The sequence below is a fragment of the Henckelia pumila genome, chromosome 3 (genome assembly GCF_033568475.1).
Source record: "Henckelia pumila isolate YLH828 chromosome 3, ASM3356847v2, whole genome shotgun sequence".
NCBI lineage: Eukaryota > Viridiplantae > Streptophyta > Magnoliopsida > Lamiales > Gesneriaceae > Henckelia > Henckelia pumila.
The window spans coordinates 163,720,308-163,792,396 of record NC_133122.1 but is presented as its reverse complement, the minus strand read 5'-3'; the positions used below and the strand labels follow the sequence as shown (position 1 = coordinate 163,792,396).

The 72,089-nt window shown below is 35.3% G+C and overlaps 1 non-coding gene and 1 pseudogene across 1 annotated transcript; one reads left to right on the top strand and one right to left on the bottom strand.

The window, feature by feature from the left end:
* Positions 1-22,558: 22,558 nt before the first annotated feature.
* On the bottom strand, positions 22,559-22,664 carry LOC140894088 (small nucleolar RNA R71). The gene has a single exon (XR_012153639.1). It is a non-coding gene; the product is annotated as a small nucleolar RNA R71 (small nucleolar RNA).
* A 16,670-nt stretch (positions 22,665-39,334) lies between these two features.
* On the top strand, positions 39,335-40,640 carry LOC140891851 (inorganic pyrophosphatase 1-like; annotated as a pseudogene).
* The last annotated feature ends 31,449 nt before the right edge of the window (positions 40,641-72,089 follow it).

Here is a 72,089-nt window from a genome sequence, read left to right as displayed (position 1 = left end):
GATTTTTATGTTTATGACATGCCAATGCTTATGTTACGTATTATGTTATGATTTAGATTACGACGCAGTTTATGCATACGATTTTACGATCATGCATGCATTAGAATCCTCAGGTTATTTTTATATACGTTATGTGCTTGCATGTGGTTTTATTTAGTAGTACTCGTTATTAAAGGTAGAGCATGCTGGGCCTTTAGGCTCACTAGAACTAAATGGTGTGCAAGTGAGTTTTATGTTATTCAAGAGGTTGTGGTCCCGACTGGTGATGAAGACCTCTGTGCATCCGTGGCGAGCTAGCACACCCGTGACCTTCGCCAGCTCATGTTTCAGTTGATTTAGTTTATGATGAGATATTTTATGTATTGAGCTATTTTCCGCACATGTTTACTATTTTTCATTAGTTTGCATACTTTTGAGATTATAGTCGTTTGCATGGATTTTAACCTGTTCGAGTTTTTAAACTTTTAAGATGCAATCGATTTTTATTATGCATTAAATTTTATGAAAATCTATTTAAATTATAGATGCATATATGTAATATTTTAAAAAAAATTTACGATTTAGGTCGTTTCAGGTATAGCTAAAGGAGAATTATAAATAAAATCTTAATATTTTGCTTCAAGAGTTTTGTTCCATTTATTTTCTGCACTTAGTATTTACGGTTCTTCTCAACCACTAACAAATATATATATGACAAATAAATGCGGTGAAATATTTGAAGAATGCTGTGAATAAATACATATTTAACCCTTTTAGTTTCTATTTTTAATCAAATACTTAATCAAAATGAATCGCAAGAAATAAGTAAATAAATAAGAGTTTTGAAAAGAAATGGCTTAGTCCGTTTGAGGATTTCAATTTGATGTTGTCATCAGTTGGACTATCGCAACTGACATTCCCCCTCACTTCAAAACTTTTCTACTGAGTTGATATTGATCAGTTGACCAACTTGGTTGAGCTGTACTAGACCTCATTTTTATTATTTGAGTTAAACTGTCAGTTTAGCTGATATGTGCTAAACTGATCATGTATCTTTTACTTCTGCAAACACAAATTCAAACTCGACTATGGTACTCATTTTCATTGGCCCTTAAGTGATTAGTCCTTTAGGAATCCATACCTGAATCATCTTGACTGATCGATTTTTGGATGGATCCCACAAAATTCACGTTTTGTGCATTGTGTTCTTGCGAAACGAGCAATTTGCATTTGACTGTAAGTGATGTGTTTGTGAGTATGCTAGAGGGTTAGTGTGAGTTTTTACCCTGCCTTTGTTACGAGTGCTTCTGTTCCTCACAGGATCTTGCCATTGGTAGGTTTTATTGCTGCGACATTCTGTATTCAAGATGTTCTCAGTTTGACTTTATTTGTACCCTTTCTTAGAGATTTCTCCGACATATATCCAATCCTGAATTTTTGAACATTGCTGCACTCTCTAACAGTTTTCTCGTTCTGTCAAATCGTATGACTTTGTGTATCCCCTAAACTGGACTTGATGAAATGAATGTACTTTCCTTTACTCATATCCAGTATAGGTTGATAATCATCCATAGTAGACTTGCACTCTTTGCCACTGAACCCTAGACCAGTTCTGTCTCCATTGGGCTTTTGTAATTTCTTGTAACTCATTTAACAGAACTAATGACTTATTCCATATTTGAATTAGCTTAGTCATCCTTTGATTCTCTGATTTCAATTGCTGATTTTAAACTTGTAACTCTTCATTTTTAGTTCTAAGCTTTGCAATTTCTTCTTCTAGACTGATTTTCTCAACTGAAATTTTCCAATCGGGTTTGGTTGAGCAATCCAACAGATTACTTTTCTTAGCCTTAGCTTCTTCGAGTGCTAAACAGAGTCTTTGATACTCATTTGCCATGTATTTTTGTGCTTCGGCTAACTCTTCACATGTAAATTTTTCTGAATCAAAATCAACACTTGTCCCTTTGCAGTTTGCAGATCGAACTCATGTTTTTGCTCTTGGAGAGAAAACTGCTCATCATGAGCTACAAGAAAACTGTTGTTATCTCCACTTAATGAATTTGCATGGTTGTCTGAGTTGCAGGGTTCTGTAATAGTATTCATCAATTGACTCCTGCTCTCATCAGTTTTTATCTCTTCTTCTCCTAGCTTGATTAACTACTGCCTGAAAGAGTAGGTGCCCGGTGAGCCAACTTGTGGCTAAGGGCTTTGATGACTCTTTGTATAAACAATCTTTTGTTTAATATAATTTACACTTTTATTAATGGCAATGACTTTATCTTTCTTCATATTGTTATATTGTGATATACTATTGTTGTTTTGATAAAGACCTTGAATATACTATAGTGTATATAAGATGTGGTAGAACATGGGGATGTCTATCATGAAACACATCTTATAGTCACTGTATATTCTAAACTGTTCCTAGTCGATTGAGCCGTCCGATAATAAGGATAAGGATCGCTCGAGTTTGAGACTAGCATTTGCGATGCAGAGTACCACGTTTCATTGGTAGGGAACATAGAGATGTTCGAAGCATGCAAATGGATATTCATATGATGAATGATCGAACTACCCTATCCGGACTTTCCAAGTGGTTATCACTTATCGAGTGGATAAAGTCCGCGGTTTTGGTTGTACACCATTAGTCCTTATTACTTGAAACATCATTGAGACTCTATATGCTAGTACTGTGCTTTGACTCGTTTACCGACTCTATTGGGGTCATCAGGTGTCGGGATTGGGTACAGTTACAACACATATAGGAGTCGATGCTTTGTTTTCAAGGATTCACCACATACTTGCGAGTGTGGATATCCTATGCGATCTGAGGAGATATTAGTGTGACGAATCTCTGGCCAGAGTACATGATGTGTTTTAAGAAATGGTTTCTTAGTAACACATGCGATGTCACTATTTGATCTTCAAGATGTATTGCATAGTTATCGAATCTCGAACGACTCTCGATATACCAATGGTTGTTGATTCGATCGGGATATTTGGATGAAGGGACCGTACTGTACGCTAACCAAAATCTATTGGTTCTTGTAGGCACTATCAGTGATACCTAGGGAATCATGGGGCGATGTTGCTAGACGCTCTTACCATGATTCGATGGGCAAGTCGGAAATTGTTGTTCCGAGTCACAAGGAGTTGTGAGCCCACAGCTAGCTGTATCCCTGAACCATTGAGGGTCACACAGAGTAATGGATTTTTAATCCCCGTTGAGATAGTTAAATTTAAAGAGTTAAATTTAATGAACAAAGAAGTTGGACTTCTTAATTATGAGTAGAGGAGTAAGATTTCCTAAAATGACATAGGGATGGACATTTTTGGAAATTACTGAATTCGGATTCAGAAAAATTTATCTTGACTTTAAAAGGTGCAGAAATGGTTTCTGTGCACATTGGTGAAATCAGTTTATCAATCGGAGTCATGATGAATTTTATATTAATTTCTGAACATGCGGGCTTTGCTTGTCGGGCTTGAACTTATGACTAATGGGCCCTAAGCTGTTAGTGGCCTACATTATAAATAAGTTATTGCAGTACAGAAATGACACACAACAGGTCACAAAATTTTCGAAAAACCCTAGTATTTTTCCTCTGAAGTGGCCGGCCCCTTTTCCCCTCTGCTCGGTAAAATCCTGTCTGTGAATTTTGAATTACAGTCTGGTTTAACGGATCAAATTCGTTAATTCTCTTCGTAGAAACTTCTGATAGATTTTCTAGTGCAATCTATCAGAGGGATTAAATCTCTGTTCGTGGACCTGATTGAAGAACAGTTCGTCCATCAGTTCCAGGGAGATACAACAAGAGCAGAGCAATCTCTTGGTGTCCATAATCTCGATTCGAGATTGGAGGTAAAAATTTATAATAGTTATTTAATTTTTACACACACAATTTAATCGTTAAGTTTTGATACCCATTATGGAAACGTTTCATATAAAATTTTTAAACTTTCGCTGCACCGGGTATCAATTCTGATTGATCTGATCGCCGAGTTCTCCAACACTACCAAATGCTCTTAGCTGTAGAACAAGTTTCTATGGTTTTGGCAGTACAGTTTTCCAAAGTGGTATTCCAGAGGCTCTTGGCAAGATCCCAAAATGTAGCCATTTGAACGCGTTCAAAAATGAGAAAGAACCTCTCTCTGATACAACTTGTTGGGATCAATTCTGATGACTTAGGGGTTGTAATTGGATTGAAGATTTACTTTGTTACTGTAGAAATTTACCCACAAAGTTCAACAAGTTGAGTTTAGTTGAGGTTAGTTGTAGTAGCCCAGCTCAATTTTACAATATTAATTAAGTAAAAATGATTAATCAAGGATTAGAGGCTTAATTTTGAATTTATTGGACAATTTTTGGAATTTTGGCCAAGGTAAGTTCGGAGCGTCCGAACCAGGATCGGAGGATCCGAACCACTTCGGAGGCATGACCAAGGTTCGGAGGCTGCGGAGGGATCAGACTGTCTAAACCCAGTTGGGCCACGCAAGGGTTGAGGTGTCAAGACTGACCAAACACATAGCAAGTTCGGAGGCTCCGAAGGGAGATCGGAGCGTCCAAACTGTGCATGAAGTGACGTGTTACGCATTCAAGGATCAGATCGTCCTTACCCTAGATTGGACCGTCCGAACCCCTAGATCGGACCTTCCGAAATCCGTCTATAAACAGACCCTCCGAGAATCAGATTTTTCACACCATTTGCTCAGCTTCTCTCTCGGTCTATAGGTATTCTAGGTGTTTTCCAGCCTTCCTAGGCTTGGTCCGGAGGTTGGCGAGGTGCTCCGGGGTTGCTGCAGAGAGGTGCCCAAGTTTTGGGTTAGTCATCATCCGAGGGATAAAGACGGACACAGGTATAGCTCTGGCTCCTTATAGTAATTAGGGAGTATTCTATAGCGTAGTTAAGGCTTTTAGAATTATATTATAATGCATGAGTACTTTTCATTGTAGTACGGACGATAGGCTTGGACATAGAGCTGGTCTAGCTTGTCTTAGTATTTGAGGTACGGAAGTATTATTCGAGATATCCAGATTGAGTATGCATGTATTATGTGTTTGCATGCACTATCTGATTTCATGTTTTATATGTCTTTATATACAGCATTTCATGACTGTATGTTGCATACATGAGCATATTGAGCCTTTACCTTAGAGGTATCCTGTAGTAGGATGCTCACCCTACGAGTTGTGGATGGTTGGATACATAAGTCTTGTGTAAGGTCATCGTGATGGTTGGACACTTGTAATAGTATCAAGTCATCATTATCCACTAGATATATGAGCCACCTCCTGAGGCGAAGGCGCAGCGTGCTATATACCATGGGCCCGATCTATGAGTTTGCTTCTTGACCTGAGAGTCTTGGTACCCAGTTCATTTGAATACATGCACATATAATACCGTATACTCATACTCTCGTACTGAGCTTTTTATGCACACGTCCCATACCTTGTTGTGTCTGGACACCCTATTCCATGGTGCAGGTCTGCGGGTGGTTCCAAGAGGGCTTAGGCGACTAAAGACCAGCAGAGAAATTTGTCTAAGCTGTTGTTTTTTGATGTATTTGGGTTGATACATTTTGGATTATTTCGATATGGTTGTAAAAATATTTAATTGTTGTTTAAGGTTTCCGCTGATTATTTTTGATTTATTTTCTTTAAGTTAAATGCATGCTTAAGCTTATGATTAGTAGGTGATCACGGTGCAGGTCACTACATTTATGGTATCAGATCATGCATTGTAATCTTAGGATCTAGATTGTTGTCTTGGGTTTAACCTTTAATCATCGTGTAGATGGCGGGTCATGGTGACTAGAGTAGCCATGTCAGTGTAGGTGTACGCTGGGGTAATCAGGGCAATCGAGAGCATCGTCTGGGCCATCATCACCATCGCCAGGATGATCGCAGACATTTCAGTATGCATAGGTTTATGCAGATGGCCCCGAAATCATTGATCGGAGGTGAGTCACGAGAGGATGTGGAGAACTGGATGCGACGTATGGAGATTTGTTTCCGGGAGTTCCGATGCACTGAGGAGCACAAGATGGAGACTCTTAATTTCCTAGTGGAATGACGATCTCGGAAATGGTGGAGTTCTGCATCTGCACCCTTTATTGCAGCCCAAGGAGTTGCTACCTGGGAAGAATTCCGCACAGCTTTCCATAAGCTGTATTTTCCTCCTGCTCTCTGACAGGCGGAGGCAAGCGATTTGCTGAGTTTGAAGCAAGGATCGATGTCGATCGATGAGTATCAGCTGAATTTCTTTGAGTTGCTGCCCTATTGCCCCCAGATTTCTGACAGCACGGAGGCGAAGTATAATCTGTTTCTCCAGGGCCTTAATCCGGAGATCCATGATCTAGTTGCTATGGGAGATGATATGACTTACGAGGGACTAGTGAGTCGATGTCACCAGGCCGAGGACAGTATCCGTCGTAACAGATCCTTATTTTCTTCCAGACCCGCGAGTTCCTTGGGTCCCCATGCTCAGTTATTCAAGAAGTCTGGTTCTACTTCTTCATCAGGATCCGGAGATGTGATGCACTTTTGCAGGAAGAATCAGGGTCCTTGCAAACTTTGTGGTGGGAGTCATCCTGCTAACAGGTGCTGGAAGGTTTCAGGGGCATGTTTTCGATGCGGAGAGATTGGCCACCTGAAGAAGGATTGTCCACATGTCGGGGGAGCTGGTTCTGGCTCAGGTTCTGGTTCTCAGGATTCAGTGCAGCAGAGACCACATGGACAGTTGACAGGGGTTCTAATCTAAAACCTTGTGCTTCCAGCCAAGTGTTTGCCTTGAGGCATGATCAGGCAGTGTATGAGAATGAGAAGGTTATAGCGGGTATGTTCCTGTTATTTGATATATCTGCTTTTGCACTCATTGACACTGGTGCATCTCATTCTTTCATTTCTGCACGTTTGGTTAAGAGATATAAGTTTCCATACATATCACTAGACACAGTGGTATTTGTTTTTACTCCGACTGGTCAGTCTGCGTTGGCTAAGAGTCTAGTGTTGGGTTGCTCTTTAGAGTTTGAAGGGAATATTTTAATGGTAAATCTCATGATATTAACAATGGTAAATCTCATCTCTTGCAAGAATCTTCTCTCATTCAAAGTGTTCTATCAAAGAGTTATTCGATATATTCGCTCAAAAGTCGAGAATTGTTTGTAAAAATCATTTGTGATTGGTTGTGCGATCATTGTAAACACTTGAGTGTGAAGCCAAGTGTGTTGTGTGATTGTTGAGGCTATCCTTGGAGCCCTTAAGGCCAAGTGTATCGATTTGTATCGGCACGGTGATCGTGTTGAGTTGTACGGCTATCCTTGGAGCCATCAAGGCCAAGAAGTTTGGAGTGCTAGTGGATCCTTGGTTAATCGATCTTAACCAAGAAGGGGAGACGTAGACGATTTATCGTCGAACTTCCATAAGCATCTCTTATCCCTTTTACTGTTTTATTTACATTACGCATTTATTTACCGCATTTATTATTGATTGCTTTAAGTCTTCCGCTTGCGTACTTGCATAATCGCTTTAAATTGCTAAAGTTGCCAATAGAACCTAAATCCCCCCCCCCCCATTAGGTTCTAACAAGTGGTATTAGAACCACCTTTTTACAAAATATTTTCAAAAAGACTCTATGGCAAATCTAGCGAGCGATTATACTCAAGGAGAATCAACCAATCGTCCTCTTCTTTTCAACGACATAAACTACGGATATTGGAAAAATATAATTTCCCTATATGTCCAATCCATAGACTATGACCTTTGGAAAATAATGGTGAAAGGTCCCTATATACCTATGAAAGAGGTTGAAGGGGTTAAAATTCCTAAGGGAATGGATGACTTTCCAAAGGAGGATATGAAATTAATTTCTCAAAATGCTAAGGCTATGAATATTTTGCATTGTTCCCTAGATATGAACGAGTACAACCGGATCTTGATCTGCTCCTCCGCAAAAGAGATTTGGGACAAATTAGAGATATGCCACAAAGGAACCAACCAAGTCAAAGAGACAAAGATCAATCTTCTACAACTCAAATACGAGACATTTGAGATGGATTCCAATGAAGACGTAGATACAATGTTCCGAAGGCTCTCTCAAATCATCAATGAGCTAGCCCAACTTGGAGAACAATATCCAACCAAACAAGTTTGGAGGAGAGCTCTACGCGCCCTACCCAAGGAGTGGGATGCCAAGAGAACGGCCATCATTGAGTCCAACAAAGACGGCACCGCATCCTATGATCTTGATCAACTCCATGGGACCCTAAAAACCCATGAGTTGGAAGTATCCACAAGGAAAGAATCTAAGAAAGAGGATGAAAAGATCAAGGCAAAGGGGATTGCCTTATCCACCCAAGTCGAAGAAGAAGAAGATGATGATATGGAACTCTTTGCAAGAAAATTCAAACGATTCATGCGATGAAATAAATTCAAGAAGACGCACAAGGAAGTGACATGCTACAACTGTCAACAAAAAGGGCATTATGCAAATGAATTCCCTCTCAAGAAGAAAAACGACAAGGAAAAGAATAAAGCACTCATAGCCACTTGGAGTGATAGCGATGATGACGAGGAGGAAGCTAATATCTGCCTCATGGCTAGGAGTGATGAAATCGTCTCCGACGACAATGACGAGGTACCTTCCTATGATGAATTATTGCATGCATATAAACAAATGTTTGATATGGCTAAATCACTTAGAAAGGAAAATAGAAATCTCAAAAATTAATTAGAATCTAAGGAGCATGAAAACCTAAGATTAAAGGATGACATAGCTCACTTAGAAAAATCATTTGATAAATTCAATGTTAGTAGTAATAAATTGAATAATTTACTAAGCATGAAAAAATGTAGCTTTAATAAAGGTGGAATAGGGTATGGTAAGAAATCTATAGACTTTGCTAGTCTTATTGCTAAAGCTAAGATGAGATCACCCCCTACATGCTCTTACTGCTGTAAAATAGGTCATGCTAGACATAAATGTAAATCTTTGAAATATCAATATGATAAAAAGAGATATATGAAATGGAGGCCTAAAAGTACTTAACAACTCATCAGTCGGCATTATGAGAACATGATCTAAGGGAGTTCATCATAGACCGGTTTAAACTTCCTTGACTTGTGACTGGTCTTCCTAATGAACGCTTCTCTGTCCAAGGAAATAGGTTTTTAAAGAGGCCATAGCCCTACCTACTACCGGAAGCACTCTTGAAAAGTGTCGATGATGTCGCTATGAGAGACTGAACTCTTAGAAGTCCATTTGTATCTCTCTTTTCTAACACTGTGGACCCAAAAGAACTAAAGGGTACCAAAATCAATTCTTGCAGGGAAATAGAAAAAAATGTTCTCCCTATCATATGGTATCTAGACAGTAGATGTTCTAGACATATGATGGGGAACAAAGATCTACTCCAATCGGTCAAACCAAAGGAGAAGGAAACTGTCACCTTTGGAGACAACAACAAAGGAGTAATTGAAGGAATCGACTCGATAGGTATTTCTAAATCCTGCTTGATTGATGATGTACTCCTAGTGAAATGACTTAAGCATAATCTACTAAGCATAAGTCAATTGTGCGACAGAGGTTATGAAGTCAAATTCACTCCCCAACACTGCACAATATCACTCACATCTGACAAATCCATAAATTTCAAAGGATATAGAAGTGAAAATGTTTACAAGATTTCTTTAAATAATTTATCATTGACAAATATTAAAAGCCTTGTATCCTAATGTTGATGACAATATTCTTTGGAATTGACGACTAGGTCATGTTGGTCCTAGTACCATTGAAAAACTTTTGAAACTTGATTTAGTTGTTGGTATGCCAAAATTTAATTTAAAATCAGATTCTGTTTGTGATGCGTGTCAACTTGGCAAACACACAAATGAATCTTTTAAAAGCAAAAATTTTTATCAACTTTTATGCCCCTTGAACTTCATCCAATGGATCTTATCATTGGAAGTCCTTTGAAGGGAGTAACCACTCGCTCTTCTCTTAATAATATTTGCAATCATTTTGTTTTTGTTTCGCATGTTGAACCTAAGTGTATTGATGATGCTTTATTAGATGATTCTTGGATTATTGCTATGCAAGATGAATTAAATGAATTCCTAGTGTAATGATGTTTGGTGTCTTGCTCCTAGGTCGCATGATAGATCTATTATTGGTACTAAATGAGTATTTAGAAATAAACTTGATGAACATGGTACTATCATTAGAAATAAAGCTAGGCTTGTAGCGAAAGGATATAGTCAAGAAGAAGACATTGATTATGATGAGACTTATGCTCCTGTTGCCCGACTTGAATCTATTCGCATGTTTCTTGCTTTTGCCTGCTCTAGAAATTTTAAGTTATTTGAAACGGATGTTAAGAGTGCATTCCTGAATGGTGAATTAGAAGAGGAAGTTTACATTGAACAACCTGATGGCTTTGTTGATGCTTTATTGCATGATCATGTGTATAGACTAAACAAAGCTTTGTATGGTTTGAAACAAGCTCCTAAATCTTGGTATGAAAAATTGTCTACTTTCCTTCTTTCAAATGGTTTTTCAAGAGGAAAGATTGACATTACTTTATTTACCAAAAATGTCAAAAATGATTTATTGATTGTGCAAATTTATGTTGATGACATAATTTTTGGTTCTACTAACGAAAATCTCTGTCAAGAATTCTCCAAGCTTATGCAGGATCACTTCGAGATGAACATGATGGGGGAACTTAACTATTTCCTCGGATTGCAAATAAAACATTGCAAGGATGGGTTATTTGTGAACCAAAGCAAGTATATCAAGGAGATTATAAAGAAGTTTGGAATGGAAAACACAAAATCATCATCCACACCGCTGAGCACAACAATCAGACTCGACAAGGATGAAAATGGTAAATCTGTAGATCAATCTTCCTTTCGTAGTATAATTGGCTCCTTACTATATGCTACCGCCAGTAGGCCAGACATTATGTTTAGTTTTTTCTTGTGTGCACGATTTCAATCATGTCCAAAGGAATCACATTTGTTCGCCTTAAAATTCATTTTCAAATATCTTTCAATAATCCAAATCTCGGCTTGTGGTATTCAAAAAATTCCTTCTTTGATTTAAAAGCGTACCGTGATGCCAACTTTGGTGGATATAAGGTGGACAGAAAAAGCACTAGTGGAACTTGTTTATTTTTAGGAAACTGTTTAGTTTCTTGGTTTTCCAAAAAGCAAAATTGTGTTGCGCTATCAACGACCGAAGCCGAATATATGGCTTTTGGTAGTTATTGTGCGCAAATTTTTTGAATGAAGCATCAATTGCTCGACTATGGCGTCTCTTTTTCAAAAATCCCTATTTTTTGTGATAACACTAGGTCATATGTCTTACAAAGAATCTGATTCAACATTCGCGCACCAAACATATTGACATTCGTCATCATTTTATTCGTGACCACATCGAACAAAATGAAGTTGAACTTCAATATGTTGACACTAAAAATCAATTTGCCGACATTTTTACAAAACCATTAGATGAAAACACTTTTATTCGTTTGCTTGGTGAACTTGACATGATTGAACTGTAATCGCTTTTAGACATAAAATAAATATAATGTCACATTAAGGGGGAGCTTAATATTAAAACTGAGCAATTTAATTTTGGATAATATAAATCAATTGTATTTATTCAAAATTAAAAGGCTCACATTTTATGTGAATTATTTGGTTTAAAACTTATTTGCAAAATTTAATAAATTTTAGGGTAATCCTCGAATTTCTGACTTCGGCCAGTTCGGACCACCCGAACCCTGGTTCGGACCACCCAAACTGCCTCGCGCCTTTTCAGTTTAAAACTTTCAAAATTCCCTCCGAAATGGCCTGTTCGGACCTTCCGAAATTAGCTTCGGGCCGTCCGATCCCTAAGCGATAAAAATTCAAAATTTGACCGCCTTACCTTCGGGTCGTCCGAAATCATTCAGACGACACGAACTCAATTTGAACTGTTCGGACGCTCCGAACTCAATTCGGGCCATCCGAACCCGATTACAGCCTGTCAGATAAGATGAAATCTTATCACCTCGGTAAACAGGATCGGGCCGTCCGAACCCTCTGCTATAAATACCCCCTCGGGCCATCCGATTTCTTCACACCAAATTTTCTTTTCTTCTCTTCCTTAGTCCAAAATCTAGCATACAAAAGGCCTGGAAAATGCAGTCGTGATCAAGCTAGCTCTAGTCGCCCAATCCCTATCCATGATCATAACCTTCCTGCTGTTTCACGTCCTATCCCGGACGATTACCCCACTCGACCGATTTTACCCGGTCATATTTTCGATGTCACCTATCTTGAGACATATCAACTCCTCTTGTTGCCCCTTATTGCTGCCCAACATTGGGAATCCTTTTTCCAGCCCTCCATTCAAGATTATATCTTCCTTGCTCTGATACATGAGTTCTATGCCAACCTAGAACCCGAACTTGGCGATGAGCTTCACATTGCTACGATTGTTCAGGGTTGGCATGTTCGTTTTTCTGTCTCCAACTTTTCTGACTGGTTCCAACTCCCTGCAGAGGGACCGAGTCTCTACTTTGGTCAGGGATGGCCTCTAGACGATCCTACATTTGATCGAGATGAGGTGCTTTCTACTATTCTTGGTCGTCCAGCTACTCTTGCCGACGATCGTCTCCTTTTGAAACAACTTTGTCCTGATTATCAAATCATCCAAAAATTGATCACATCTTCTATCATTCCTCGCAGTGGAGACTCCTTCACCTGCAAATATCTTGATCTCTATGTTCTCTATCACATTGTCTCCTCCCGTCCTTTCAACCTCCCTCGCTTCATTATGCAAGTCATGCATAATGCGGCTAAAGCCACAAGGAAGGTCACTCTTCCTTTTGCTCGTCTCATCAACCGCATTTTGACTCACTTTGATATCTCTTTCATCACGTGGTTCCCCTTTCCATCAATGATTCCCACACTTTCAAGCATTCTTCGATCACCAAGATGGCATTGTCTTGGAATCCTCTCCTCTCTCGTTGGGTTGATGACCCAACTCGTGCCTTTAAGAAATATCTTCCAGATAAACACTTTTCACTTTCTTATTCGAGTCTTTCACCCTCCTCTCAGGCTAAGGTTTTTCCCAATGGACCGCCTGTAGAAGAAGGACCTTCTTCTTCTGGCTTTCAGTCTTTTCCGGCCAATCTTGGCGAGCTTCCATTTGAGATTCCCGAGATTCCTGCTACCCCCGCTCACCAGTCTGATCGTCTTTTCGAGACTCTTCAGCGCATTGAAGGGAATCTAGCCAGCCACTTTGCATCTTCTACTGCCTCTATGGATGCACTGACTATGAGAGTTGCCTCATTGAAGACTCGTTTTGATGACTTCTTCTTCCGCTATCCTCCGCCGCAGCACGATGATGACTCTTACATTTTATTTTTCATTTTAAGTTGTATTTGCTTTATGCTTTTTATGTAAAATTCAAGTTTAGTTTAATGAAATTATTGTGTATTTATTTTCTCTTCTTTTACTTGTTTTTTGATTGTCGCAAAAAGGGGGAGAATTAATTTGGTTAAATGATTAATTATTAAATTGAGGGGGAGTTTTAATAATTAATGCTTAAAAATATTTGATCCGAAGACCGTTCGGATGGCCCGAAGAATTTCCTGGAATTTAAAATGTTTGGAGGAACTCTCCGAAGCCACGAAATGCACACTTCGGACGCCCCGAAGACAAGTTCGGAGGAACCCAACTCCTTTACGGCGACTGAATATTTTGTCGGAAGAAATTTGACGGAATGAATTTAATGCAGCCGTTGGGATGACCCGAAGATGAGTTCGGACCCCCCAAACAGTTCACCAGCCGCAGAAATTTGAATTTGAATCAGAAGACTTCGGACGACCCGAAGACCAGTTCGGAGGATCCGAACTTGCTCGAAATTGCAACTATAAATAGAGGCCATTCCAAGCCATTTGAGATATCCAATTCACTCTCATCTCTTGCAAGAATCTCCTCTCATTAAAAGTGTTCTATCACAGAGTTATTCGATATATTCGCTCAAAATCGAGAGTTGTTTGTAAAAATCATTTGTGAGTTGGTTGTGCGATCATTGTAAACACTTGAGTGTGAAGTCAAGTATGTTGTGTGATTGTCGAGGCTATCCTTGGAGCCCTTAAGGCCAAGTGTATCGAGTTGTATCGGCGCGGTGATCGTGTTGAGTTGTACGGCTATCCTTGGAGCCATCAAGGCCATGACATTCGGAGTGCTAGTGGATCCTTGGTTAATTGATCTTAACCTAGAAGAGGAGACGTAGACGATTTATCGTCGAACTTCCATAAACATCTCTGATCACTTTTACTGCTTTATTTACATTACGCATTTATTTATTGCATTTATTATTGATTGCTTTAAGTCTTCCGCTTGCGTACTTGCATAATCGCTTTAAATTGCTAAAGTTGCCAATAGAACCTAAATCTCCCCCATTAGGTTCTAATAGAACCCAACACCGATGAATTAAATTGAGTATGATTTTTAAACCAAGCGGAATACACTCGAAATAACCCTTCGTAGAAACCGAATAAACAATTTAGAAATCATTTGAAAGAATGCAAGTTGAAATAATTATAAAAACAGTTTGGTTGAAGCATTTTATCAAACACTTTGTATGCAATATTTTGATCTATGAAAAACACATAAAATGATTCAATAATGCATACTAAAAACAGTGGCAATAAGAAAGTAAATGCGATAAACAAATAGACATAAATTTGTTCATAGATGTTCGGAGCTCAATCTCCTACGTCACCCCCTTCTTCCTCCTCGCAAGGATCCACTAGAAAACTTTGATTTATACAACCTATTTGTACAAACCCAATCCGATTTATGACTTATACAATGACTAAACAAGAACTCCTAGAACACTTGATTGTAGGCTTCAACCTCACAATCCGAATAATGTTTAACGTCTCTTATGCCAAGACTACAAACACAATCTTTAATGTCTTTGTGCTAAGACTCACTCAACAAATCTTTGAAGCTCATCTCGCGTGTATATTTTTGAGTGATTTTTTTGTGAAGAACTAGGCTGTTAACGCTCAAAAATTATGATGATATTCTTCACACTAAGGGCAATGCTCTCAACTAGCCGATTTCTTCAAGTAGGCTGCCCATACTTTTAATCTCATGCCCCAGCTTGTGTTTGATCTTTAAAGTGTTGTATTTAAAGTCTCCAAGAATGATTTGAACGTTAGATTCAAGAATATGACCATTAGGGAAGTTTCTGGACACTTTCTGAAGTTGCAACGGTCATATTTAAGTTGATGGAAATTTTCTGAACTTGAGCTGAATTTACTGTTCATCGGACTGGTTTGATCGATTTGATCTGGTCAAACTCATATGGTCTGGTCAAACTTTGATCTGGTCTAGTCCGAATTTGATCTGGTCGAACTTTGATTTGGTCTTGTTCAATTGATCTGGTATAGAGCAACTTCGATCTGGTCTTATTCGCTTGATCTGGTTTAGCCATGTTTGATCTGATCTTTTCACTTGATTATAGCTCTTGATGCTCTGATTTCTGGGCAAAGTGATAAACATAAAAGTTGTATCCCTTTATCTTGGATTTCCACGGAATTAATAATCACTCAATTTCAAGTTTGTACGAGAGAGATACATTCAAAATACTAAGCTGTTTCAGAAATTCTGTTCTACAGAATTTCAGTGCAAAACTTGAATATTAATCTCGATTTATTAGCTTTTTAAACTCCGATTCAAGCTTTGATTTGTGAATATGATTTGTAGAGCTTTTTCTTAGCTTCGTAACGCATACTGAATCGTATCGTTTTAATAAGCGAGCTGTAAGTTATTTCCAAAATACCAGAGCTGATCATGTTTGATCTGGTACAGTAACGAATGCATCCATCTCGATTTTGCGACCAACGTTTCGCCTAGATAACATCCGAACTAACTGATCTAGTATGAAATATGACTTGTAGATATTTTAGTAAGCTTTCCAACCGTTTTAGCCTAAAGTCATTTGGAATACCTAGCTATGAGATATGTTTGATTTAATCAACTGTGCCAGATTAAGTAACTTGATTTTCAGCTCAAAGACTTCCAACTTTGATCTACTAACTACAACACTTGATGAAATATGTTATAAACACAATAACAAGTTTTTTATCATCAAAATCAAGATTACTTGTGTTTCACAACCCAACAAGTAAGATTTCATCCGATTGGTGAAGACAATTGTTCCTTCTACGGTGAGGGAGCGCGACCTCAAATGCCTTTGGTATCGGCTATGAAAGCTCATCGAGCTTTGGAATCTGACGCGGAAGGCTACCTCATCTATGTATTTAATATATCCGCTGGAAGTGTTGGTATTGATATTATTCCAATTGTGAATGAATTTTCAGATGTGTTTCCAGATGAGATTCCAGGATTTCCTCTAGTGCGTGAAGTCGAGTTTGGCATAGAATTGATGCCAGGGACTTTGCCTATTTCTCGAGCACCATATCGTCTGGATCCGTAAGAGATGCGTGAGTTGATGCAGCAGCTTCAGGATCTGTTGGACGTACAAGGGTTATATTCGTCCTAGTGTTTCTCCTTGGGTAGCGCCTGTTCTGTTCGTAAAGAAGAAGGATGCGTATGTGCGTCTGTGCATTGACTATCGCTAGTTGAACAGGGTAACAATCAAGAATAAGTATCCTTTGCCTCATATAGATGATCTGTTTGATCAGTTGCAGGTACTTCGTTTTACTCAAAGATTGATTTGAGATCTGGATATCTTCAGATGCAAGTCCGAGATCAAGATATAGCCAAGACAACATTCAGGACCAGGTATGAGCATTATGAGTTCCTAGTAATGTCATTTGGATTGACTAATGCACCGGATGTATTTATGGATCTGATGAACCGAGTATTCCAAGAATTTCTAGACACGTTTGTCGTTGTGTTCATTGATGATATTTTAGTATATTCACATGATGTGAATGAACACGCGTATCATCTGAGGCTTGTGTTGCAGACTTTGAGGGATATACAGTTATACGCCAAACTGAGTAAGTGTGAGTTTTGGCTGGATCGGGTGGTATTTCTTGGCCATATTATATCCAGAGATGGATTTTCAGTGGATTCGAGCAAGATTGAGGTTCTAATGAACTGGTTGCGTCTGATGACAGTAGCTGAGATCCGTAGTTTTCTGGGTCTAGCAGGATATTATCGTCGCTTTATCGCGAATTTCTCGCAGCTAACTCGACCTTTGACACAACTTACTCGGAAGGGAGTAAAGTTTGAATGATCCTCAGAATGTGAAGAGAATTTCTATGAGCTTCGTAGACGCTTGGCTTCTGCGCCTGTGTTGGCTTTACCGTCTAGATCTGGATGGTATGTGGTATACACTGATGCTTCTCTTCAGGGACTGGGTTGTGTCCTGACTCAAAATGGGCATGTGATTGCATACGCCTCTAGACAGTTGAAAGTTTACGAGAATAATTATTCAGTGCACGATCTTGAGTTAGCAGCTATTGTATTTGCATTGAAGATCTAGCGTTATTATCTGTATGGCGAGAGATTTGAGATCTTCACAGACCACAAGATTTTCAAGTATATGTTTACTTAGGCAGAGATGAACATGAGATAGAGATGTTGGATGGATTTGCTGAAATATTATGACTGTGAAACTAAGTACCATCTAGGGGCTGCTAATCTCACTACTGATGCCTTGAGTCGCAAGGTGCGAGTGTACGCACTTCAGACATGTTCTGTGACAAGTGCAGTTGAAGATTGTTGTTCTTCAGGGTATACCTTTAAGCATAAGAAAGGTATGCAGAGTATCCAGATGTTTGCAATTTTATCTAAGTCAACTTTGTATTCTCGGATTTGGGATGCTCATATGTCTGACCCGAAGACCCATTGTTTGGCTCGTTTAGCCAGAGATGATAGTACATCTGGATTCCACTATCAATCAGATTGTTTTCTCTGTTTGTCAGGTCGTATTGTTGTTCCGGAGGATGATACTCTGAGGGAGGAGATTTTATCCCAGGCTCAACGTTCTAAGTTAAGTATTCATCTAGGAAGCAACAAGATGTACAAGGATTTGCGCACAAGGTTCTAGTGGAAGGGAATGGAGAGGAGTGTGTACCAATATGTTTCGAGATGTTTTGTGTGTCAGAAGGTCAAGGCAGAGGACCGACGTCCTGGATGTTTGCTTCACAGTTCACCTATTCCTGAGTGGAATTCTTGTATTCTCTTGCTTGGTGCATTCTCTATTTATAGTGTAGATTGCATAAGTTCGTTCAAAGTTTTACTGTAAGCCTTATAAATGCAAGAGTATTGTTGTCGTCGTCTTCTTTGATATATAATACACTCTATTTACTGTGTGATTTGGACTGCTTCCGAATAAGGAAAACAACAGTCACAGACAGCTTCTGCACATACCCTTAGCAGTGTACATTTTGGGTAACTATATGATTTTTTAATTCTTGATGGATGTGCATTGCTTGTCAACCGATTTCTCTGATAAAGTATCTGAATTATTTTGAAATACGTGAATCTTGAATCGAAAGATATCCTAATGACTGTTATTCAACAATCTTGAAAGATTGTAATCGGTCGATATGAGCTATCTTTAGTATGACCGAGCGAGTAGATCTTGTCCGAGTGAGGCACTATGAAAGAATGCATCCGGTTGAGATATTTAGCTGCTTGAGTCTACGGTTGAGTACCTGTTATTACAGGTAAGGGAAACTATTCCATAACAATGAAGCATTGTTTGTTATCACCAAAACTAAGTGTTCTAACACCTTCTCTGCCCGACTCCAAAGCACGACAGATTTTCAGAGCGACGCCAAAGTCATCGGAGGTCGCGCTCCCTCACCATAGAAAAACAAACTATCGCCCTCAACAGGACGAAATTTCACGATCTTCTGGTAACAGTCTACAGTAGCTCGATATGTTGTCAATAAGTCTATACCCAAGATACAGTCAAAATCCTCCATCGCTAAGATCATCAAATTTGCTGTCAACTCATTACCCTCGAATTCTAAAGAACCTCACATGACTACAAGCTTGGCCACAGCTGAATGGCCTGTTGGGGTGGACATAAAAAGTACCACATCTAGAGACACATAGGACAATCTATGATGCTTAACAAATATTGCAGAAATGAAAGAATAATACGCACCAGTATCAATGAGAACGAAAGAAGGTATGCCACATAGAAGAAAAGTACATGTGATGATCCTCTCGTTCTCCTCCAAAGCCTGATCCTGGTCATGTTTCCTTGCTTCAACCCGAGGATCTCAATAGAATTGTCCTGGTGGAGTGCAGACAGAAAATATAGCTTTATAAATGCAGCACGAAAATCAGCCCAAGAAACTATAAACATGACCATGAAACAGAGGTGCTGATGCGGACTTCCACCACTTGCAAGTGCGCCCTTCCAGTAGGAAGTTAATAGCCTCCATGCATTGCTCCCCGGTAAATTGGAAGACTTGGAAACCCTCAATCTGCTCCAACCTGTCCTCTGCAATCTCAGGGGTCTCGCCTTCAACCAAAGTCTTGGGTACCATCTGTATGAACTTATACATGTCAAAACGGCGGCGACCATCATGATGGTTACGGTGTTCCTTGCGACGGCCATGATCATCCCCATTACACTAGCATCCCACACTGCGATGACTACTCTCGTCGTCATGATCTGCCATCTACAAGATGCAACATATATTAAAAAAAACAATTTCCTAGATACCAAAACAATATGCATGCTTTGATATCATAAATGTAGTGACCCGTCTTGATTCACCTACTAGAAAATCCTAATTACATGAAATTTAACTTAAGACAAGCGTAAACACATAAAACAATGGAAAATTAAATTCTTACAACCCAATCGAACATCATTAAAATACCCAAATATTATACAACCAAATCGAACATTGTTGGAGTGCAATAATTTTTCTTGCTGGGTAGAGCAATCAAACTATGACGCTTGGGCTGCTGGGCGATTTAAAAGATTTGAGTTATACCATTAACCACCAGCTATAACTTTTCGTAAATTGCCAAGCGCTCGGTCTTACAATTGCTATCAAAGCCAAGGTCATGGGTTCGATTACCATTAATTGCAAGGAGTGCAATTATTGGGAGTGAGATTTTTGGGGGTGAAATAATTGTCCTTGTTGGATAGAGCGATTGAACCATGACGTTTGGGCTGCTGTGTGGTTTAAAAGATTTGAGTTACACTATAATAGATTTTGGTAAAGCTAAAAATGCTCGGTCCTACAAATACAGTGCGATAAACCAACTGAAATGAAACCAGATTGCCATTTCTCGGTAAGCTGCAACCTCTGCCTCAACGACCACTCCTGTCGGGTCCGTCCAAATTAAGGTATGTACCATGAAATGGGGTGTCAAAATCGAGTAAATAAGCAATGAAAACGCTCAATATGAAAGTATGAGTATACACAAACTATGATTGTGTGAATTTGATAAGTGTATTTTATGCACTTAATTTATATATGATTTGACTTGGATTTTGTGATGTATCGAGTGAATATTATGCGTATTTGTTTTTGTTTTTGTGAGTTGCAAGGATTTGAAGAAAAGTAGCAAGAAGAAGCGGAAAGCCGAATTACGGGACAGCAAACTTCAGAAAATTACTGGGAATGTTACATTCATATTAATCCGATCTTCACCGTTCAAATTGCAGTTTAGAATGTTTTAAAGTTGCTGTCAAAATTTCAGCTTGATCCGACGGGTAGAACTTAAGTTATGATTTTTACAAAAATGCTGCGCAGATGGTGAAATGGAAGAACAAGTAGCGCCCCAGCGCCATAAGTCTAGCGCTCCAGCGCCCGTAAAATCATGTCTCGAGCACCCCAGCGCCATATTTTGAGCGCTCCAGCGCTAGACGTCCATCATTGAAAAATAAAATACGAAACTTGAGCGCCCCAGGCGCCAAATTATTAGCGCTTCCACGCTGCGCAGTCTCCAAAAATAAGGAAAGTCTTTAATCGATTTTTAAAATGGATTTTATGACTTATTCTGGAGGATACGAGGGTTTAGGGAGTTTTCAGAGCAAAGAGATGGCTATTGAGAGTTTTGAAGTGCACAAGAGCTCAAGAATTTGATACGAAGACAGAAGACGGCGGCATCCGGCGACGAAAAAGCTTAATTTTACTTCGTTCTAGTTTTTCTTTAAACTCTATTTTTCTTAGTTTATGGATTGTTGGAAAAACATGTCTTATTTGATTTTGAATTGCGTTATGAACTAATTTCTTAGTCTAGAGGTAGACGGATCTTGACTGGAAACCATGATTGAGATATTTTGATTTATATATTTGAATTCTTCGCACAGTTTATTTGTGTTTTCCTGATTTTAATGCTTTCAATTTACTGGTCATAGATTGAATGATATTTTATTCAGAATCTATCACTCGAGAGAGGAGATTTTGAATACGACATAGGAAAATACATCTTTGGTGTTTATATTGTTCGAGAGGCATATAACTCCATAGAAGTCATTAGAAGAATTCTTGTGCTATTTACCGGATTTAATAATTGAACTTTGATAGAGATATTGAGTTTGTTATTGAATACGAATTTCTGCTTGACACTCGAGAGAGGTAGTAGAAAATAATAGAGATTCTTGGCTAATAAACTAGAAGAATTGATAATTGAACAATCATTAGAAATAAATTGTGGTGAACAGTCAAGTGAAGTCGAACCTCTAGCATTCTTCGCTTATTGAATTTTTCTCTCATGAACTCGTGGTTATTTAGTTTTGTTTCTTGCAAATTTTAGTTTTATAAAAACAAACCATTTTCGTAGCTCTACATAGGATTATGATTTTATTAGTTGCAAATATTTGATATAATATCATTTATTCATTCTCCGTGGGATCGACTTGGACTTAATTCCTATATTATAACTTGACATCGTGCGCTTGCGAGCGAAAAACATGCAACAAGTTTTTGGTGCCGTTGCCGGGGAATGAATTTTATTTGATTTATATTAAATTGTGCTAATTAGTCTTAATTTTGATTTAGAGCATTTTATTTTATTTTGTTGGTTCTACTTTTAAATCTTTCCTCTCTATGCAGTTTATGCGAAAAAGCCAAAGTTACGACTCACTGCTCTTTGATCCGGAAATTGAAAAAACTGCTAAAGCTTTGTGAAAAGCTAGAAGAAAAGAGTTGCAACAAATGGCTGAAGAAAGGGAAACAGCTGTCAATAATGCTTCGGTGCCGATCAGAGATCACTTTCTATCGGTGATCAATACTCAATATTCTGGGATAGCTCTGCAGAACATCACGGCGAATAATTTTGAGTTGAAGCCAGCTCTGATTAATATGGTGCAGCAGAATCAGTTCAGGGGTGCAGCTACTGAAGATCCAAATTTGCACCTGCGTACTTTTCTGGAGATTGCTGACACAGTAAAGATTCATGGTGTTACTGAGGAAACCATCAAACTACGATTGTTCCCGTTCTCTCTTAGGGACAATGCTTGTAGTTGGTTGCAATCACTACCTCTTGGGAGTATCACTACATGGGATGATATGGCTTCTAAATTTCTGGCTAAGTATTTCCCTCCTGCTAAGTCTGCTCAGTTGAAAATAGAGATCACTACATTCAAACAGCAAGATTTTGAGCAATTGTATGAAGCCTAAGAGCGGTACAAGGAGTTGCTTAGGAAGTGTCCAAACCATAATTTTCCGGACTGGGAACAGATTGAGTTATTCTACAATGGTTTGAATGGGCCAACTCGTATTTCTGTGGATGCTGCAGCTGGAGGTACAATATTTTCTAAATTTCCTGAACATGCTTATGAGATGCTTGAGCAAATGACTGTTAACAGTTATTAGTGGCCGAGTGAGAGATCTGCAATAAGGAAGCCTGCTGGAATTCATGAGGTTGACGCATTCACTGCTTTTGACTGCTGAGATGGCTACTATTTCTACACATTTGGCTGCACTGACCAAAGGGAATCAAAGTTCTAATGAGACAGCATCTCTGGCGACTGCCGTAAATTCTGCTGATGGATTTGAGAGTGTGGAGCAAGCTCATTATGTGAACAACAGGAATTACAATAATTATCGAGGTAATCCTGTACCCAATCAGTATCATCCTAGTTTGCGTAATCATGAAAATTTTTCCTATGCAAACAATAAGAATGTGTTGAATCCTCCACCGGAGTTCAATACTCAGAATGGTGAAGGTAAGGCATCGTTGGAAGATTTGGTGAGTAATTTTATTGCAGAATCATCCACAAGATTTAAGAGGAATGAAAATAGGCTTGATAGTATGGAGACACACTTGACCAATGTGAGCGCTTCTATGAAAAATCTTGAAACACAAATTGGTCAACTGGCAAATGCATTGAATAATCAGCAGAGAGGTGTGTTTCCTAGCAATACTGAGGTTAATCCAAGGGAGCAGTGCAATGCTATCACCCTTAGAAGTGGTAAAGAACTTGGGGTTGATGACCCAAAGGAAGTAGATGATGAAGAGGCTGAAGAGATTGTGGTGGAGTCTGAAAAATCTGTTACAAAAATTCCAACAATTCTGCAGTTGTGCCTGAGAAACCGCATGTACCAAAAGCTGTTTTGCCATATCCTCAACGGTTCAAGAAGAAAGCGTTGGATGAGAAGTTTTCTAAGTTTCTTGACATCTTCAAGAAAATTCATATTAATATTCCATTCGCTGATTCTTTGGAGCAGATGCCGCATTATGCAAAATTCTTGAAGGAGGTGATGTCTAAGAAGCGGAAGGTGGAGGAGTTCGAGACTGTCAACCTAACTGAAGAGTGCAGTGCTATCCTACAAAAGAAGCTACCACAAAAATTAAAAGATCTAGGGAGTTTTACGATTCCTTGCATTATTGGTTCTTCTAATTTTAATAAAGCACTTTGTGATTTAGGAGCTAGCATTAACTTAATGCCTTTGTCTGTTTTCAGGAGTTTGGGACTTGGAGAGGTGAAACCCACGACAATCGCATTGCAGCTAGCTGACAGATCTATCACATATCCATTTGGAATCATTGAGGATGTACTGGTAAAAGTAGATAAATTTATTTTTCCTGCGGATTTTGTTGTGCTAGCTATGGAGGAGGATGCAAATATGCCATTGATTTTGGGGAGACCGTTCTTGGCTAATGCTGAAGCCAAGATTGATGTGAAGAAAGGTGAGTTGACGATGGGAGTTGATAGTGAGAAGGTGATCTTTAATGTTTATAAGGAGGTTAAAAATTCATCCATGGAAAAAGTGTTCATGATTGAACAATCAAAGAAGATGGAATGTTGCTGCAAAGTTGTTAGTGCTGTAGAATTGCCAAGAGAGAATGATCCGAAGGTAGCAAAGAAGAAGAAGAGAAAGAAAGAAAAGATCAAGAAGATTGTTGAATATGTTTGGAGGGTAAAAGAAAAGGAAAAGACCTCCAACAAAGTGGAACCGGGCTAGAATCAGAATATAGTCGGGCTATGAACTATAAACTAAGCGCTTCTTGGGAGGCAACCCAAGCGATTTTTTTTTATTTGCTTTATTGTTTCTTTTATTTTAGTTGTTTTCCTTTTTATTATTTTTTATCATGAGGAAACTAGACATTAATAATGATTTTGAATTGTGTAGGTTAAAAAGTATGGAGCTGAAAGAGTTTAGGAGCCACCCCTGATGAAGAGTTTTGAGTGATTAAGATGGTGCTGAGTACTGACGCTTGGTGCCTAAGGTATGTGTCCCTTGTTTTTAGTGAATACTATACATTGAGGACAAGGCACAATTTAAGTTTGGGGGGTGTTTAAAAATTGTGAAAATTTGAAATTTTTTATGAGTTAGTTGGAGTTGAAGGCATGATGTTATAATTGTGTTGGCCTATGATGAAAATAAATTTGTGTGCTGAAAAAGTTTATGTTAGCTATATTTAATCTTGAGTTCTCACATTTATGCACGAATGCCATGATTTTCGATACTCCTAGCAATTAGAAAAAAATTATGTGGATTTATGATGTGAATTAGAGGATTTGATTGTTAACTCTTGTGATTTTTAATTGAACCTGAGGTAGATTTTTAAGATCACAGAAGTGATTTAGGCGTTTTTTTTTCGAATCTATTGAGTTTTTTTTAGCCATTCTATATTCATGAAAAATCCAAAACAAATTGAGTAGCTAAAAAGTTCAAAGAAAAGTAATGGCGGAGAAAGTAAGGTGAGGGGAGGCCTTGAAAAGGAAAAAAAAATGGATTGAAATTCTAGTCCAAATATAAGGCATAAAGATGGAGATGTATGGAGTAGAAGAAAGCCAAGACTAATGTCTAGCAATGCAAATAATAGAGATTCTTGGCTAAGAAACTAGAAGAATTTATAATTGAACAATCATTAGAAATAAATTGTGGTGAACAGTCAAGTGAAGTCGAACCTCTAACATTCTTCGCTTATTGAATTTTTCTCTCATGAACTCGTGGTTATTTAGTTTTGTTTCTTGAAAATTTTAGTTTTATAAAAATCAAACCATTTTCGTAGCTCTACATAGGATTAGGATTTTATTAGTTGCAAATATTTGATATAATATCATTTATTCATTCTCCGTGGGATCGACTTGGACTTAATTCCTATATTATAACTTGACATCGTGCGCTTGCGAGCGAAAAACACGCAACAGAATTCAAATGTACAAGGTACCAGAAAACTATTCCAGTCAAACTCTGCCCAGTCAAGAGGCGCCATGGTATGTAGCACTCTGGAACGTCGCATCAGGAGGTGGCTTACAAACAAGAATAATCTGTAGATATAGGTGACCTGACTCTGTACAAACGGATCCAACCATCCACTCAAGGAAGAGAAACCCCACTACAGGCTATTTTAAGGATACATGCTCAACATGAAAATATATAAAGCACAATAAACGTGACATAATATATGCACATAAAACATGTCAAGTATAATGCAATACATAGAACATCCATAGTTAATCAGGATATCTCGGATAGTACTTTCGTACATCTAACAAGCCACCTAACATCACAGGGCCAAAAGTCCAAGATTATAATCAAGTGAATACCATATCAAGTATAGCTTACTGACCGCTTAAATCGGTATGATAAAAATCTACTTGCAGGCGTACCAGGTCAAGTAATAGATAGTGGACAAAGGTCCAGATGTCGAATCCACAGGGACTGTATATATATGAGTACCAAAATGTGATTATTCCTACTTAATGTAGATAATCAATAAAAGTGATGAATTTTCAGATTTTTAACTAAGAAATTAAATTGCAAATAAAGTTCAATTAAAAACGCAGCAGGAATTTTTGGATTAAATTCAAATATGAGAAAATCTCGATCAAGAACACACGTAGGTATCAGAAAAATTATGTAACATGTAGATGATTTAGGACTCAGATTTAATCTTAAATTACAGGAATTCTCCTAACTTGTTCAAAGGTCTATTTCTAGAAAAATCAAACTTATTCAAGTATTGACGGATTAATTTTTCGTAGTTATAATCAAATTCAAACGCATGAAGAACTGTGAGAATTAAGTTTTCACCTAAACCGCACACTGAAACGAAATTCTATTTCTAGTCGATTTTACCATGTGTTTATTATTAAAGTGATCAAAATCAATCCCTCCTCTGTTGACTTAGGACCAATTAACATGCAAACAAACAATTGATTAGGTTATTCACAAGACAAATATAAATTTAACAATCAATAAAATAAAATCAAGTCTTAAAAATCCCAAATAAACATCCAAGTTTTCTACATAAATTTGTCCGGCCCAATCACATTGCCTTGTTCGAAAAGAAATAACTACTCAAAGTCTAACATAGTTCTCAACAAAAGTTTTCAAAAACTCAAAAATAAAAATAAAAGAAGAGAAATAAAATGATTTTTATGTGTAGCCGCCTCTTGATTCTTCAATCGGCGTCTGGAACCCTAAATCTGATGGAAAGATAGCCTTTTATACGCCCAAAAATCTCTAAAAGTTATTATGCAATCCGAGCAAGAGTTTCCATCTTAAAAAGTCTGCCCGTCTTTCACGCTCGAACGGGCTCAATGTGCGCTCGAGCGAGCATAACTTGCGCTCGAGCGAGTGTGACTCTGAAAATTCTTTGCTTCGCCCTCAGCCTCGCTCGAGCAAGCAGAACATGCACTCGCGCTAGTATAAACCTGGCCCAATCTTCATTTTTTTCTGAAATTATCCTACAAAATAAACCAGGAGAAGTATTATGTAGAAAAATGCATGAAATAGGATAAAAGTAAATAAAAAACAACAATAACATATGAATGCATGACAAACAATAACAAAATTTCACTTAAAAATGCATATAAAACACACTTATCAACTCCCTCATACTTAAATCTTGCTTGCCCTCGAGCAAGACATGCAAAAATAATATGCAAAAAACGACATAAGTAAGAATGAATCATGAGCAAAATAGCCTCAGATAAGTTCCAACTTCAGGAACTAAAAACCACAAATACTTCTGATTGTCCACAATATACTGTCAGTTTAAAGTAAACTTGTGTGTGTGTCATGCCATTCCAGTTTCATGCAACTTCAAAAAAATTTGTCCTAAGACTGCTTAGAGACCTATGACAAATCAATGCAAGTGTTACACTCCAGTACTCTTTCATCCCAACAATCCCAAACAAAAATATGTAATTTCTTGAGATCAATTACGTACCTCCGGATTTTGCACCCGGTTTTTTTAAGCCCCAATAATTACCCGCAAACTTAGCTATAACTAAGATAGGATTCAAATTTCAATCCCCTCGTCTATAGTCCGAATGGAGCTACAATCCCATTTAGCCCGCAAACTTAGCTATGGAAGAATGATTAGAATTTCAATCATTGTCCAAGCCAGGATGGAATTGTCATTTTAAAATTTTCAAATTCCTAACCCCATGGAATCCGTATACTTAGCTACGAATAAAGGATTAGGATTTTATTCCTGATCGTAACCCGGATGGAGTTAACTTATTTTTCAAAAACAAAAAAAAATTCAAAAATTTTCTAGGTACGCCCAAGATCATACATGCAATGTCATAAAATAATTAGGAATCCAAAGACATTATCATAATCAACAAACACCTATTGCCGTGCAATGGTCAAACAGACATGAACTTTATCAAGTACTTCGCTACATTACATCAGTCTAACATGCATGCTTAAAATGATTCACGATTCAACCAACAGCTTCTCATGTTCAATCAAAAGCAACATTTTTACAAAAATAATTTCAACAACTCTATCATCATAGGCCAACATTCATCATTCTACTCATTCACACAACACAACCACAACAACATAATGATATGCATGATTACGAAATACATGCAAAGAACTAGACCATATGAATGCAAAACACAATGATCAACAAAACACACTAACACTAAACAACAACCCCCCATACTTATCTAAAGCATTGCCCTTAATGCTCTAGATACCATGAACAGAATGAAAACAAACATAAACACAATGAAAAAAAAAATAAGACTCCCTTGGTTATAAATTTGTTCGCTTTCTTCTCGGCAGTATCAGCTGGGACGGTATCAGTAGACTGGGTATATCAGTCAGGCATAGAAAACTGTCATGGGAAAGAAGCAAAAATCAAATAAGCAATAAACAATAAACTAAAATAAAATAAAAAGCAAGGGAAAAACACTGGGTTGCCTCCCAATCAGCGCTAAATTTATAGTCTATAGCCCGACTATATTCCTCTATTTATTGGCAACATTCAAGGTGGTTCCTCCACCCTCTTGGATGAAAATCAATCCTACCACTGCTTGCTTCACTTCTATAGAGATTTGTCATATGGCCGATTCCTTTGGAGAGCTGAACCTGCTGGCATTCCCCAACATCATGAATCAAATCAATAAAATTTACAATAGAGCAAGATTTGGAAATTTGGCTATCGCTAGCCGACTTCAGCATATTAAACACGACTTGCTCATCATTCATCCTTAAAACTCCCCCTTTTCAACATCAATTAAAGTCCTACTAGTAGCAAGAAACGGACGACCTAAAATCATAGGAACCTCATAATCCTCATCCATATCAAGAACGACAAAATCAACAGGGAAAATTAGCTTATTCACTTTAACTAATGCATTCTCTACTACCCCTCTAGGATATTTGACAGAGCGATCTACAAGCTTAAGCGAGATGGTAGTGAGTTCAATCACCCCCATACTTAATTTCTTAGCAAGTGAATAAAGCATCGAATTGATACTTGTCCCTAAGTCACACAATGCATTATCAATAGAAAATTGACCAATATTGAACGGTATAGAGAAACTCCCTGGATCTTGAAATTTTTGTGGAAGCCTATTTTGGATCATCGCAGAGCACTCCTCATTAATTTTGACTTGTGCTAGATCGTTCAGCTTCTTTTTATTCTTCAGTAAGTATTTCAGAAATCTGGCATAATTTGGCATCTGAGCTAAAACATCTGCAAAAGTTATGTTAATATGTAGTTTGTTGAAAATTTCAATAAACTTTGAAACTGATGATCAAACAATAATTGCTTAGCCCGCTAGGGAAAAGGTAAAGTAGACATATAAACATCAGCATTAACATTAGAATCTACTTTCTTACCTTTCTTACCTGTAGGCGATGGTGGCGATGGTGGCGCGGGGCTGCAATTGTCCTCTTTTTTCCCATCTTCATCGATCTCTTTCTCGGGTTCCTTAGATTTTGATCTAGTCATGACCATGATATCATTCACGTCCCTAGGATTTGTTTCAGTGTTTCTTGGTAGTGAACCGGGTGCTCTAGTCAAAAGTTGGGTTTCTATTTGGGACATTTGAGTCTCCAACTTTTTCAACATAGCTTATTGATTCTGCAGTCTTGCCTCAGTTCCCGAAACATAATTCATCATGATCTCCTCAAAGCTTGGCTTTTGCACCTCTTGCTTAGGTTGGTTCTTCCAGTTTTGATTGTATGTGTTTTTGTATGAGTTGTACGGCTGCCGTCCTTGGTTTCCTGCAAAATTAGCCGCCTCCACCTCAAACAACTGTTGTTTTCTGGCTTATGTCCCTGTATTTGATTAACTGGCGCTGTTTTCATAAGTGTCATCTGGTGTGTCAGAGCGTCAATCTTCGCATTCATGGCCATTAAAGCATCAACTTCAAGAACTCCAGCCTTTTTCTCTTTCTTCACATCTGGCCATCCTATATTACTCTCTGCCATATTACAAATTATTTCCCAAGCCTTTGCCGGTGTCTTCCTGAATAGACTTCCATTGGCTGCAGCATCCAACATAGAACTCACTGATGGATCGCCTCCATTATAGAATGTCTGTGTCGGCTGGCTCTGAGTGAGATTATGCTGAGGACACATCCTCAACATATTCTTAAATCTGATTCATGCTGCATGTAAGGACTCTCCCTCCTTTTGACTATAAGAAATAATGTCAGAAAATAACTTCTCCATCTTCGTAGGAGGAAAATAATTGTTCAAAAAAGTTTGAACAAGTTGGGTCTAAGTAGTGATGGAACCCGCAGGCAGGTCATCTCGCCACTCAAGTGCATCTCCATATAGAGAAAATGAGAATAACCGCAGTCTCACTGCATCAGAGGTTACCCCATTGAACTTAAATGTGTCACAGATCGACAAGAATCAATCCAAATGAGCATAAAGATCCTCCTGAGAAGTGCCCCCAAACCGTGCTTGAAGATGGATATTCTGAATAATAGAAGGTTTCATCTCAAAGCTGTTCGCCTCAACAACCGGACGAACTATGCTAGATTCATATCCTTCAACTGGCGGACGAATTAAATCCAAAACTATACGGTTGTCCGCCATCTCTTCCTCGGTCTCTGATTCAAGTTCTAAATTAATAGCTCTTCTAGCTTTCCGAATTCTACTCAGTGTCTGCTTGATCTCCAAATCAAGTGGTAGAAGATCTTTGGTGTGTCTCTTGCTATGCATGCAAAAGCCGAAAGTACCTGAAAATCAAAGACAAAGCAAAAGTAGAGATTTCAGAATTTAATAAAATAAATTAAAATAAAGTCTAATCTCAAGTGAAATAAAAATTCTGATACCATTAACAATCCCTGACAACGGCGCCAAAAACTTGACCGCTTAAATCGGTGTGATAAAAATATACTGGCAAGTGTACTAGGTCAATTAATAGATAGTGGACAAAAGTCTTGATGTCGAACCCATAGGGACTGTATATATATTAGTACCAAAATGTGATTATTTCTACTTAATCTAGAATAATGAATAAAAGTGATGAATTTTCATATTTTTAACTAAGAAATTAAATTGCAAATAAAGTTCAATTAAAAACGCAGCAGGAATTTTTGGATTAAATTCAAATATGAAAAAATCTTGATCAAGGACACACGTAGGTACCAGACAAATTATGTAACATGTAGCCGATTCAGGACTCAGATTTAATCTTAAATTATTGAAATTCCCTTAACTTGTTCAAAGATCTATTTCTAGAACAATCAAATTTATTCAATGTTTAAGGTTTAATTTTTCGTAATTCTAAATCAAATTCAAACGCATGAAGAACTGTGAGAATTCAGTTTTCACCTAAACCGCACACTAAAATCGAATTCTATTTCTAATCGGTTTTACCATGTGTTAATTATTAAAGTGATCAAAATCAATACCTCCTGTCGACTTAGGCCCAATGAACATGCAAAAAAACAGTTTATCAGGCTATTTACAAGACAAATATAAATCTAACAATCAATAAAATAAAATCAAGTCTGAAAAATCCCAAATAAACATTCAAATTTTCTACATAAATTTGTCCGGCTCAATCACGTGGTCTTGATCGAAAAGAAAGAACTACTCAAAGTCTAACATAGTTCTCAACAAAAGTTTTCAAAAAATAAAAAATAAAAGAAGTGAAATAAAACGATTTTTATGAGTAGCGGCCTCTTGATTCTTCAATTTGCGTCTGGAACCCTCAATCTTATGGAAAGATAGCATTTTATACGCCCAAAAATCTCTAAAAGATATTATGCAATCTGAGCAAGAGTTTTCATCTTTAAAAAGTCTGCCCGTCTTTCTCGCTCGAGCAGGCTCAATGTGCGCTCGAGGGAGCGTACTTCTGCCCCGAGGATTTTTGATCACGTCTTTCTCGCTCGAGCGAGCATAACTTGCGCTCGAGCAAGTGTGACTCTGAAAATTCTTTTCTTCGCCCTCAGCCTCGCTCGAGCGAGCAGAACATGCGCTCGCGCGAGTATAAACCTGGCCCAATATTTATTTTTTTCTGAAATTATCCTACAAAATAAATCAGTAGAAGTATTATGCAGAAAAATGCATGAAATATGATAAAAGTAAATAAAAACAACAATAACAATAACAATAACATATGAATGCATGACAAACAATAACAAAATATCACTAAAATATGCATATAAATCACACTTATCACCAACTAAAAACCTTAATTAGACCAATAGCTACTCCCAAAAGCTACTAAGAGTCTAGACTTATACCTGCGTCTGTCATTAGCTCTTTGATGTTGAAGGCTCCGCCGCTTGGGCTCCACTCCGCCGCTATCCCAAAGCATCCCGCTAGCTCTCGATCCTCGAACAAGCGACTAAAAATCACAAGAACACACAAGAGACTAGAGAGGAGAGGAATAATTATGATCTCGGATGGCCTATTTATAGGCGGAGTTCGGACCTTTCGAACCATACTATGGACATTCCAAATCGTGCATGGGTGCCATGTTTCGAACTGCTTACTTCGGACGTTCCGATCCCCTCTTCGGATTCGATCGAATGCATGCCTTGACGTGTCTATGGTCTCTTCACACGTAAGTGGAAGGTTGAGTTCGGACCTTTGGAACTCTCACGTGTCTGTGTATGATTGTCACCTCACATTCTGCATGGCCTAACACTGATCGTATCTTCCAAACTTTTCGATGGGTCTGAAGTCTGAAATTTTATTTCTGAACTGAATTATACAATTGATTTGTTTAAATTACTAACTCTTAATCGTGTTTAACATTTAACTAACTTAAAATGTCCAAAAAGAATCTAAATCTTTTAAAATTACTTATCTAGAATTTGATTATTTGGAGTGTTACAACCATTATTTTGAATAAAAATGAAATTTATCCATAACATTTCTTATCGAGCAAACCTGTCATTTTAAACGCACTTCGCTTCAATTTTAGAAAGTTGCATCACAAGTACAAATGTGTGTTCTTCGAATACATGCGCCAATTTCTTTTTTATTCCAGTAATAATCAACCAAGTAGTAGTAAAGATGACTTGGACTTTCCTCATGAGTGGAATCAAACAAGAAAATGTGAATACTAAGGTAGTGTTTGGGAGAGCTTCTAAGAAGCACTTTTCATTAACAAAATTTTGAAATTTTGTGAAATTTTGTTAAGAAAAAGCTGAGAAGTGCTTCTTAGTAGCTTTCCAAAACACTACCTAAAAAGTAAAACGATTCTTTAATAAATAGTAATATATCAATTAAGAAAGAATAATTAAGAAAATTCTTTCTCTCGAACTTTGAATTTGACTTTAGTAGTCAGAAAACTAAATTACCAGTGCCAGGTAAAATGTTTGAGTCCTATCTAAAAAAATAAAAATTAATATATGTCAGGGGAATGTTTTTCCGAATATTTTGATTTGATACAAGTAAATTTTGAATTCAACGTGACTTTTAAAAATAGGAAAATATATAAAATTTATAATTATATATATCTATACTACATCTTTATTATATTATAATATTATAATAGAAGATAGTCTCATAAAAACAACTTTTGGTATTTTAAGTGAACATCCTAAAAACGTCCTTAATTTTAGTAATTGAATTTTTTTAAAAACCAATACAAGAAACCTAAAAAATTAATGTGTCATTTCCACCATCCCACTTTTTCAAGCTCTCTCCCACGTATATCTCTAATATTGTAATATTTGTCAAAAAACCATAAAACAACACATTCTTTTATCTTTTTTCACTCAAAATTTTCCTACCACTATTGTATTTACGTAGTTTTCACACACGTGTTTATGATTTTTTCTAGTATGAATAGAAAATAATCAGGTTTTTTTAATTCTCAAACACGAAATATGGTCCAAGACCATAAACTTTGACAGGACGACAGGACATGGGAGGCAATATTGCTACCATTTAAGAGATAAATGGGGTGTATTCAATCTAGGAGAAATAACGATTTTTAATAACTTTTGTAGAGTTTAAAAATTTAGAGGTATTCAATCTAAACTTTTATATACTCTATAAAATTCTAGTGGTATTCAACATGGAATTTCATAGATTTTTAAAAAGTCTCGTGGTATTCAAACTTGACTTTTTAAAACTCCATAAAAGTCTATAGGTATCCAAAATGTTAATAAATCTCCATTGACCTATTAAATTCTTTAGTACAAATTTTGAGACCTTAGGTACAACTATGAAAAGTAAAAAATTCTCCACCCTACCATACCAAAGATTTGTAGAGATTTCTAATTACAAAATACCTATAAATCATTTTTTTATATAATAAAATTAAAAAAAATTAAAAACATAAAAATAAAATCACAAAAAACATATAAAATAAACTTACGTTAATTGCTATTATTTTATATAATCTTACAAAATCTTCTCTATTATGATTTTTTAATTTTTTCCTTCAAATTTATGATTCTGTACACAGTATTAAAATTATTTTTCTATTAAAATATTATATAGTAATGACCATGTTATATTTTTATAAAAGTTGATTTATATTAACTACATAAAAAACGGAAAAGTTCAGTATTGAATTTATTTTGAATTTTTTATAATTTATTTTAAAATATATTATTTATCGCTTTTTTTAGTCGGTTAAATGCTAATAATTTTGAATAAATGGGTATTACTTCACCGGTGTTTAATCATGTTGTTACGTATTAACAATATTTATATACTTTGGTCTCTTTTTAAATAAAAATTTCTTTTGTCTTCAGGCAATGTGTTAAGAATTTTCTTGAAATTTATGGTATGTTTGCTTGATGGATTCATAACAAATAATTTTCGTAAACATATCTCGATTATTATAATTAAAAATAAACATATCATGATAGATATATTTATTATTTTCGTCAATACACTATAATTAAATAGTTTGTACTTGTTTTAAACAACCTTCTATCATATACATTGTAATTAATAATGATAAAATCTTATCGAGTAGGTCTCCAGTGAAACGAACGGTCTCACGAATCTTTATTTGTGAGACGGGTCCAACCTACTCATATTTATAATAAAAAAATTGACTCATGAGACCGTGTCACAAGATTTTTTGTTAATGCTAAAATGGTTTTTGTTTTATTACTACAATTATATCATTTTAAAATTTTTGGTTGGACTTTTTATAATAATTAATAAAAACAGATAAATTTATTTATTATAATTATGATAAACTCATAACATTTTTTTAAAAAACTTTATGGTTTTCGACTGTAATTAAAGTAAAATAATATTATTTTAATTTATTTATTAATAATTTGATAAGAAAATCAATATGTTTAACTATATATATTTTTATATGACATTTATTTTAGTCTGTGTATTTAATATCTCTAACTATAATTAAGTTTTGTAATGTATGTGAGGCTGAGTCATTTTTTTGTAAAAATGAGCCTCCATCTATTTATACGTTTTGTTTTGTTTTATTTGCTTTTTTTTCATGAATTATATATAAATATTGTTAGGATTTCTTATATCCAAGTTTTAGCGTTATGACAAATAATCAACATCAGCAGCAGAAGCAGTAGAGTAACAGAGCTGCAAGATGATTGATTGCAAGTAGCAAACCAGCAGAGCTATCCAGCAGTAGTGATAGCTACTCAGATAAGCAGATCGAAGTCACAACAGTTAATATCAACAAAACTAATGAAAACCAGCAGACAAACTAAGAAAGCAACAGAAGCAACAGAGCAACTCAACAGAAACTCTCTTGTAACCAGTTAAATCTATTAACCTACGGTCTCTAGTACACTGATCAAAGTCAAATCTACACAGTCACAATGTACCTTTATACAGTGAGCTAAACGACAAGAAAACGTCTATTTATCAACGGATGTATTTGAATCAAGACAACCGTTATCTTGCCACTATAATTAGAGACTACAACCAACGGTAGAACTGGTCGTCTTACAAAAACTCACAACACTCATCAAAGAAACAATCGCAGTTTAACACTTTCAGTTATTACATTCATACAGGAAGGGTTCATGCTTACATTGAAGATCACTCATAAAAGTCGAAGAACACCAACACACACATCAAGTCATATCAGATCTCATAGGATCATTTTGTGCTTAGTGTTTAGTTACAAACTTTGTATTCGTACATGAGTAGAGGTGTTGTAAACCTCTGTAATCTGTTTTCAGCCGAGGGTTGAAATCAGTAAAGTTACTAGGAGTCTTGGTGGTAGGCAGTGGGGTAAGTCCTGAGCTGAGGTGGGACGTCGTGTCAAATTATTCTAGTGATACCTTCTGGAGACAGAATAAGGGGTGACGTAGGAGCAGTTGAGTATCCGAACATCCAAAAACAACCTCTATGTCATCTACTGCTTTTATATTTCCTCTCATACACCAGTTGAACCGGATGATGCGAGTCAATCTCCCAGTTAATATTTTTTGCACAACCGTATCTTTGTTGGTTGACTTTTGGAAATCTAGAGAAAGAAGGAGTTCAGTGGCTAACACTGCTAAACTCACTGCTGGACCAGTAGACGCCTATATCAGTCGTTCAGTGGGACAAATAGAAGCTTGATATTTGTTCTACTCCAACAACAATAGTATTTCGATCCTAACAAATACATATGTGTATAATCGAAGAGATTCAATAATCGAATTGAGCGAAACTCAATTTTATATTAACAGTCCTAAAGTTATAATACACTATTATCATGATGTACGTGTTAGTGACAACAAAAGTGATTTGGAATGCACACACAACTTTGCCACATGCACCTAATCTATCCAAAAACACCACATAATCTTGAACGTCCTATAGAATTGAAGTCGGGACTAACGAATTTACCGAACACCCCTGATCTGTTCCAGTTCCATCAAACATGTTAACAAACCAAAGGAATGGACATGCCATATAGAGTTCATTTCATACTTTCTTTTATAATATAATTTAAATATATTTTTTGAACCTTTGTCTTATTTTTTCGCCTTTTTTTTTAATTTTTCCAAAATTTAGATTCTTCGAGGTTTGTTTTTCCTTTCATTGATTTTTAAAAAAAAATTTGTAAAATAGAAGGGAAAACTTTAATATACAATTTTTTTTAAGCTAATTGAACCGAATTAAAATATCGGTTACTTCATCTCGATAACTCAATTAACCGATTTTTATTTAAAAATAATTAAAATTTTAATAATTGAATAAGACATTTTTGTCATAGAAAAACATGTTATGGTATTAAAAATAAAAAATTGAGTACAATATTAAATATAAAAACGTCCAACAAATATTATAAAATATATATAAAGTCTAATATAAAAAATAGAAATTTAATTATTTATAATTCGATTAATCGAAATTTTTTTTAGAAAATGGAAAATTGAATTGAATTAATTGATTCAATTGAGTTTTTCTAAAATTAATACCTAATTCTTGAATTAGCCGATATAAGAAAAATTGAAAATATAAAAAAATTAAATTGAAAAAAAAAGAAAAAGAAAAAAAGAGAGCGCATATAATAAAAAAAATCTTTAAAAAAAATTAGAACGTATAACCCATTCATTTGGTTACAAATTTCAAGAAAATAGATCTCTTAATTAATTTAAAGCACACTAGCCAGCTTAAATAATCTTCTCCTATTTACTTCCATAGTTATTTATTTTTGCATATACATCAAAATAATAAAAGGAATAAATAGAGTCTTTACGAAACTCTTCAAGTTCGAATTAATTATCTTTTTTCCTAATGACATGGGAACATGGGTCGTTTCTTTACTTTCCAGTGTGTACTGAATAAATCCCGAAGTAACCCAATAATTTACAAACTAAATATGTTAGTCATGTAAACTGAATTAAACACCTAAACACTGGTCATATATTTATCTACTTAAATACTTTGGACATGCCTTAAGAACAAGTCAGAATTAATTCTTATTTCTTGATGGAATGAATAATCGTGGCTGGTTGTTTCGTTTGGATTACACACATATTCTTCTTAAATTTTTTTTATTTCTAAAGAATAACATTGTACTTTATTTGAATAAATCAGATAACTCATTAGTCGGAAATATCAATATATATGATATTATAATATGAGTAAAATTCATTTTGATACACGAACTATTGATAAAATATCAAATTGGTACATTAATTATTGAAAATTGTTTAATTGGTACATAATCAACTTATAAAGACAATTTTACCGTTTACTTACATTATTTTAAAGTCTAATATTTTTTTAAAATTAAAATAGATACACATTTTATTATTCAAAATAATTTTATTAATACAATTATAAGCATAAATTTATATTTATTTAAATTTTAGATTATAAACAAAGGATCGTACTTATTGTACGAAATATTGTAAATATTAATTAATATAAACATGCATATACACACATATATATAACAATTGATAAATTATATATTCAAAAATAATATATATTACAAATATATAATTAAAGATATTTTTTTTATCTATGTTATAATATTATTATTTATATAAATCAAAATAAAAATGATATATATGTTTGTGTCTTTTCATTTATGATCTACAAATTTTACATTGAATACTTTTTTCGTATACATGATATATAATCTTCTTTTTATAGTATAGTAATTAGTAAATATGAATTTATATTTACAATTAAAATTAATATAATAATTTAAAAGAAAAAAATATGTATGTAGTTCAATTAATAAATTTAATAACAATATTAAACTTAAAAGCAATTTAAGTAATTGGCAAAATTAACTTTTGAGTTTGATCATATACCAATTAAACCATTTTCAATAGTTCATATTCCAATTTGATTTTTTATCTATAGTTCATGTACCAAAATAATTTTTACTCATTATAATATTTATAACCTTCTTTTAGATACCAATAATAAATTAATTATTAAACGTTGAAGATGAAATTTCATGACACTTTGATTTTGATTTAAATAGATAGACATGCATATATTCTGAAGCCAAGATTTGTATTTTCAAATACATACGAGTGGCTTTAAATACACGCTTAAACTGAGTATTATTTGTATTTAAAAGGAAATTAAAGTGAAATCCTAGTTGGTTAAGGAAATTAAAGTGGAATCCTAGTTGGTTTACACAAACTCAATATCCCTCCCCCCCAAATATATACCCCCAACCCCCGCTTACGAAGTCTCCATTACGTTTTCACGAAACATAAATCTTCACCCTTTTCCTCTTCTCTTTGTCATGGCCGGAATCGTGGTGGTTTTCGACTTTGACAAGACGATCATAGAGCCCGACAGCGACAATTGGGTGGTGGACGAACATGGCGCCACTCCCCACAATGCCTTGGAACTCACTCATGGTACGTGTATCGATCTTTCAACGGTAAGTAATATCAATATATTTGTTTCTTTAATTTGTTTTACGATGCTGCAGGATAGGATGATGTTAGAATTCCATCAGCGAGGATTTTCCATTGAAGAGATCAAACTAGTGCTGAGGACGGTTCCGATACATCCTCGCATAGTCCCGGCAATCAAAACGGCCCATGCTTTAGGGTACGTATAATACATCTACATATATAATATATATATATCGAATTGGGTGGTCAAGATTTTGGAGTTTTGATTTATGTTTTCATAAATTTTTAGGTGTGATCTGAGGATAGTGAGCGATGCCAACACCTTCTTCATTGAGACGATTCTTGATCACCTGGGAATAAAAGATTGCTTCTCCGAGATCAACACGAACCCGAGCTACCAGGACGATGAAGGGAGGTTGAGGATCTCTCCTTACGTTGATTTCAAGTCGTCTCCTCATGGATGCATCAATCCTTGCCCTCCAAACATGTGCAAGGTATGTATATATATAATAAAATCTTGAGTACTGTTTTTTTTTAATTATTATTAATTATTTGAGCGTGTACTGATCTTGCGTTTGTTTAATTAATGAAAGGGTATGATTGTGGAAAGGATCAAATGCTCTGTAGTCAAAGAAGGGAAGAAGAGGATGATATATCTTGGCGACGGTTTAGGCGATTTCTGCCCGAGTTTGCAGCTGGAGGAAGGAGACTTCATGATGCCAAGAAAGAACTTCCCAGCGTGGAATTTGTTACGCGAAAATCTGGGACGCATCAGAGCAGAAATCCATGAATGGATGGATGGAGCAGAGCTGGAAAGCATTCTACTACAACTTATAGAAAAAATCAGGATTCAAGAAAGCGCGGTTCAATCGGCTTTGATGGTGGATTGTAAGTTCAGCAGCATTCCAATGGCAGCACATGAGAGCAGTCCCCATGTCCTTCGAGTCCATCAATTACAGATATGAGTGAATAATTTGGTTGTTGATTAAACAGCAGCTGGCCGTTTCGCCTTTTTCGCGTGTATGTAGAATGTTTTAAGATGTGTTTTGTGTTTTGAAAGCATCAGATAATTAGTAGACTAAATGTGAAATATAGACAAAATTTCTGAATTACGTTCGCATAAACATGGAGCCACCTAACAAGCTAAGTATTTTGATCAGTATTTAGAAAACAAATTTAATGTTACAACTTGTACAGAACAACGTTGCATTAACTAAATATTTTGGACAAATTGATATCTTTGCATTACACTGAAGAGTGATGTTGCATGCCCAATAATCTGAGCCATGGATTCGATCATGTAAAGGCGAACAAATAATTAGATATATGATCTCTCATAAACAAGTAAGTACCTAGCTTCTTCATGTTAATTCTTTTACCAGTCCAGTAATCCCCTTGGAGGCTGCTAACTGTTGCAAAAATAACATCAAGATCTTGAGTACGTAGCATATATAAATTCAATAGTTAGTTACCTTAATTTGTGAAGAAAATCTTTGAAATTCCCAAGCAGGATATATATTTGAGAGTGGATCGAGCGAGAGCTCATCATATTATTATTTTCATCTGTTTGTACCAACAAATGTACACAGGTGAAAGGAATATGCACTCTGGAAATTAAAAGGATAATTTTCACTTTTTTTCTCTTGATAATAAAACTCATCAACTGCAGAACATCAAATGTGACTCAATTCATCACTATAAGTTTCATTGTTCTCTTTCAATGCATGATTCTGTTTCATCAATTGAAAATCTATTAAATCATTGAATATATAAATATATATATGTGTGTCTGTGTGTGTTTGAATTTATTTGTAAATTTACATGACTACTCTTTTTTATTAATATATATTACATAAGTTTACTTGTGTGCTTTTCTTTTTCAATTATGACCACCAAGAAGATCAAGAAGCGTCACCACCACCATCCACCACTACTTGTACATGATGATGATAGATGAAGAAATATTCTAAGGTTTCGATCATGAAATGGAAAAGGGTTTCTTGTTAAATCTGTGTTCCCATCTCCGATTTCCTTCTAATAGAATTAATCTTATCGTTTCTTTCTCACAAGGGAATCAAGCATCACGGTCCGATCGATATACTATATATATATGAGCTAGCTAGCTAGCTAGATCAAGATTTTGATCAGTACTTTAGTCTTTTCCACTGCCGAGTGGCGATTAGTTTTTACAGATCGATCTTGGGGGTGTAAAATTAAAGTAAGCATTAGGGGTTTGAATCTGCTTTTGCAATTGCTTGCTTGCTAGGGTTCATTCAAGAAGCTGTGGAAGAGTTGGCTTTTTGGGGTACTATAAGATTTTGGACTGCCTGCCGCAGTTTTGTGTTGTGTGTACTACGTATATGTATCTGTGTCTGTGTGCGAGTGTGATGATCTCTATAGTTTGTGCTTGGCTTTTTCATGTTCTTCAAGTGTTTGATGATTTTGTGTTTGATATTAATTATATATTATTCAGCTTTAATTTGCGTATTCAATGATCTGTACAGCTCGTTATATATTCTGTTTGATGTATGTTGATTAGGGTTTTCCATCTCTGCCCATTAGTTTACAGTGATTTATCCTAAGGCTTAACAATACATATATAATTTATTAACTGGCTAGCTAGCCTAGCTTGGAGTTGGAATTATACAGTATATATATTTTATTCATTAATCTTATTAGCTAGCCAAGAAATGAACAATAATTATTATTATATTAATTTCTATAAGTGCCAGCTAATTCTCTCTTCTCCGTGTCTGATCGATCTGATCACAAATATTCGACACTGTCCGGGACGAAATTATATGAATTACATGTACTTTGTTTCATCAAAAACTTGATTTTCTGAGTCATACAACGTTTTATCATCTCCATATTGTATAGATATATGTGTGTGTGTGTGTGAGTGTGTTTGAATTTATTTGTAAATTTACACGACTACTCTTTTTTATTAATATTACATAAGTTTACTTGTGTGCTTTTCTTTTTCAATTATTTATTTCTATGGCACTTCAATTAAATAATTTATATAAAAAGTATATCAAACATTTTTTCAAATAAAAACTAAAATATTATTGATATTTTTTAAATCTGACCACCCAAATATTTCTAATTACAAAACACATAGAAAGAATGAGTGGTCGAAACCCTAAGGGATACACTATCACCTTCGGTGGCTTGCTGGCGCCAAATCCAGAGCCGCCGGATGGTGGAAAAAAAAACATATGCTGCTGCTTTCATGTCGTTTGGAGCAGTGGGGTTCTCGGGCCCTTATGTCGTGAAATTTCGGCGTCCGGGCTATCTGTTCATTGACTTTCAACTGGAGGAGGATATGGCTAGCTAGATTTTGGGGAGGAAACCTTATCCACGTCTAGTTGCGATGGTAATTAAACTGATGTGATGAGTAAGGTGCTTGCAGTTGATCAGTTTAGTAGCTCGGTCTGATCCCTTAGCTTATCATCAATTTACCACATGTCTTCAGATGATCAGTTTAGCCATTTTCTTTGAAGACTCATTTTAAAGCTTTTTTTAATAAAGCGTATTTACTCTTTTGAAGAATAAATGTTCAACTCAGTTTTGCTCTAAACTTTCAGTTTACTTCTCTGATTCTTCTTGTTGCTTTACGTAGCTTGGTTTGAATCAGTTTGCGCTTCCTTCCTTGAAGTCTTCGACGGATTGATTTCACAAGCACCGAAACTTAGATATTTCATTTTTTAACATATTTTATTTATACTTTTATAAATTTATTGAGTTAAATATTTTGTGCTTCAACCCACATATAATTTTTAATTATGGACTTAGTTTGCATAATTGTAATTTATTATTGAAATGATCGAATAATCATGAATACATTTTATTTTTGTGTATTTTGTTTTAAAATTAATTAATAATTTAATTAATTCATATTTATAATTATCTAATTTAAACAAATATTTGGAATAATATTTAACAATTTGACAACCTATTTAAAAAAATTTATCTAGTAATTTGTATCTGAAAATTTAATTAATAATTATTCGATGCATAATATGATGTTCTTCTCTTAACAAAACCTTGAAGTATTATCCAGCCATTTAAATATTATATGTTTAAGTTGAATATTTATTTTTTTCTAAATATAAATTTCTAAATATTATTCTTTAATAAATTAATCATATTTTTTTTTTGTTTTTTGAACAAAATCTTGAAATTAAAAAAAAAAATCGGGATTTTTTCTACCTACCCGACGGGATCCCGAATATCCGGGGCTCTAAATATGTCGGGTACGGGATCAAGAGAAAAAAATTTATCGATTCTTTTCGGAACGAGAATTGGGTAGGAGAGTTACAGGACGGGTTCCGACCCTATTTCACCCTACAAAGTAGCCAGCTGCCAACTAAGTAAGCACACCTGAGTCCTGGAATCGACAATGGCGGCTCCTCCCATATTCAGATCCTCCGTCCTCTTCTCTTAGCTAGAATGTCAGACGAACCAACCCATGGTGAGGCGGGTCGGCCCGTCAAAAACTTACCATTCTGTGAGGTGGTGCGGGCCGATCCACTATCCCGATGGACTGTAAATCTTCAACCCAACCCAACCCAAGGTGGGTTGCATGTTAGGCGGGCCGGCTCCCAACAAATAAAAAGAAATAAAAATGAAAAATCATCATAATTAATTATCAATTTAAATATTAATAAAATCATATCAATAAAATTTTTAATTATTGATTTCATATATTTACATTTTATATAAAGTAATTGATATATAAAAATTCACAACTTTCATTAAAAACAATACATATAAATCCTTAATGTAAAAAAAATATTTTTTAAAAAAATTCTCCATGCCCGCAAGCCAACCCAAGCCCGCAGTGGTTGGCTCCCCATAGACCCTGAACGGCGCGGGTTGGCACGCCTACACCTGCATTTAACTTGGGTTGAAAATTTTCTACTCAGTACACTTAAATTATGTGGCAGGACTGACCCGACGTGCCCAACCCAAATTGACGGCTCTATCCAGCCGCTTCCTCACCACTCATTAGCTTTCTCTTGAAGGATCTTTTCTCATCCTTCGAACGCTTTTTCTCAATCATTTTCTTGTCATTTTTATTTGTCCTGTTGCAGTCTGCAATAAAATGGTCTTATTTGTCACAATTAAAACACGTAGGACCATCAACTATATGGTCCTTTTCGTTATAATGTTTTTTAAATTTTGGTTGATTTTTTTATCATGAATTTACCAAACCTTTTAACAAACAATGGCATAGCCTCATTGCATAGTCGTTTTCCAACTTTTCTGCTCGAGGCTTCTTCAAAAAGTTGACATGCAATGGTCTTTGGGAGAGCTTTGGAAGGTTGGGAGGTTAAGGGTTCCTCGTCTGTACAAATGCTCAATTCAAACTCAAAGGCTTTGAGGTCAGCAAAAAAATCATGTATCTCCATCTTGCTTAGATCCTTTGATTCCCTTATTGACACCATCTTGACATCACACTCTCAGGGTAAGGCACTCATAACTTTCATAGCAATTTCTCGATTAGTTTAAATTTTACCTAGAGAAATAAGTTCAAAAATGATACTACTAAACCGTTCGTCAAACTCGGCCATGGTTTCCCATGGCTTCATCTTGGCACTAACGAATGGAAACAATCAACTTGTGAATTGCTTCTGAATGGAAATAGTCAACTTGTTCTCATTCATCTAGTTGTTTCCTTCGCAAATCCAGGTGAGCTTTTGTCAAATCTATTTGGCTGTGATGCAGATGGACTTATACAACGTCTTGTAAAGAATGTATTTGGCTACATTGTCAAGATTGCCTTTCTTTTTGTCCTTGGTGGTTCACCCCGAATGGTGCTTCTCCACCATCTGAGATTCTCCACCTGTAATGGCAATAGACGTATTGGCCTTGAGAATATTCATTGGACCATCTATGATGACATATCACATGTCATCATCTTGGGTATAAAAATGTGCTTCCATACGTATTTTTCAATCATCATATTCTTCCTTATAAATCACGATCTTGTTGAAAGAATTCATGATTGAGTATAAAAATATCAGAGATCGAGATAAAACCCGCTCTAATGCCACTTGTGGGTATCGGTTGTGTGTGTAGATGGAGTTGAATACACACTATTAAAATATTTTACTTAAAATGACCAAATCTTGCGGCCGGTCGAGTTGATTTTAACCAACTTGAAATGCTGCATGTTGAATAGAATATTTTACAAACCAAAGCAGACATTGCTTACTATAAAGCTCTTCTGTCTCAATATAGAATTTTTCCTGGTGTAGGTACCTCTTCTGGACAAAAAGGGGGAGAATATATTGAAGATGATGGATCTGGCTCTGATGAAAAAGAAGCTAGTTCTGGCGAAGAAAATGATGGATCGTCACAGAGCAATCGGTTTCAATTTTTATGGTTTAAGTTTATTTTGTGGTTTATTTTTCTCTGCTTTGATTTGTCTTATGTTTTTGTTTTGATCTGGTTCTAATCAATGTTAGCTTGTTTGATTATGACTCTCTGATTTGTTCTAATTTTTTTTCTGCTCTGACTTAAGTGTTGTGAGGAGATGTTGGGAACATCCTCGACAACATCCAATCTTTGACTAAGGGGGAAATGTATTTTCAAATTCAGGGGAGTTGTGATGTGTGCTGAATTGATTAAATGTGTTTTGTGATTCACTTCTGAACATGTATTAAATATTTTCTGATCTCGCCAAGTGTTGTGTGCAGATGTTGCCAACATTATTGAAAACACTCAGAATTGAAAGTTCAAATTCAAGGGGAGAATTGATTTGAGAAGTTTGAACTCAGTGGGAGTTCTGAGAATTAATATTCAGGGGGAGTTCTGAGAATTAATATTCAGGGGGAGTTGCTGAGTTGCTTTTAAACGTTTTGTCCAGAAAGGAAAAAAAGGGAGATTGAAAGAAATTAGTTATTCCTTGATATCTTTCCATGTTTTGAAAGATTATAATAATGTGTTTTATCTTTCTAAGATTGATAGTTAATATTGTGTTTCCTATCTATATGTTTGATATATTTTAAACTAGGAATTTCTTTGATTTGAATTGAGATAATATAATATTCCTATATTTAAAATATGGTTGATTGTTAATTATTTTATAGGAGATATTATGTAGTTATCATAATATATATTTATCTCCTAATTTAATTTAATTTTGTTTCCTTATCATTGTAGATTCAAGTTTGAATTAAGGAAACAAGATCAAACATCTTTTTGGAGATAAGTTGAAATGCTTAAATAGAAGAAAGAGCGTAGAGATTCAAGTGGCTTGGAGAAAAACTAGAGAGAGCAGAGAATAGAGATCTCAAGCCGTAGATGAAGATTTAAGCGTACAAAATAAAAGAGAGAGTGAGAAGACAAAGAGAGCTTTGAGCGTACATTGTGAGAGACTTCAGCATACGCATAGAAGATCTGGAAAATCATAGAAAAGTTGAAGGAATCGTAGTAGCTCTGGTCGTTTTCCGTAGATGCCGTGAAGAGTTTGAGAGCATTGAAGATTGAAGAATGTTGCTCTCGTATTTTGGCATCTAAGGGCCAACTCTATTCTCTTGATTTTCTTTTCTACCTTCAGTAAACTTTTAGGAGTTGGTTGATTTGTTTTATTCTTTATTTTCTCACATGTTTTGAGAAAATTTATTTTTACAATAATTCACTAGTTTTAGGGTTTGTAAAAATCTTTGATTTATTTTCTAGCTAAAGTTTTGCCTTGAGGCGCTGCTTAAATATTTGAGTCTGATTTGTTTGGTTTCTTATCTATTTTATTCATACTTTCATAAATTCTACTGCATGTTATTGAAGGTGTTGTAAACACCTTATGACAACACGTGAATATATTTTATGTGCAACCTTTTGTTACTTTAGTACTTGTGCATATTTACTCTTGAGTATTTTTACTGTTGGTTTGCTGTTACTATTCACGTTTTAATATTTTCGCTGCATGTTGTGTAGGATGTTGTCAACATCTAGTGACAACATCTGATTCTGATAATTTTTATGTACCATGATATCCCTTACATAACCCATTCATTTGGTTACAAATTTCAAGAAAATAGATCTCTTAATTAATTTAAAGCATGCTAGCCAGCTTAAATCATCTTCTCCTATTTACTTTTGTAGTTATTTATTTTTTCATATACATCAAAGTAATGAAAGGAATAAATAGTCTCTTTATGAAACTCTTCAAGTTCGAATTAATTCTTTTTTTTCTAATGACAGGAGAACATGTGGTTGCTTTTTTTTCTTTTCGGTGTACTGAATAAATCCCGAAGTAACCCATAATTTACAAACTATATTAGTCAAGTAAATCGCATTGGGCATGCTCTGTGAAATAGTTTAATCCAAGAAAAATGTTGGTAGGAGAAATTGAACAACTGTATCACCATGTTAGTCATGTAAACTGAATTGATAAAGCTATATAAGACCGTCTAATCCAAAAAAATATTAGTAAGGGGAATTGAACAACTAAAAAATGGTCAAATATTTATCTATGTAAGCAACTTGGACTAGAGATAGCAATGGGTCGGTTATAAACATGACCCCGCATCAAACCCACCCCGATGCGATGGGTCTACCGCATAAATGGGTCCACAAGCGGGTCCGGTTCGGGTCTCGGGTTTGGCCAAACCCTCCCCAGACCCGTCCCGTCAAAGTATATATATATATATATATAAATTCAAAATATACATGTATATATATAAATATAAAATATATATTTAATATTATTAATATAGAATTATATTTTTATACGAAATAATTAATATATTATCCATAATTTGAGTGTATAATATTATTGGATTGAATTGAATTTATTTTATGATGATATGTTTAGTATAAAAATATATCATTATAATGCCTTTTGGCTAATAATTATTAATTAATAAAAAAATTGATAAATTTTAACTTATGAGAATTTTTTTTTCTTAAATATTATCAATACTAGCATAACCGCACACGCGTTGCGTGCGTATAAAATAATATAATATATTTAATATTGTATGTTATGTATAAATATTATTTTTTTGATAATATTTAAATTTATTTTTTTTCATTTATATAATAATACAAAAATAAATTTAAAATTTATTTATCAATTTATCTTATCTATAATATTTAGTTCAGAAAAATATGGAAATTTTAAACATCAAAATTTCAAAAAAAACAAACAAACAAATAAAAATAAAAGTGTAATATTTATATCACATGAGGGCAATTTCGAAAATTGAAAAGATGGTGTCTAAAGGGAAGATTCATTATATATAGGGAGAGATATATTTGAAATTAATTAAATGTAATGATTTTTATTAATTTTTAAACTTTTAATTTTTTAATTTAATAATTTTAAAATTATTTAATTTCTGGCGGATCCAATGGGTCTGACCCGGATTGGACCCGCCGAGTTCGCGGGGCGGGGCGGGGCGGGGCGGGACGGGTCTTGTGTTTAGCCAAACCCACCCTAAACCTTCTCCGTTGCCATCCCTAACTTGGACATGCCTTGAAAACAAGTGGGAATCAATTCTTATTAATGGTTGAATGAATAATTGTGGCTGGTTGTTTCATTTGAATTACGCACATATTCTTCTTACAATTTATTTTATTTTTAAAAAATAACATTGTACTTTATTGCAATAAATCAGAGAACTCATTAGTTTGAAATATCAACATGATATTATATTATTTATAAAGTATTCTTAATCATCGCCTCCTTCTTTATACCAATTCAATAATTAATCAATTATTAAACGTTGAAGATGAAATATTATCATGATCAAGAATTAATGAAATATCCTTTCTTCATATTATTCTCGCTAAAAAAATTGATCCAACATTTACATGATGCTTTGATTTAAATAGATATATATAGATACATGCATATATATGAAGCCAAGATTTGTATTTTCAAATACATATGCGAGTGACTTTAAATACACGCATAAAATATATCGACAACATACGACAAATAGATAAATATAGAATAATTTTGATTAGTTCATCTGATTAGTTTAGTACTGACTCAAAAGAATTTGATTCGAATTTGAAGCACCTTCTTTGTTATGATTATATATAAAAGAAAGTGAGGTTTCTTGTTTGTTTATAAAAACTCAATTATCAATGGAATATTCCATTACGGATAATTTTTCATTAAAATAAAATTTAAAATCAATCTTAAATTACACCTAACCGTCGGATGAACCTAATCCAACGGCTGATATTTTGACAACAGATATAATTTTGAACATCACATCACTGAGTAATATTCCATTGGGATGTGATTATTGGATGACACACAACCCACTTGGATTTCCTCCCAACCCCTACTATATATATACCCCTTACAAGTCTCCATCGTGCATCAAAATTCTACGTACAAACAAAAAATCTTCACCGGCCATTTTCCTCCTGTCTTTGTCATGGTCGGAGTCATAGTGTTGACTTCGACAAGACGATCATCAAGCCCGACAACGACAATTGGGTGGTGGACGAACATGGCGCCACCGATTTGTTCAATCAGCTTCTTCTCACCATGCCTTGGAACTCACTCATGGTACTCGTATCGATCTTTAAGTGACAACTTTCTGGATACGTAATATCAATATATTTGTTTTTTTTAATTTGTTTTGAAACGATACTGCAGGATAGGATGATGTTATAACTCCATCAGCGAGGAAAAACCATTGAAGAGATCAAACTAGTGCCGAGGAGGGTTCCGATTCATCCTCGGATAGTCCCAGTAATCAAAATGGCCCATGCTTTATGGTACGTATAATGCATCTATATATATATATATATATATCGAATTGGGTGGTCAATATTTTGGAGTTTTGATTTATGTTTTCATAAATTTGCAGGTGTGATATGTGATGCCAACACCATCTTCATTGATTTGTATTGCTTTTCAAGTTGGTTATTCATAAATGACGGATTCATCCTTTTGTACTAGTGGCTTCTACAATGAATGGATAAGATCATTTTGATCCGATGGTGGAGAATAATGTTTCAAAAACTTTTAGCATCTACACATGTCTAGATGTTTCTTTAAACATGATTCTGTACAAATCTATATATACAAGTGTATTCTATAGAATTCTACACAAGTTTATTACATGAATAATATAGATACTTCTAGAATTTATGCAACCTCTATCATGGACAATGTTTTAGAGTCTTCTGGTATGTCAATAAGAATGTGAATATAGGAGACAATGAACTAAGAACGCGTGTTTGGGGGGGAGGGGGGGGACGTAACCTCAAAGAATATGCTTGTTTTAAACAACCTTCTATCCTATTTCCTATACATTGTACTTAATAATGATAAAATCTTATCGAGCAGGTCTCCAGTGAAACGAACGGTCTCACGGATCTTTATCCGTGAGACGAGTTCACCCTACTCATATTTATAATAAAAAAAATTTGACTCATGAGACCGTCTCACAATAGTTTTTGTTAATCCTAAAATGGTCTTTTTTTATTACTACAATTATATAATTTTAAAATTTTTGGTTGGACTTTTTATAATAATTCATAAAATTGGATAAATTTATTTATTATAATTATGATAAACTCATAACATTTTCGTTTTAAAACTTTATTTTTTTTACTGTAATTAAAGTAAAATAATATTATTTTAATTTATTTATTAATAATTTGATAAGAAAATCAATATGTTTAACTATATATATTTTTATATGACATTTATTTTAGTCTGTGTATTTAATATCTCTAACTATAATAAATGATTAAGGTTGTGTAATGTATGTGAGGCTCAATCATTTTTTTTTTTATAAAAATGAGCCTCCATCTATTTATACCTTTTGTTTTCTTTGCTTTTTCATGAATTATATATAAATATTGTTAGGATTTCTTATATCTAAGTTTTGGCGTTCTGAAAAATAATCAACATCAGCAGCAGAATCAGAAGCAGAAGCAGTAGAGTAACAGAGCTGCAAGATGATTGATTGCAAGTAGCAAACCAGCATATCTATCCAGCAGTAGTGATAGCTACTTAGATAAGCAGATCGAAGTCACAACAGTTAATATCAACAAAACTAAAGAAAACCAGCAGACAAACTAAGAAAGTAACAGAAGCAACAGAGCAACTCAGCAGAAACTCTCCTGTAACCAGTTAAAGCTATTAACCTACGGTCTCTAGTACATTGATCAAAATAAAATCTACACAGTCACAATGTACTTTTATACAGTGAGCTAAATGACATGAAAACATCTATTTATCAACGGATGTATTTGAATCAAACGACCGTTATCTTGCCACTATAAATATAGACCACAACCAATAGTAGAACTGGTCGGCTTACAAAAACTCATAACACTCATCAAATAAACAATCGCAGTTGAACACTTTCAGCTATTACATTCATACAGATACAGTTCATGCTTACATTGAAGATCACTCATAAAAGTCGAAGAACACTAGCACACACATCAAGTCATATCAGATCTCATAGGATCATTTTGTGCTTAGTGTTTAGTTACAAACTTTGTATTCGTACAGTGAGGTGTTGTAAACCTCTGTAATCTGTTTTCAACAGAGAGCTGAAATCAATAAAGTTACAAGGAGTCTCGGTAGTAGGCTGTGGGGTAAGTCCTGAGCTGAAGTGGGCCGTCGTGTCAAAGTATTCTAGTGATACCTTCCGGAGACAGAATACGGGGTAACGTAGGAGCAGTTGAGTATCCGAACATCCAGAAACAACCTCTATGTCATCTACTACTTTTATATTTCCTCTCATACACCAGTTGAACCATATGATGTGAGTCAATCTCCCAGTTGATCTTTTCCGCACAACCGTATCTTTGTTGGTTGACTTTTGAAGATCTAGAGAAAGGAAGATTTCAGTGGCTAACACTGCTAAACTCTCTGCTGGACCTGTAGACGACTATATCAGTCGTTCAGTGGGACAAATAGAAGCTAACTATTTGTTCTACTCCAGCAGCAATAGTATTTCGATCATGACAAATACATATGTGTATACTTGAAGAGATTCAATAATCAAATTGAGCGAACTCAATTTTATATTAACAGTCCTAAAGTTATAATCTACTATTATCATGATGTACATGTTAGTTACAACAAAATTGTAGTAGCCCAGCTCCATTTTATCAGATTAATTAAGTAAAAATGGTTAAACATGAATTAAGGGCTTAATTTGGAATTATTGGACAATTTTCGAAAATTTGGGTCAAGGTAGGTTCGAAGCATCCGAACCAAGATCGGAGGGTCCGAACCCTTCGGAGGCATGAACCCTTAGTTCGGAGGATGCGGAGAGATCAGACTATCCGAACCCAGATCGGACCGTCCGAACTCAGTTAGGCCATGCAGCTAATGAGGTGTCAAGTTTGGACAGACACCTAGCAGTTCGGAGCGTCCGAAGACAGGATCGGACCGTCCAAAATGTGCATGCAGTGACATATCTCGCATGCAAGGTTCAGATAGTCCCAAGTCCCCGATCGGACCGTCCAAACTCCGCCTATAAATAGGACATCCGAGGGCCTCATTTGTCACACCATCACACATCCTCACTCTTTATTATAGCTTGGTTTTAGGTGTTTAGGGGTGTTTCCAGCCTTCCTAGGCTTGGTCCGGAGGTTTGTGAGACGCTCCAGGGGTGCTGCATGCGGAAAGGTGCCCAAGTTCTGGGGCAGTCATCATCAGCGGGCTGACAATGAATGCAGGTATAGCTCTGGCTCGTTATAGTAAATAGGGATTATACTATAGCGTAGTTAAAACTTTTAGAATAAGGTTATAATGCATAAGTACTTTTCATTGTAGTACGGACGATATGCTTGGACATAGAGCTGGTCTAGCTTGCTAAGTTTATGAGGTACAAAAGTATTTATTCGAGATATTCAGATGAGTATGCATGTATTATGTATTTGCATGTATTATGTGATTGCATGATTTATATGATACAACATATCATGATTGTATGCTGCATTCATATGCATATTGAGCTTTATTACCTTAGAGGTAACCTGTAGTAGGGCGCTCACCCTACGAGTCGTGGATGGTTGGATACGTAAGTTTTGTGTCAGGTCACCATGATTGGTTGGACATTTACTAGTATAAGGTCACCATTAACCACTAGGTATAGGAGCCATCTCCTGAGGCAATGGCACAGCGTGTTATATACCCTGGGCCCGATTTATGATCATTTCTTGACCTGCGAGTCTTGGTACCCAGTTCACTTGCATACATGCACGTATAATACCGTATACTCATACTCTCGTACTGAGATTTTCATGCTCACGTCCCGTACTTTGTTGTATTCTGAACACCCTATTCCATGGGGCAGGTCTGCGACTGGATGAGGCGGGTGGTTCCAGGAGGGCTTAGGTGATGGATTACCAGCAGGTTTATTGTCTAGGCTTTTTTTGTATTTGAGTTAATACAGATTTTCGATATGGTTGTATCATAATTTTTGTATTTGGGATTTATTTATGCATTTTCCGTTGTTGTTTTCTGATGATTATTTAATTGAGTTAAATGCATGCTTAAGTCTCTGATTAGTAGGTGATCATGGTGCGGGTCACTACATTTATGGTATCAGAGCATGCATAGTAATCTTGGGATCTAGATTGTTGAAATTGGGTTTAACCTTTAATCATCGTGTAGATGGTGGGTCATGGTGAATAGAGTAGTCAGGATAGCGTAGGTGGACGCTGGGGAGATCATGATGATCGAGACTATCGCCGGGGCCGTCATCATATCGCCATGATGATCATAGGCCCTTCAGTAAGCACATGTTTTTTGCAGATGGGTCCGATAGTCGGAGGTGAGTCACCGGAGGATGCGGAGACCTGGCTTTTACGTATGGAGGTCTGCTTTTGAGAGTTCCGTTGAACAGAGGAGCAGAAAATGGAGACTCTTGACTTCTTCGTGGAGGGACGAGCTCAGCGATGGTGGCGTTAAACATTCGTACCATTTATTTCAGCCCGGGGAGTTGCAACCTGGGAAGAGTTCCGCACAGCTTTCCACAAGCTGTATTTTCCTTTTGCTTTCCGACAGCCGAAGGCGAGAGAATTGATGAGTTTGCGTCAGGGATCGATGTCGATTGATGAGTACCAGCTGAAGTTCTTTGAGTTGCTGCCCTATTGCCCCTAGATTGCTGACAGTATGGAGACAAAGTATAATCTGTTCCTTCAAGGCCTTAATCCGGAGATCCACGACCGAGTTGCTGTGGGGAATGGCATGACTTACGAGGGACTTGTGAGTCAGTGTCACCAGGCTGAGGACAATATCCGCCGTAACAGATGTTTTCTTTCGTCTAGACACGCGAGTTCTTTGGGTCACCATGCTCAACCTTTCAAGAAGTCTGGTTCAACTTCTTCTTCCTCAAGATCTGGTGAGGTGATGCGCTTTAACATAAAGAATTAGGGTCCTTGCAAGCATTGTGGCGGGAATCATCCTGCCAACAGGTGTCGGGAGGATTCAGGGGCATGTTTTAGATGCAGAGAGATTGGCCACCGGAAGAAGGATTGTCCACAGGCTGGGGGAGCTGGTTTTGGCTTAGTTTATGGTTCTCAGGATTGAGTGCAGCAGATACCACAGGGACAGTCGACAGGGGGTTTTAATCTGAAACCTCGTGCTTCCAGCCAAGTGTTTTCCCTGAGGAATGATCAGGCAGTGGATGAGAATGAGAAAGTCATAGCGGATACGTTTTTGTTATTTGATATACCTGCTTTTGCACTCGTTGATACTGGTGCATCTCATTCTTTCATTTCTGCACGTTTTTTTAAGAAGTATAAGTTTCCATACATCTCACTAGACACAGTGATTGTTGTCTCTACTCCGATGGGTCAGTTTGCGTTAGCTAAGCGTCTAGTGTTGGGCTGCTCTTTAGAGTTTGAAGGGAATGTCTTGATGGTGAATCTTATGATATTAGCAATGGAGGATTTCTATTGTGTTATGGGAATCGATGTACTGACTACATACCATGCTTCAGTGTATTGTTACCAGAGATTGGTAAGATTTCATCCAGTTGGTGGAGACAGTTGGTTCTTCTATGGTAAGGGAGCGCGACCACATATGTCGTTGGTATCAGCTTTGAAATCTCGTCGAGCTTTGGAATCTGGCGCGGAAGGCTACCTCATTTACGCAGTTGATACATCCGCTGGAAGTGTTGGTATTGAGTATATTTCAGTTGTGAATGAATTCCCCGATGTATTTTCAGATGAGATTCCAGGGTTTCCTCCAGCGCGCGAAGTTGAGTTCGGCATAGAATTGATGCCAGGGACTTCACCTATTTCTCGAGCATCGTATCGTCTGGCTTCGTCAGAGATGTGTGAGTTGAAGCAACAGCTTCAGGATCTGTTGGACAAAGGGTACATTCGTCCCAGTGTTTCTCCTTGGGGAGCACATGTTCTGTTTGTGAAGAAGAAGGATGGGTCTATGCGGTTGTGCATTGACTATCGTCAGTTGAACAAGGTAACAATCAAGAATAAATTTCCTTTTCCTTGTATAGATGATCTGTTTGATCAGTTGCAGGGTACTTTGGTTTACTCAAAGATTGATTTGAGATCGGGATATCATCAGATGCAAGTCCGAGATCAGGATATAGCCAAGCCAGCATTCAGGACCAGGTATGGGCATTATGAGTTCCTAGTAATGCCATTTGGGTTGACTAATGCACCGGCTGTATTTATGGATCTGATGAATCGAGTATTCCGAGAATTTCTGGATAAGTTTGTCTTCGTGTTCATTGATGATATATTGGTGTATTCACATGATGTGAATGAACACGTGTATTATCTCAGGCTTGTTTTGCAGACTCTGAGGGATAGACAATTGTACGCTAAGTTGAGTAAGTGTGAGTTCTGGCTGGATCAAGTAGTATTTCTTGGCCACATTATATCCAGGGATAGAGTTTCTGTGGATCCAAGCAAGATTGAGGTTGTAATGAACTAGTCGCATCCGAAGACGGTAGCTGAGATCCGTAGTTTTCTGGGTCTAGCAGGATATTATCGCCGCTTTATCACGAATTTCTCGCAGCTAGCTCGACCTTTGACACAGCTTACTCAAAAAGGCGTGAAATTTGAATGGTCCTCAGAATGTGAAGAAAATTTTTGTGAGCTTTGTGGATGGTTGACATCTGTGCCTGTGTTGGCTTTGCCGTCTGGATCTGGAGGGTATGTGGTGTACACAGATGCTTCTCTTCAGGGACTGGGATGTGTCCTGACTCAAAACGGACATGTGACTGCATACGCCTCTAGACATTTGAAAGTTCATGAGAATAATTATCCAGTGCATGATCTTGAGTTAGCAGCTATTGTATTTGCATTGAGTATCTGGCGTCATTATATCTATGGAGAGAGATTTGAGATCTTCACAGACCACAAGAGTCTCAAGTATTTTTTCACTCAGGTGGAGTTGAACATGAGACAGAGACGTTGGATGGATTTTCTTAAGGATTATGATTTTGAAATCAAGTACCATCCAGGAGCTGCTAATCTCATTGCTGATGCCTTGAGTCGCAAGGTACGAGTGTCTGCACTTCAGGATTGTTCGGTGGTAATTTCAATTGAAGATTGTTGTTCTTCAGGGTATACCTTGAAGCATAAGAAAGGTATGCAGAGTATCCAGATGCTTGCGATCTTATCTGAGCCTGCTTTATATTCTCGGATACAAGATGCTCAGATGGTTGATCCGAAGACCCAGAGTTTGGCTCGTTTATCCAGAAATGATAATACGTCTGGATTTCACTATCAGTCAGATGGTTTTCTCTATTTATCTGGCCATATTTTTGTTCCGGAGGATGATACTCTGAGGGAGGAGATTTTATCACAGGCTCATCGTTCTAAGTTGAGTATTCATCCATTTGCGTACTAGATTCTGGTGGAAATGAATGAAGAGGAGTGTGTATCAGTATGTTTCTAGATGTTTGGTGTGTCAGCAGGTCAAGGCAGAACACCGACGACCTGCAGGGTTGCTTCACAGTTTACCTATTTCTGAGGGGAAATGTGAGTTGATCGCGATGGACTTCGTGACCCATTTACCGATGAGCTCGAGGAATTGTGATGCTATCTGGGTTGTGGTGGATCAACTCACCAAGTTTGCACATTTAATTCCTTATAAGCGGGACTACAGTTTTGACAGGATGGCACGGTTGTACATCCAAGAGATTGTTCGATTGCACAGAGTGCCTGTGAGCATAGTCACCGATCGAGATCCCAGGTTTACTTCTAGGTTCTGGGGAGTCTTCAGCGTGCTATGGGTACTACTCTTAGTCTGAGTACTGCTTATCATCCAGAAACTGACGGGCAGTCAGAGTGCACGATTCGTACTCTTGAAGACATGTTGCGAGCACCTTCTTTGGATTTTGGTCCAGCTTGGCAAGATCAGTTGCCATTGATTGAGTTTGCGTACAACAACAGTTACCATTGTAGTATTGGGATGGCTCTGTTTGACGCATTTTACGGGCAACGGTGTCGTACTCCACTGTTCTAGTTAGAATTGGGGGAGTGACAGGTAAAGGGACCAGAGTTAGTCCAGCAGGCAGTTGATATTGTTGGACAGATCAAAAAGAGAATCAAGATTGCACAAGATCGACAGGCTAGCTATGCGAATGTTAGGCGCAGACCTTTACAGTTCTAAGTGGGAAAGAAAGTGTTCCTGAAATTCTAACAATTTCGCAGGATTATGAGATTCGGTCTCAAGGGTAAGCTATCTCCTAGGTACATCGGTCCTTTTGAGATTCTGGAAAATGTTGTAAATTTGGCTTATAGATTGGGTTTACCACCATATTTGTCAAGTATCCACGATGTGTTCCATGTTTCACTATTGCGACGGTATGTGGCAGATGAGTCTCATATCTTATAGTCGTCTGAGGTACAGTTGGATACGAATTTGACATATGTGGAGAGACCTTTGCGTATCATAGGTCATAAGGATAAGGTGTTACGCAATAATATCATTCTTCTTGTTCTAGTTCAGTGGCAGCGCCGAGGCACTAAGGAGGCCACTTGGAAACTAGAGAGTTGCATACGTACGGATTATCCAGAGCTATTTTGATGTAATGTATTTCAGTTGTAATTTGAAATTGTCCAATTTGAATAAAATATGTTTATTCATTAATTGTTGCATTCAATAATTAAAATTATTCGAGGGCGAAATATCTTAAGTAAGGGGAGAATGTAGTAGTCCGGCTCCATTTTATCAGATTAATTAAGTAAAAATGATTAAAAATGGATTAAGGGCTTAATTTGTAATTATTGGACAATTTTCGGAAATTTGGGTCAAGGTAGGTTCGGAGCATCCGAACCCTTCGGAGGCATGAACCCTTAGTTCGGAGGATGCAGAGAGATCGGACCGTTCGAACCCAAATCGGACCGTCTAAACTCAGTTAGGCCATGCAGCTAATGAGGTGTCAAGTTTGAACAGACATCTAGCAGTTCGGAGTGTCCGAAGACAGGATCGGACCATCCGAAGTGTGCATGCAGTGACGTGTCTCGCATGCAAGGTTCGGATCGTCCGAAGCCCCCGATCGGACCGTACGAACTTCACCTATAAATAGGCCATCCAAGGGCCTCATTATTCACATCATCACACATCCTCACTCTCGATTCTAGCCTGGTTTTAGGTGTTTATGGGTGTTTTTAGCCTTCCTAGGCTTGGTCCAGAGGTTGGCGAGGCGCTCCAAGGGTGCTGCATGCGGAGAGGTGCCCAAGTTCTGGGCAGTCATCATCAGCGGGCTGACAACGGATGCAGCTATATCTCTGGCTCCTTATAGTAAATAGGGAGTATGCTATAGCATAGTTAAGACTTTTAAAATAAAGTTATAATGAATGAGTACTTTGCATTGTAGTACGGACGATAGGCTTGGACATAGAGCTGGTCTAGCTTGCCTAGTTTATGAGGTACGAAAGTATTTATTCGAGATATCCAGATGAGTATTCATGTATTATGTGATTTCATGATTTATATGATACATCATGTCATTATTGTATGTTGCATTCATATGTATATTGAGCTTTAGTACCGTAGAAGGAACCTGTAGTAGGGCGCTCAACCTACGAGTCGTGGATGGTTGGATATGTAAGTCTTGTGTCAGGTCACCATGATTGGTTGGACATGTACTAGTATCAGGTCACCATTAACCATTAGGTATAGGAGCCACCTCCTGAGGAGACGGCGTAGCGTGCTATATACCCTGGGCCCGGTTTATGAGCATTTCTTGACCTGAGAGTCTTGGTACCCAGTTCACTTGCATACATGCACGTATAATAAAGTATACTCATACTCTCGTATTGAGCTTTTCATGCTCACGCCCCGTACTTTGTTGTATTCTGGACACCCTATTCCATGGGGCAGGTCTGCGGCTGGATTAGGCTGGTGGTTCCAGGAGGTCTTAGGCGATGGATTACCAGCAGGGTTATTGTCTAGGCTTTTGTTGTATTTGAGTTAATACAGATTTTCGATATGGTTGTATCATATTTTTTTGTATTTGGGATTTATTTATGCTTTTTTCGCTATTGTTTTCTGATTATTATTTAATTAAGTTAAATGCATGCTTAAGTCTCTGATTAGTAGGTGATCACGGTGCGGGTCACTACAAAATGTGATTTGGAATGCACACACAACTTTGCCACATGTACCTAATCTAATTAAAAACACCACATAATCTTGAACGCCCTATAGAATTGAAGCCGGGACTAACGAATTTACCAGCGAAAATCGAGCACCCCTAGTTCCATCAAAAATGTTAACAAACCGAAGGAATGGACAGGTCATATAGAGTTCATTTCATACTTTCTTTTATAATTATTTAAATATATTTTATTTTCAAAAAAAAATTAAATATATTTTTTGAACCTTTGTCTGCTTATTTTTTCGCCTTTTGTTTTAATTTTTCCAAATTTTAGATTCTTCGGGTTTGTTTGTTTGTTTTTCCTTTCATTGGATTTTTTTAAAAATTTGTAAAACAGAAGGGAAAACTTTAATATACAATTTTTTTTATTTGAAGCTAATTGAACCAAATTAAAATATCAGTTACTTCATCTCGATAATGCAATTAACCGATTTTTTATTTAAAAATAATTTAAACTTTTAATAATTGTATACAACATTTTTGTCATAGAAAAACATGTTATGGTTTTAAAAATTAAAAATAAAAAAATTGAGTACAATATTAAATATAAAAACGTCCAAAAAATATTATAAAATATATATAAAGTCTAATACAAAATATCAAAATTTAATTATTTATAATTCGATTAATCGAATTTATTTTTAGAAAATGGAAAATTGAATTGAATTAATCGATTCAATTGAGTTTTTCTAAAATTAATACCTAATTCTTGAATTAACCGATATAAGAAAAAATGAAAATATAAAAAAAGATGAATTGAAAAAAAAAAAAGAGAGAGCGCGTATAATAAAAAAAATGTTTAAAAAAATTATAACGTATAAACCCATTCATTGGTTGCAAATTTCAAGAAAATAGATCTCTTGATTAATTTAAAACACACTAGCCAGCTTAAATCATCTTCTCCTATTTACTTCCGTAGTTATTTATTTTTGCATATACATCAAAATAATGAAAGGAATAAATAGAGTCTTTATGAGACTCTTCAAGTTCGAATTAATTATTTTTTTCCTAATGACATGGGAACATGGGTCGTTTATTTTCTGTCCAGTGTGTACTGAATAAATCTTGAAGTAACTCAATAATTTGCAAACTACATATGTTAGTCATGTAAACTGAATTGAACACCTAAACACTGGTCATATATGTATCTACTTAAACAACTTGGACATGCCTTAAGAACAAGTCGGAATTAATTCTTATTTCATGATGGAATGAATAATTGTGGCTGATTGTTTCATTTGGATTACGCACATATTCCTCTTATAATTTATTTTATTTCTAAAGAATAACATTGTACTTTATTTGAATAAATCAAAGAACTTATTAGTCCGGAATATCAATATGATATTATAATATTTATAAAGTATGTTTAATCATCGCCTCCTTCTAGATACCAATATTCAATAATAAATCAATTAATATTAAACGTTGAAGATGAAATTTACATTACGCTTTGATTTAAATAGATAGACATGCATATATTCTGAAGCCAAGATTTGTATTTTCAAATATATACGAGTGGCTTTAAATATTACATGCTTAAAATCAGTTATTATATATATATATATATATATATATATATATAAAAACAAAAAAGTCACCTAAAATAGAAATAAAAGAATTTTCCCGTCCAAGTTTTTTTTTCCAAAAATAGTAAAGATATTCTAAAATTTAAAAATACATATAAAATATTATTCAAGTTAAGATAGAGATAATATTGAATATTCATAAAAATAAGATGACGATATTATAAGTTATAACTATTTGATCTAAAAAATTTTAAAAATAGATAAATACAATTTAATTTAAACAAAATTTTAAATATATTTTATCGTGATAAAAAAAATTTTAATTTTTGATTTTAATGTTAGTTGTTTTTCCTGTCTATATATATATATATATATATAGATAAACAAAAAAGTCCCCCAAATAGAAATAAAACAATTTTTCCGCACAAAAAATATTTCCGAAAATAGTAAAGATATCATAAAATTAAAAATACAAGTAATATTATTTAATTCAAAATTATAGATAGAGATAATATTGAATATTCAAAAAAATAAGATATTATTATAAATGATAAAAATATTTGATCTAAAAATTTTAAGATATAGATATACATATATTTAATTTTAAAAAATTAAAATATATTTTTTTGTGATCAAACCAAATTTATTTTTTGCTTTTTGTGTTGGTTGTTTTGCCCAATACAACAAAATTTGTATACCAAATATTACAACCCGAAAAATTCAATGCAAGAATTTAATATATCAAAATATAATGATAAATTAAATATGCAATATCGCAATAAAATATCATGATATTATTATTGTAAATATCATTGTACGAAATATTTTTCATATCTTTAATATTTTTATACATAAAAATAGAAAACTCAGCTAGAAATAGTTAAACTATAATATTGACTATTCAACAAAAGATAATATTATTTTATCTAAAATATCAAGATATTATTGTTATATCTTTAGCATTTTTATATATAAAACATAAAACTCAACTACAAATAGTTAAACTAAAGTTTTGAAAATATAAATAAAAAAATATAATTGAATTTAAAAAAAAAATCAAAATAATATTTTTACAACATTTAATAATTTGTTTACTTTTTTTTATAAAAATAAGATAGAGTTTTTTTTTAAAAAATATTTTTCATTATGAAACAAAATTTAATTTAAAGGTGTTTTGTTTCTTTATATATATATATATATATATATATATATATATATATATATAACAGTAAACAAATATTTAAAAAAATATTATTATTATTAGTGATATGCTATTTAATTCAGAAATTTTAAATATACATAAAAATAAGATTGTAAAAAATAAATAGTCTTTTTTCATCAAATAAAATTTAACATTTACTTTTAATAGGATGATTGGTTTCTCTATATGCATATATAGATATACGCAACAAATATTCAAAAAACGATGATATTAAGTTCGATATATTATTTAATATAAAAATTTTAGAATGTAGATAAAAATATGATTGAAATTAAAATATACATATATATATATATATATATATAAGCAGAAAAATGTACTAAGAATATAAACATGAAACTTCTCCGTTCAAAAATGTTTTCAAAAAATAATAAACAATTATCATTAAATTTAAAAATACAATAATATGCGATTGAATTTAAATTATAAATAGATATAACATTGAATATTCAACAAAAGGTAACATTATTTTATCTAATATATATATATATTTCAACCGAAAAATAATATCTGAAAATAGTGAAGATATTATTATCGTCAAATTTAAAAATTCAAATAAGATATTATTGAATTCAAAAATATAGATAGAGATAATATAAGATATTCAAGAAAATATAATATATAATTTAAGTGATATAATTGTTGATCTAAATTTTTTTAAAATATAGATAAATATAAAATTTAATTTTTAATTTTTTTTTCATTATCATACTTATAGTTTTTTTCGTTTATTTACTTTTATATAATTTATATATTAAATTTTGTTAATATAAAGAACATTTTATACTAATTTTACAGAGTTTAATGTAACTTATCTTATCCAAATATTATGTATCTATATTTTATTTTAATTATTTTTATATTTTATTTTTTCTATTTTGCTATTTTAAATTTAAAATTTTTAAAATTTAAAAAATTTCTATTTTGTTTTTGTATAGAATACAAATATTGCATGCATCAAATTTATATTTGTTCGATAAATAAATTATTTAGAAAATTATAAAATTTTAAATATACGAAGGTAATATGAAGAAGTAAGATATTAAAATAAAAAATTTCTAAAAAAATAGGGGTGTAACAACTCTTTTTTTTTATAAAAACATCTTAAAGGATGTCAAATAGCTTATCTCAATGACTTAACTATTTAAAACTGTTTTCTAATAGTTTTCCAAAGAAATTTATTAAACTTATAAACTCCGTTAAACACCCTCCAACCATAATGAATTTAAATTGATTCTAATACTCTAATTATTTGAAATCGGTTGTGATCACCTCAATTGTAGTGTAATAAATATCAGATACATTTTATTTTATTTTTAAAAAGTTATCTAAACAATGAAGACACATTTATATTGATAAATTTTAAATCATTTAATCCAATTCAACCTTAATTTATTTGTATTTTAATTATTTATTCAAAAAAACATATTTTAATTAATTTTGCCAAAAATTACATAAAAATAACACTCTGTGCATCGCACATGTGAAATACTAGTATATATAAAAGCAAACAAGTCTTCCAAAAAAGGAAGCTTTAATTTTTCCGCTCAAAACAAATTACTTTAAATAGAATTATCAATAAAAAATAAAAAATATATATATCATTACTTTTTCTCTCTCATCTTCATTGGATAATTTCAAAATATCTCATGATTGTCTCTTCGATTTATGTTCAACTAACCTAATAAAATCTTATATATTATGTGATGTTTATTAGAAAAAATTATCAATAAAAATTAAAGATAAATCAAAAATAAATTATTTATTTATTTTTATTATTATATCTATTAAATATTATTAATAACAAACCTTTATAATATCAATGATTAATAACAAACCTTTATAATATCAATGATTAATCATCTTCGATTTTTGTGGAGTCTAACTAAAAACAATTTCAATATAATATTTATTGGTGCACATTTAAAAAAAATTCAAGCCATAACTCCTTTATTTTTTTACATTATTATTTAAATATGTATATATGTATATATATATATGCATAAAAGTCTGCTAAAAGAAGAAAGCTCAATTTTTTTCCGTCTAAAACTCATTACTAAAAGTAGAAAAACGCAATTATAAAAAAAATGAATAATCTATGTGTGAAAATATAATTAGTCATTAATACAGAAAATATTACGAGATAAAAATAAATTCAAATTTTGGCTTTCAAAAAGATGAAAAGAACTTTCGATATACCAATAAATTCAAATTTTGGCTTTAAAAATATGAAATAATAGATTATTTATTAAATTTAAATTTTTACGATGATACACAATGTTAGGAATTCAAGATCTAAGTTTCGGTGTTTGAAAACTTACCTAAGTCATCAATTGAAGAAGCAGAGGCAGAAGAAGCAAAAGGCAGATCAATTGAAGAAGCAGAAGCAGAAGAAGCAAGGATCAGATCAATTGAAGATCTCAACAATCAAGGAGCTTTTGTGCTAAAAGACAAAAGACATTAAATGAAGATTTGAACGTTGCCAACAAAGAACCAGAAAGTCAAGATCTGAGAGCAATTTAAGGATACTTGTTGGACACCTTAACGGATACTTTCTGGAGGCTATAAATACAAGAGACAAGCAAGAAAAAAAGAAGAGAGCTACAAAAAGAGAAGAGAATACACGATCAAAAAGTTAAGAGCTTCAAAGAGCAATCAGATCAGATTAATCAAACACACACTTAGCATCATATCAGATCAAGTGAGGATCATTTGTGTTGAGTTTATCGAGTTGTAAGATTATATCAAATCAGTTGAGTGTTCTGTAAAACACTACCTTTGTAACAAGAAATAGTCAAGGGCTGTGTTCTTGAGTGTCTAGGAGTTCTGAGATAGGCAGAGGTGTAACTCCAATCTTGGATCAGGTCTGTGCAAATTGCTTGTGTAGATCAAAGTCTTCTAGAAGATAGTGAATCCTTCTGATGTGGAAGAAGGGGTGACGTAGGAGATTGAGCTCCGAACATTCAGAAACAATTCACCGTGGTATTTCCCTTCTGCCTAACACGTTCACTCACTTCACAAATTTAACCAATCCATTTGAAGAGTGTTCGATCTGTTAGTCAATCTCTTCCGCACTGATTTAAGTTGGTTGATTAACATAGACACACGAGAAAGACAAGAGTTCATTTACTAACCCATCTGAACTCCATATAACTAAGAAAGGCATTTTTCGATCCTAACAAGTGGTATCAGAGCGAGGTTCTTTCTCGTCTCTGAACATATTCAAATGGCAGCAATCAATGATATTGCTAAAAGCTTCTGGTACACCACTGTGGACAACTGTACTGCCAAAACTATTGAGACATGCTCCACTGCTAAGGATCTTTGGCAACAGTTGATCAAGCTTGGAACAGATGAGGAAGCTGAGCAGATCAGGAGTCCAATGATTGAAGATCTTAAAGAACTCTGCTGCTCAGATAGTTCCAGATCAAATGATGAAGAGAGCACAAGTCAACCAATTCATCCATCTCACTTACTCGAACGTTGCTCAATTGAACCAATCGCATTTATTGAGGAATCTTTCCATTCAGTTAGCTCATCAAGCTCTGATGATTATGAAGATAGCTGCCTCATGGCCAAAAGTGACCAACCATCTATCTGCAATCAATCATCAGATCAACTCTTCTCCAGTGAACATGTATTTGATTTCAACTAATATGAATTTACACGAGAAGATTTATCAAATGCATTACATGACATGAGTAATGAGTATCAACGACTGTGCTTAGCATTTGAGGAAGTTAAGGCCAAGTGATGGGCATGTTTGTGTTGCATATTTTAATATCATTGTGTTGTTATTTTGCATGCGTTTATGTGTTTTAATTAAGCAAGTTCATATTCCATACATCGTGTCTACATTACACGCTCCCGTGTTTATTGTATAGGACGTAGCGTTTTGTTGAGGAAAAGATGGAAAAGCTATTGCGCGAGAATGAATTACGGAGCAGCAATGATCAGAAAATCATATTTAATTTTATAGAAGTCCAAATCCGATCTTTACCGTCCAGAATAAAGTTCAAGATGTTTTAAAGCAGCTGTTCAAATTTTAGCTCAATCCAACGGCTAGATCTCCCGATATGAATTTTGCAAAATTACTGCTCGCTGGGAGAAAAGTTTCTCGCTCGATCCGCAACATCTTGCGGATCGAGCGGCCAAAAAAATATGAAAACAGTAGGTTCGGAAAAATTGCTCGCTCGATCCGCAACATCTTGCCGATCGAGCGAGAGGTGCTGTTCGGGAAAAAATCTATAATTTAGGAATTTTTATTATTAAGGACTCTAGCCTTAATTAAAAGATATATCTCGAATTTTAGAGTCAGATATTGATGGGGAAGACTTGAGGAGACGCAGAGGAGGCTCAAGAACCATCTTGGCGTCTAGGTTTTATCTTTCTTGTTCTTATATTTTAATTCTTCTTGTTTTTAGTACTTGGTTGAGAAAGACAAAACCCTTGATTTAGTTTATTCATGAGATTTTGATTTTCAATGTTTGATTTTTATCAAGTATCAAGAATTATTCTGAATTGATTGATATGCTTGTGTATGAGATTTTTAGATTGGCCATCTTAGGATTTCATTATACAAACAAAAGCTAAATTAGAATTCAAATCCGTAATTGTTTGAAACCTCTAATTTGCGAAGCAACTGCGTGTACTATTTTCTGCTGTTGAATTTATTATTTCGTAGGGATAATAATTGACTAGGCTAAATACAACCGCTGGTGTTTGTGTTGTCTAGTTTCGTCAGTTTTACTAGTTTGAATGCTACCGTGAATTTAAATCTGATCGCTGGTATTGGGTTAGTTTATGGGATAAGGGTTAACTTAGACTGCTGTTGTCTAGTTAAATAAAATTAAGGTGAGACTGGAATTAAATTTCCAATGACGAATATTTGATGAGATTAATTTTTATTTTAGTGAATCGATGATTGAATGAATGAATATCAAGGGTGTAGTCGACCGATAACAAGTATTATTTCTTATTGATTTCCTCAGTTAATTTTTAATCTTGCATGATAGTTATAGAAATTTATTATAAATTAGTTTGAATTTTTAGTGGTTAATCTCAAACAAAAACCCCCTTTTTATTTAAAAGAAAACTTTTAAATTTACCTTTCCTCGTGGAAACGATCCCTACTCACACTACTGCATTATTTGTTTATCTGATTGAGTCGGGTAATTTGGGCGTACGCGATAAGCGCTACCAAATTTTGGCGCCGTTGCCGAGGAAAGGCGTTTAATTTATTTGTGTTTCTTTGTTTTTTTATTATTATTCCTCCTTGTGCTACTCTGGTTTGTTTGTGCGTGCAGGTGAATCTTCGGAATTAGAAGAATTTCCATACGACCCAGAGATAGAAAGAATTTTGCGTAGGTGAAGAAGGATTCTTGCGGTGTAATACTTTGATATGTCAAATCTACAAGTATTCACAACTTTTACCCAGCAACACGGAGAGCCTTTCTACGCAGCATGGAAGAGATTCAATGATTTAGCAACCCTCTTCCGGTATCATGATTTTTCTAAATATTCTCTCCTTACATATTTTTTTGATGGTTTGCATGCAGTGACAAGAAAATGGGTAATTGATGGAGCTTTCACAGCCCGTATTTTAATATTTTGCCGAGATGATGATACCATGAGACACCTGTTGGATGATATGGCCGAGTTTGACTATTACTGGTATTCACACTCTCAATACCCGTATTTTACAGACCAACCATTCGAGCTTCAAAAGGAGGAGGGAAGTTGTTCGCAGTTGATCTTACATCCGCTAGAGGATATCATGATCAAGCTTGTGGCATCGACTGTGGAAACTATAGAAGATCTGAAAATTTCTAGATGTCACCTTGCGGAGCAAATAGAGAATATGAACAGATCATTCCTCCATGAACACCAAGAAGAAGAGGTGAAGCACGATACTCAAGAAGTGACCAACCCAATTTGGCTCGATGATGATGATTCAGAGAAACATGATTGGGAGTGCGAATCAATTCCTGCTGAAGATTTAGAGGTGCTTGAGTCTTCTCTTCTAATTGAACCTCAGCCGGAAGATGTACTGGAAGAAACAACATATGATGGAGTACCAGTTTCGAAATATTTTGGTTTCCAAGAGCCTACAGAGATATTCTCTTCCCATGTTTACCAGATACGGAGTGTTGTTAAGGTGACAAGCTTAATCTGTTTATATCTGGCCAAGCTTGAGGGCTTATGGAACCAAGACCCATTTGTGGTGTCATATGACACTTATTTTGGGCGTCAGCCGCTCTTTGAGCAGTGCTTCTGAGAGTCAAGCCGATGACTGAAAATCAAGCGCTGGCTGGGAGGCAACCCAGTGTCTTTATCCTTTATTTCATTTTTTGTTTTTGTTTTTGTTTTGTTTTGTTTTGTTTTGTTTTTTGTTTTATTTTCTTTGTTTTCAGGAGCCTAGCCGCCCCGTCTACAGACCAATTTTCAATATGAGTCTCCCATTATTCAGCCTAAGGCCAAAGAGGACGAAAACGCCAGCACTTGAACCAGGGGAGTTTTGTTTTAATTTTTCATCTTGTTATCATTTTGTTACTTGTGTTTGTGTCGTTAGTACTAGAGCATTGAGGGCAATTCTTTGGTTAAGTGTGGGGGGAGTTCATTCGATGGTTTGCCATTTTGTTTGCATTCGTTTGTTGAAGTATATGATATAGTTCGTTCCGTATCATTTGTTAGTTTATTAGTGTTTGTTGTGTTACATGAGTAGGATGATGATTGTTAGCCTATGATGAGGTAGTTGAAAAATTATGAATTTTTGAAAAAATTTACTCTTGATTGGAAATGAGAAACCGGAGGTTGTTTGTTGAATATTCTTAAGCACGCATGTTTAACCAGTGAAGTGTAGCGATGTATTAGATATTGTGGATGTCTGTTGGACCATTGCACAACAATAGGTGTTTGTGAAACTTGATAGTGTTTGAATCTTGATGATTTCTTCGATATGGCATAAACGATCTTGGGCGCACCTAGAACAAAAAAAGAATAAATTTTACAACTCCATCCGGGCCTGAAAAGGATTGAAATCCTAATCCTAAAAGATCAAATTCAAGGCTAAGTATGCGGATAAAATGGGGTTGATGCTCCATCCGGGCTATAGACGAGGGGATTGAAATTCTAATCCTGTCTTAGTTATAGCTAAGTATGCGGGTAATTATTGGGGCTAAAGCAATACCGGGTGCAAAATCCGGAGGTGCGTAATTATTCTCAAGGAAGTTGTGTTGTGTTGAAGGATTGTTGGGAGGAGAGTTCTTGATGGTGAGGCTTGCACTGAATTGTTATAGGTCGGCGAAAAGTCTTGAAACTTTGTTCTTTTGAAGTTGCATGTAACTGGGATAACATGGCACACACACACGTTCGCATTCGACTGAAGGTGCATCATTGATGATTGAGAGTCGCTATGAACTTATTTTTAGATGAAAGTGGTTTTTTCTGAGGCTATTATGTGAGTGATTCGTCCTTACTTATGTGTTTATTGTTGTTTCATTTTGTTTTTGCATGACTTGCTCGAGGGCGAGCAAGAATTAAGTGTGGGGGTATTTGATGGGCATGTTTGTGTTGCATATTTTAATATCATTGTGTTGTTATTTTGCATGCGTTTATGTGTTTTAATTAAGCATTGTGTTCATATTTCATACATCGTGTCTACATTACACGCTCCCGTATTTATTGTATAGGACGTAGCGTTTTGTCGAGGAAAAGATGGAAAAGTTATTGCGCGAGAATGAATTACAGAGCAGCAATGATCAGAAAATCATATTTAATTTTATAGAATTCCAAATCCGATCTTCACTGTCCAGAATAAAGTTCAAGATGTTTTAAAGCAGCTGTCCAAATTTTAGCTCAATCCGACGGCTAGATCTCCGGATATGAATTTTGCAAAATCGCTGCTCGCTGGGAGAAAAGTTGCTCGCTCGATCCGCAACATCTTGCGGGTCGAGCGGCCAAAAAAATATGAAAACAGTAGGTTCGGAAAAGTTGCTCGCTCGATCCGCAACATCTTGCCGATCGAGCGAGAGGTGCTGTTCGGGAAAAAAATATGTAATTTATGAATTTTTATTATTAAGGACTCTAGCCTTAATTAAAAGATATATCTCGAATTTTAGAGTCAGATATTGATGGGGAAGACTTGAGGAGATGCAGAGGAGGCTCAAGAACCATCTTGGCGGCTAGGTTTTATCTTTCTTGTTCTTAGATTTTAATTCTTCTTGTTTTTAGTACTTGGTTGAGGAAGACAAAACCCTTGATTTAGTTTATTCATGAGATTTTGATTTTCAATGTTTGATTTTTATCAAGTATCAAGAATTATTCTCAATTGATTGATATGCTTGTGTATGAGATTTTTAGATTGACCATCTTAGGATTTCATTATACAAACAAAAGCTAAATTAGAATTCAAATCCGTAATTGTTTGAAACCTCTAATTTGCGATGCAACTGCGTGTAATATTTTCTGCTGTTGAATTTATTATTTCGTAGGGATAATAATTGACTAGGCTAAATACAACCGCTGGTGTTTGTGTTGTCTAGTTTCGTCAGTTTTACTAGTTTGAATGCTACCGTGAATTTAAATCTGATCACTGGTATTGGGTTTGTTTATGGGGTAAGGGTTAACTTAGACTGCTGTTGTCTAGTTAAATAAAATTAAGGTGAGATTGGAATTAAATTTCCAATGACGAATATTTGATGAGATTAATTTTTATTTTAGTGAATCGATGATTGAATGAATGAATATCAAGGGTGTAGTCGACCGATACCAAGTCTTATTTCTTATTGATTTCCTCAGTTAATTTTTAATCTTGCATGATAGTTATAGAAATTTATTATAAATTAGTTTGAATTTTTAGTGGTTAATCTCAAACCAAAACCCCCTTTTTATTTAAAAGAACACTTTTAAATTTACCTTTCCTCGTGGGAACGATCCCTACTCACACTACTGCATTATTTGTTTATCTGATTGAGTCGGGTAATTTGGGCGTACGCGATAAGCGCTACCACCAAGCAAAATGATCTGTCGGACTGCTCAACTGATCCCAATTGGGAAACATCAGTTGAGAAAATCAGTCTAGAAGCAGAAATTGCCAAGCTTAAGACTGAAAATGATAAGCTACAAGTGGAAAGTCAGCAGTTAAGATCAGAAAATTTAAGACTGACTGAGCTGACCACCACCTGGAATAAGTCATCAGCATTGTTAACTGAGATGCAAGAGTCACAAAAATCTTTTGGAGATAAGACAGGTCTCGGATTTAGTGACAAGGACTGCAAACAAGCTGAGCCAA